This window comes from Benincasa hispida, chromosome 7 (assembly GCF_027475165.1).
Source record: "Benincasa hispida cultivar pf3 chromosome 7, pf3_genome.v1.1, whole genome shotgun sequence".
In the NCBI taxonomy this organism is placed as follows: Eukaryota; Viridiplantae; Streptophyta; class Magnoliopsida; order Cucurbitales; family Cucurbitaceae; genus Benincasa; species Benincasa hispida.
The window spans coordinates 62,147,852-62,219,940 of record NC_143484.1 but is presented as its reverse complement, the minus strand read 5'-3'; the positions used below and the strand labels follow the sequence as shown (position 1 = coordinate 62,219,940).

Below are 72,089 nucleotides of genomic sequence, written 5' to 3'. Positions count from 1 at the left end.
AATCATGCGTTAGACATAACTGATCCATTTGCCCCCATGCGTTTGAGGTCATGCGTCGGAATGATGATGTGTTAATCTTAGCATGCAATGATCACGCGTTCCTATCACAAGTTTTCTTATGCTTGCGCAAAGTATAACACAAACGCAAGTTTCTCGGGTAATCTGAAGTCAAACACCGGGACTTGTCACTCAATAATATTTGTGAGGTGATGCGTTTGAGGCGATGAATAAGAATAAAAATAAAGCGAAGAAGGTTTAAATGTTTTACACACTACTCCTACTCTTACTAAACAGATTGAGCAATAGAAGACTTGCAATGAGAATAAGTAGAGACACCACAACCAATAACGCATAGTAATGTTTACTATCTTAAATCGCCCTAGTAATCCCAGCTCGTTGCACTAACGCATCACACCTCTCGGTGGTCAGCCGCATGACTATATCTTTATAGTGCATGGTTGCATCGAGCATAAGATTATGCCTATCTTTAGGAACAATACAAACCTTGCTTAGTGCATTCCATCCCTTAACTTCTCAGGTAGTTAGATGCAGCTACTTAACTTATAGACAAGCAATGCGCATCCCATAGACAGGCGTTGCCACAACCTTTCAACAAGCAAAGAGGATTAACTCACTATACTCGCACAACGCACACCTCTCGGTGGGTTGCTACATGCGTCCTATCTCTAGGCTACACGATTAAGCATGCGATTGACTTTGATAAATAAACGCTGAAGATAAACTATGATAGAGATGAAGATGATGAAGAAGACGGTAATGAAGGAATTAAGATTTGCATTGATCACAAAATATCTTAATATCTCAAGCTAAAATGTAATACAATATAGAGATTAGAAGGGAGATGAAGGACTTTGCGTCAAGGCTACCGGTGGTGCCATGGTTGAATGGTGGAGATGTCTCTCTCGAGCTCTATATCCGGCGAATGCTCCGATCGTCACTCGGTCTGGGTTATGGAGATGAAGAATTCTCACTGAAATCTCTTTCAAGCTCTCATATGTGATCACAAACTTCTGCCTTGAGGTAGAAGCTCGGATGTCTCAAAATGAAGGTCTCAAGGGCTATTTATAGAATTTGGACGCCGATAGCTGTAATGATGAAGGTATGGCTCACTGCTGCTTTTGTCGCAGTATGGGCATTGTCACATCGCCTTATCTTGTTGATACTTCCAAGGTATGTGTCCGAGCTGAATTTAGCTGAAGTTATTAACGTGTTCTACCCATCTTACGATCTTCTATTATGACTGGCAATCCGTGGCCGTAATATCTATTTGTTCACCACATTCTCCACGCGTTGGACCATGTGATTACTGCAACTTCCATGCGTTGGACGTATGGGGTTGTCGTCTGCGTTCGTCTTTTGTGGTCGCCTGGCTTCAGCGCATGCGTTTGTCTGTGATTGCTTATTACAAATGCATGCGTTTGATTCCTGCAATAGCTACAAAAATAGACACTTTGGCACAGAATAAACGCATAATATTGGGCCAATGAGGTTTTATGTGCTTATCGACGCAAAACTCAATTTTTCACAAATTCTAAGTATTATCACTGCATTTTCTACCTGTTAGCCCTCATAATTCTAAATAAAAGGCTTATAATAACTAGCATTTCTGCCAGTTATCAGTCTACCTCATATGCGAGAACAACTTTAGCCCGTTCGGCTCTGCCTCATATGTGAGATCGACTTCAGTCAACCTGACTCCACTCAAAAGCTTGATGGCATATTCTCCCCATCTTCAAAGCTTGATGGCACATCTGCCTCATCTTCAAAGTCATATCAAGAAGTGGTATAATAAGGTGATCTTTTTGGGGTCATCCCTAGGTTGATCAAATTGAGGGGTTGTAAGCCTTTCCGTCCCCCCTCCCCTCCCCTCCCCCTCTTCCCGATAACGATCAAAAAGTACAATAGGTAGACCTTTCCAGGTCATCCCTAGGTTGATCAAATGGGGGAGTTGTAAGCCTTTTCGAGCCCCCCATGATGATCAAAAGGCACAAAGGTAGACCTTTCCAGGGTCATCCCTAGGTTAATCGAATGGGGGAGTTGTAAGCCTTTTTGCCCCCCCCCCCCCCCCCCCGATTGAAGGAAATTGAAAACGAGATTTCCATAAGCAGCGGAACAAGACTATTTCAAATTACAATCATGAACCAACAAAGCATTTATAGTCGACTTCAAACAAACGGTTATGTGATTCATACATAAATTATAACATGTAAAATACAAAGGAACAGAGAGTAAAACTCTACGCACATAGGCAGAAGCATCTCCATACTCCATTGTGCGACCGCTCGAACAACAGCGACCACAGACACTCGATCTACACGACCGCAACATCGCATGAACACAGCACGAACACTTCGCGCTTGTCCTCAACGATCTCCTCAGTCACGAACTCCTCCGTAACATAAACGGACTCCTCCAAAGCACCACGAATGGCCTTCAGAAAACCTCGACGGTGTCGAGTTGAGTTTGATACCACCAATAAGGCGACCTTGGTATTCTTGGTGTGAGAATTTAGAGGATAGGCTCTGTTTGGACTTGGTATGAGGCAGACGAACGGAGGAAACAACGATCGCGTACACGACTGGACAAGTGGGAGATGGCTGAGACCTATCATATAAGTTGATAACTTGTAGAAATACAAGTTATTTATGCCACCTTATCTAGATATTGCAGCCAAAAGTTAGTAATTATGCGACAATTGTATGAAAATTAACCTAGTATGACAATAATTATAAATGTTTGCAATTACACCCACTAATGCCAAAAAGATGGAGGACAAGCCAAACTTTACTCTGTTTTGTAGGAGACTAAGTCACCGCTTGTGCTAAAGACTCACGAGAAACTAATCAACGCATCTCTGTCATATTGTGCCCATCGATCAACCATGAAAAGACGATTGTCGAAGTAATGGCGCAATGTGATAGTCGGTCTAGAGCTATGCTTCGACCGCATGCGGTATTAAAAACAAACACCGCATGCGAACCCATGATTGAAAGATGCAACTGAGCAACGCAAGAGCGGAGGATTGAGACACGTGTACAATTAACGGTTGTGCAGAATTGATGGTCTGATTGCATAACAAGAGGAATAATATCCCTCCGTTTGCGGAATTACCATAACCATCATATAGGGACCACAAGGTCGGAGTCAAAGGATCTGCTCCTATAAATACCCCAATGATTTCAGAGAAAAGTATGCTATTGGATACCGGGCTAAGTGCTGTAAGATTTTAGAGAGAAAAGGCTAAGCTAAGTGCTGAAAAGAAGAAATCCGGGAAGAGAACGAGATAAGGCCGAGAGGTAAATCTCAGATCCGACCTGTCATATACCCGATCGAAGCTCTGTGCAGAGACCCCTGCTACTGGTGGAGCAAGCCTGAGAGGGAAGCTCTTCCTACCATCGAAACCATCCGATATGGCAAGCAAATCTCCATCGAATCTGTGCCAAGACATTGGCACTAGATTGTATCTGTTCTATCTCTCTTTCATTGTATTCCATATCTTCTTTATCTCTTCATTAACACATCATGTATCAAACACTTAGTAGAAATATTAAATGTTTCGATAGATTTCGTTTACCATTTTCTATCTATTTTCATTCACCCATTAGTCACTTTCTTCATGATGTTTTTTTAATCCTTTGATGAGCAATATGAATCATCAAGAACTTAATATGTATTAAAGTTATAAAATACGTTTAGCTAAAGCATGCTAGATGACATCTCCACCTGTGAGAGCAGAAGTGAAGATGTCATTCTGATCTATCGAGAGAAGGTCAGAAGAGTGCGTTAACTAAAGCAAGTAGTCCTTCTAGACATGGAAGCAACCTTGTGTTCATTACATTAGACTCTGTTTCACCACAGACATGTGGGAAACGCGGCCGATCACTGAGAGGTGTATGCCAAGAGAAGAGCGGAACAATATTTATACTTTCAATTCAATTAAGAACTTATGTCGTTTGTAATACTTATCTTTCTCTTTCTAATCTGTTCACAAGACTTGTCATTGCATCCCACGTCTTTATACAACCTTCACAACCAGCCTTAATCCTAGTATCTTGCACATAAAGCCTATATCTTGTAACATCTAGCTTAGGTTTATTGTATTTTTATGTCTTATCGTATCTTTAATGCTTTCCTTTATTTTGTTGCAATTTATATACTGTACATACCTTTTATAAAGAATTAAAAACCTGGTTGCATATACCATGAACATACCACAATACCGGCACCACTTCCCCGTGTTCGACCTCGGATCACACCGAGAAACTTGTGGTGGAATTACACTTGGTTCCATCATAAGGAAACTTGTGACAACGCAGGGCATACAGCTTGAGCAATCCCTAATTAATGCATAAATAGTAGTAGTATGCATCACTGTGAGCATTTAATATCATACATATCAAACGCATTACATAGGTCGATGCCCAACCGTTTAGATAAAGCTATGTGATCGTCTAGTAAAAGCTATGCGGTTGTTTAGCTCTATTGTTTAGCTCGGTTTGTCGCGTACAGACTCTACATGATCGTTTACCTTGGGCAAGCAATCGTCTAGCAAAGCAATGCGATCGTTTAGTAAACACCGCACGATCATTTAGCTCGCCCAACCGCAATTTAGTAAATCTGTATTTACTTGACAACTTCATGAGTTTCTTTTTCACTAAGACAAAACTCAAAACCTTTTCAAATGTTTGTAAAAACCTCTTTTCAAAATAGAAAACCACTTTCCTTTTAAACTCACGGTTACCATGATCCAATAACCACCCACTACTTTGGTTATTTAAAATAAAAAGAATTAATTATCTAATAATTAATATTATTATAAATATAAATGATAACCAACTTATCATACTATATTTATAACCTATATTTTCAATATTTCATCTCATGAAACATATAAACCATAGTTCTTTTTCTATTCCATGGTACTTAATGTAATTCTCATTTACATCAATCCTCCACTAGATGTGCTCATACATCATATCTATTATATCATATATAATCAAAATACCTCTTGTCATATTGAACATTTCAAATCAACACCAAGAACTGATCCTCAACAGAATCCAAGCTACCAAGGGGACCTTATGGACTTGTAGATCCGAAGCTCCAACGATACGTGAATAACGACTAAACTCTTTAGTCACGGGATCCACTATCCGTTAACTGCCAGACACTCCACTAAAGACCGACAGTTGAACTCTCCTCACTACAAATATAGTATGTGTCCATCTTAACCAATCAGCAGTGCGATAACCCTTCACAGATCGCTCGTAAGTACATCTGGGCCAATAACTGTTATACCCCTGTAGTTACATCTGTCTCCTTAAGTACCACTGATCCCTCTAATGAATATAAGTCATTGTCCTACTATGATTGAGTCTTCTCTTCCAAAGAGAAGTTGTGGCCATTATGTTTAAGCCCCAGAATCAGCCCTTAAGGGAGTAATCTCTCTACTTATCCCTACTTCGGGAAAGGAGTGAATTCCATATTGTGAATTGAGTTCCCAGCTCCCAGATCAGACAAGTCCCCAAAAAGGTAGGCATGTTGAATTGACAATCTGGCCACTCTCACCCATACTAATCAAAGGGTCGCCCTCAAAGGCAAAAGTTCACAAAACACTCAGGATTGAGGTCGTGTCACCTATGGTCGTTAGGTGAGATGCAAGTCTCTAGTATCAATGGCGTTATATATAGAGTCTAGTCATCTCGTGGTCCAGGTCTTATATAAACTCTTTATATAGGACACCCCTGCTCCACGCCTCCACATGAATAGTCAGGATCTACCATCTGTAGTAGTTTACAACACTTACAAACCTTTACAAAGCTGGTCGTATCTGTAGTATCACTAGGATCAGGTATCCCACCTTAATCCTTATATTACAGACCGATTTAGGTTATCACTTAAGGCATGATCCAATTATATATCACATATACATGCTTAAGTTCACATAAGATAACCAAGGAGCTTTGTTTATTGAATATAAGTAAATGTCAGAATTAAATAACACTTATTTTATTCATTGAACAATGTGCATCTTTACAAAACAATGAGACTCCGGGAGAATTAAAACACCAATCCCAACAATCTCCTACTTGTCCTAATGACTCGGGAGACTAATGTACAATACAATATAAAAATGTACCATATACAATAAACTAGGGTATACCCTAGTATCATCTCCCACTTGCCCTAGACAAGATGCCGCATGTCCCGCAGATCCAGACTTTCCAGGTGATCCTCAAACAAGTTAGCTGTGAGGACCTTTGTAAAGGGATTAGCAACGTTATATCCCGTAAGGATCATATCCTTAGCTCCATACACATGTATGTAGACCCTTGTTCTCCGAAGATACTTGAGGATCGTCTTGACCGTCGTCTAGTGATCAAATCCTGGATTGGACTGATACTGACTGATAATCCCTATTGCGTAGAAAATGTCGGGTCTGGTACATAACTTTGCATACATCAAGCTTCCTACAACAGAAGAATAGGGAATTCGTCTCATCTCTTCACCTTCTTGAGGTGTCTTAAGACATTGACCCTTAAACAGAATGATTCCATGCCTGAAAGGTAACAAACCCCTCTTGGAATCCTGCATCCTATACCTGATCAACATTTGATCAATGTACGATGCCTGAGACAGGGCTAACCGTTTGTTCTTGTGATCCCGAATGATCTGGATCCCGAATGATCTGGATCCCGAGAACATACTGTGCCTCACCCAAATCTTTCATTTGGAACTGGGTAGCTAGCCAACTCTTAATGTCAGTCAGATATCCTACATCATTCCCAATGAATAGGATATCATCCACATACAGTACCACGAAAGCTACTGAGCTGTTAATGATCTTCTTGTAAACACAAGGCTCATCAACGTTCTAGTCAAAGCCAAACGACTTGACAGCAGTGTCAAATCTGATGTTCCGAGATCGAGATACTTGTTTCAACCCATACATGGACCTATTAAGCTTGTAAACTCTTTGCTCTTTATCTGGAACTACGAACCCCTCTGGTTGAGTCATATAGATGGTCTCCTCAAGATTACAATTCAGAAAGGCAGTCTTCACATCCATTTGCCATATTTCATAATCATAAAATGTGGCTATGGACAGGAGAATCCTGATAGACTTTAGCATGACAACAGGTGAGAAAGTTTCCTCATAGTCAACTCCCTCAACCTGCATATAACCCTTGGCTACGAGCATTAAAGGTTTGCACCTTTCCATCTACACCTCTCTTTCACTTATAGATCCACTTACACCCAATAGGTTTGACCCTATCAGGTGGATCAACAAGCTCCCAGACATTATTAAAGTACATAGACTCTATTTCCTAGTTCATGGCCTTAACCCATTCATCTTTGTCAACATCTTCTATTGCTTTCTTAAAAGACAATGGATCCTCGACCCCATCATTCGTAATGAAATTTTGGGCTTTAGTCAAACCCATGTAGCGATCCAGTGGGTTCATAACCTTCCCACTATGTCGAGGTAGTCTTAACTCTTGAGTTGGTTGACTAGACGTCCCGACCTCAACAACTCTTGTTGATCTATCGGCCTGTTTAACAATTCTTGTTGAACCCTCAGTAGTCTTAGTCTCACTTGAGATCTCATGTAAAACGAGCTTACTTCGTGGCTTATGATCCATCATGTTATCTTCTTCCCGGAAGATAACATTAGTGGAAATAAACACTTTGTTCTCACTTGGATATAGAAGTATCCTCCTCTCGTTTCCTTGGGGTAGCCCACAAAGAGGCAGACCTTTGAACGTGGTTCCAACTTCTTTGGGTTAGTTGCTAGCACATGTACCGGACAGCCCCAAATCCTAAATTTGCGTAAACTACCTTTACGGTCTCTCTATAACTCAAAAAGTGTTTCAGAAACACTTTTCGAGGGAACGGTGTTTAGGATATAACATGCAGTCTGCACTGCATAACCCCAAAACGAGTCTGGAAGATGAGCATAACTCATTATAGACCAAACCATGTCTAACAAGGTCCTGTTTCTCCTTTCTAATACACCATTCTGCTGAGGTGTACCTGCGGCCGAGAGTTGGGACACAATCCTATGTTCTATCATATAGTTCTAGAATTGGAGGTCTATATACTCTCCACCACGATCAGATCGTAGTGTTTCTATCTTCTTACCTAACAAGTTTTCAACTTCAGTCTTATACTCCTTAAACTTGTTAAGGGACTTACATTGCATTAGGAAGAGATACCCAAACCTTGAATTATCATCTATAAAAGAGATGAAATATTCATACCCACCTCGAGCTCTAACATTCATCAGACCACAGAGGTCTGAATGTACAAGCTCCAAGGCTTCCTTGGCTCTGTAACCTTTCCTAGTAAAAGGTCGTTTTGTCATTTTACCTTTGAGGCATGATTCACATACCGGCAAGGAGTTTTCATCTAAACTCTTTAGAAGTCCACTTTTCACCAACTTCTCAATCCTATTGAGGTTGATGTGACCTAACCTTAGATGCCAAAGATAGCCGTTTTCCTTTGGAGAAACCTTTGGTCTTTTAGCTGTTGTTATCGTATTAAACATTTTAGTGTTAAACAAGGCTTTTATGACTAATGGCCTTAGTAGACATAAGTTATTTTCCATTGAACCAGAGCCAATCTCCATTCCATTCTTGAAAATAAACACTTTATTCTTAGAAAATGAGACGATATAGCATTGTTCAATGAGACAAGTGTTGGGGTTGATGCCCTAAAGTCTCATGTTCTGTAGTTTGTAAACAGTATATACGAACACCTGTGATTGTTAATATATGATATTTACTTCACATCTTGTTATTTTGCTCGATTATTTGTTTTATTTGTTTTACCACAAACCAATAAACATAAAATCCCTGATTATCTGTATGTGACTCAAGCATGTATGTGGTGACATACAAGTGGATCATGTCTTGAGTGATAACCAAAATGGTTTGTAGTATATGGATATAGGAGGGAAACCTTATCCTGGTAATGCTACGGATGCGACCCGCTTTGTGGAATGGTCACAAGTGTTGTGACTTGCCACAGATAGTCTGATCCTGATCATCCACGTTGGGGACATGCGAGCGGGGGCATCCTATACAAAGAGTTTGTATAAGACCTGACCACGAAGTGTTGACGTCTCGTTATATAACACCGTTCATGACAAAAACTTCACTTCACTAGGATGACCATAGGTAACATGACCTCAATCCTGAGTGAGTTGGGAATTCCTACCATTGAGGGCGGTCCTTTGATTTGTATGGGTGCGAGTGGCCAAGTCGTCGATTCAAACCTACCATTTTGGGGATTCGTTTGATTTGGGAGTTGGGAACTCAGCTACACAAGATAGAATTCACTCCTTCCCTGAGGTAAGGGTAAATAGATAGATGGCTCCCTTAAGGGCTGATTCCGGGGCTTGAACGATGTGGCGCCACACACCTTCTTTTGGCCTGAGAGGTGTTCACACATAGTTGGACTATGTTGTATTGTTCATTAGAGGAATCAGTGGTACTTAAGGAGTGAGATGTAACTACAGGAGAAAAATGGTAAATTGGCCCAGTTGTACTTACGAGCATCTGTCAAGGGTCATTATACTCATGATTGGTTATATCCGATGGACACAGAAATATATCTGTGGTAAGAAGAGTTCAGCTGTTGGTCTTTAGTGGAATCACTTACAGTTAACGGATGGTGGATCTTGTGGCTAAAGAGTTTAGTCAGCTATTCACGTACCGTTGGAGCTTCAAGCCACAGGTCCATTAGGTCACCTGGGTAGCTTGGATAAAGTCGAGAACCAGTGTTTGGGTTAATTTGAAATGTTCAAATTAACATGAGGAAGTTCAATTATAAATGATATAATTAGACTGGTTAATTATATATCATAAAATTGGACTGGTTAATTATATATGATATAATTGGACTGGTTAATTATATATGATATAATTGGCTAAATGTATGAGATACATTATTTTAGAGGAAATTAGATATAAATATGATTTATATCAAGTAGAGGAGAAAATACTATAATAGATATATGATACCAAACTATAGGATATAAATATAATATGATTATATTTATTAATTAAATTAATTGATAATTAACCAATTGATCCACATTCGAATGTGGGAAGTGGGGCTATGAAGGTTATGGTAACCGGTGGATTAAAACAATGAAAATCGTTTTCATTTCATATTTATTTAATCATGCATTCGTATTCGCCCACGCCCAAAAGAATACGTGAAAACGATCACGAGAGCCTATATGATAGAAGCTCGTTTGTCTAAACGATCGTCTACTTCACGCGTTCTCTAAACGATCGTATACATCTTTTCTAAACGATCGTTCAAATTCTTCTAAATGATCGTGAAGCATTTTCGCTATACGATAGCAAAGTTCATCTCCCACTTGCTTATCGTCTACACGATGTCTTCTCCTTTGTCCTCTACCAAACTCACCAGAGCCCACTCTTTGGGTCTTTTACGTCGAGGATACCTGGGTTTTTATTGTGGTGGTGTCATCCTCGCTGCATTGTTCGTGTATGCTCGAATCGTGTTGTTGCAGTCAACATACTCGCCGGGTGTCGGTAGATCGGTGGGAGGTTTTCCGCTGTTGAGGGTTCAGACATACGAAGACAGTCTTCATTTGGTATGAACCTTTTTTCCTTGTGTTTTATTGTATTATGAGCATGTCGATAATGAGTTTTATATGCATAACTGTATGTTTGGAATGTATGTCGTTTGTGTTTCGGTTACTGTGAAATCGGAGCGATCTAAACTCGCTCATGGAACTCTCGGTATGAGATCCTTCAATTGGTATTAGAGCCCGGTTTCTGATACTCCGATTTCATTTGTTGCAACGAAATAATGTATACATTCATGGTGGGTGCATTTCTACACTGTTTTAGATGTCCGGATTAATGGATGTTTTTGGGATGAATTGCCTCGGTTTGTTTAATTCCATTTACATTTGCGGTTGTTTGTAAAGGCCCCTCCGTTTTTTGGGCATAAATAATCAAAATCGAGTATGTATTCAAAATGTTTGGAGTCTTGAGTCATTCGTTGAAGTTTTGGGCAAAGGTTGCGGCTCTTCGAGGAAGGAAATGATCTAGGGTTGATTGCATCATGCAGAAGAGGTTATATGCGATCGCTGTCCATCACATCGTGAAGATGAAGGACTATGCGATCGCGGTTAAACAATGAGGTATGCGATCAAGAGTTGGTCGTATCGGGTTGACGATCATGCACATGATCGCTGAGTATCGTTTAATGTGCGAACGAGCTAGATGATCGTTTAGGTCAGCAAGCTTCATCGTTTAGTAACTGACTAAACGATCGCTTAGAATCGCAAGGTAAATCGTTTACCAAGTTGCACGCATCGGTTAGATGATCAGATGCTCGCGTATTGTTTAAAGCACACTAGACGATCGTTTAGGTCAGCAAGCTTCATCGCTTAGTAACTAACTAAACGATCGCTTAGTAACTTAAGGTAAATCGTTTACTTGTTGTCATGCTACACGATCGCATGGATGATCAGGCTTCGCAGCCTCATCATCGTCTACGTGATCGTTTGCTATTGTTCCTATCGTCTAGAATGCACTGAACGATCGTCTACCTGTTGGAGTTTACTACATGATGAAGACCTCCTGGCAGTTCAAGACCCGATTCGCCTGTGAACCGGTTTGCTCGATGAAAAATGTTTTTCATTCCAGTTTTTTGGTTTAAAGGCTCATCCCGATCCACTAATCTATTTGTTTAATACATGCGATGTATGTTTTATGTCATTTAGTATGCACATATAGTAAATCCCACCTTAGGTTATGCATTGATCATGCATCATCTCTTTATTGTAATTGTTATAATTTGGAGAAGCATGATTTTTAATTATGTAAGAGCATGCTCATGCATCATATAATATAAGAGTTATATTTATGCAAGCATAAAAAGCATTGACATGCATCATCTTTATATTATAATTGTTATAGTATAAGGTTGAATGATAGCATGTTTGCTTGGTTATTACACGTTATATAGAAGTTATATAGTAATGACCGGACATTGCATGAACCATGACACATAGGTTACTTTATAAATTTTATAAATGCCTCGTTATGCGCAATGTTTTTTTAGTTGTTTCTTTTTAAGAGTTAAAGAGAAATTAGAACTAAAAGAAATAAGAAAGACATGCATGCTCACTTAGGTTTAATTCATGGTTTTAAAATGTTTAAAACTTGGATCACATAGACCTAAAATCACGGTTCTAATATGATTAGCAACCCTAAGGCTTTAATCTTTTAATCAGTTTAATAGGATTAAATTGGCTAATAAAAGGTTAACGTGTAGCAAATCTATCTATAAGGGACCTTTTGTCTAAGGCGGGTTCTGTCTAGGCTAGGGTATTTAAGTTGACAGAAACGTAACACCCCTACCTAGAAAGGTGAATTAGATAGATTTGATGCATGCATGCAAGTTAAGGACAGTCCATTAAAGTGTTTAAATGTGACTACATGAACTTGTTTATATTTCATAAACAAACGTTGTTTATGAGCAGGCTTTAAAAAGACCACTTAGACTAAAATTAGTGGCTGGATTATCTAGGTTAATGAATCCCTAGGTAGAACATTTAGTGGGAGGTACTTGGGGCATAAGATGCTTCACTTAAACTTTTCACTTTTCTCCTAAAGTCCACACCGTGAGATCTATCCTCGGCCTCGCGGCACCTTTGGCGTGTCCCCTCAACGGATGGTGTTTAGGTAGGTCAATACAAGGTGGATGGGAGAATTTTCATAGTAAGTGGGAGCGGGAAGTGCGACAGCATATCCCTCGGTCTCCCTTGTTAGGTTGAATAAAGTTTCTGCGCATCACCTCGAGGCACCCTGGGAGTGTCCCCCTAAAGGATGGCAGTTTTGCGTGTTTCTTTATTTGATCTCCTATAAGAGGATAAGGTAACTTAGTCTCTTGTCTTAACCTGTCTTTTTCCTATGATAAGCGCATTAGGGCGGGACTCTGGCACTAAAAACGAGGGGTTACACTTACATGGAATAGTTAAAAGTTAACGATTTTGGACCAAAAAATGGTGGTTGTTGGTTCAGTTCCAAGAGTCGGTTCTGCCTAATGGTTGAGAATGTCTCATCCCAGTGAAGGGGCAACTGATCACCCCACCAGTGGCGTTTGTCCTGACTCACTGGGGCATAATTGCAAAATAGAAGTCTATAACTTAGGGTACTTGAAACTGTTTTGCAAAACAAATTGGTTTAAAAGTGGTTTAGCAAAATCTAATCAAGATTTGTTCGTATTTTTAGCAACATTTTCAAATGGCAATCTTGAAGAGACCATTTATATGGTACAACTCAAGGGATTCATAGCCCAAGGTCAAAAGTAGAAGGTTTGCAAACTGAATCGGTCCATTTATGGACTGAAACAGGCGTCTCGATCTTGGAATATACGATTTAATGCTGTGATCAAGTCGTATGGCTTTGACCAAAACGTTGATGAACCTTGTGTCTACAAGAAAATCATCAACGCTTCAGTAGTTTTCTTAGTGTTGTATGTAGATGATATCCTACTCATTAGGAATGATGTAGGTCTACTGACTGCAGTTAAGAACTGGCTAGCGACCCAATTTCAAAAGAAAGATTTGGGAGAGGCTCAGTTTGTTCTAGGTATATAGATCTTTCGGGATCGTAAGAACAAAGTGCTAGCACTGTCTCAAGCATCATACATTGACAAGATGTTGCTCAATACTCGATGTAGGACTCCAAGAGGGGCCTACTACCGTTCAGCCATGGAGTCACTTTGTCTAAGGAAATGTGTCCTAAGATGCCTCAAGAGGTTGAGGAGATGAGACGGGTCCATATGCGTCTGCCGTTGGCAGTTTGATGTATGCGATGCTCTGTACTCGTCCAGACATCTGCTACACTGTGGGCATAGTTAGTAGGTATTAGTCAAACCCAGGCCAGGGTCACTAGACCACAGTGAAGAACATCCTCAAGTATCTTTAGAGAACGAGGGACTACATGCTCGTGTATGGTTCGAGGGATTTGATCCTTATAGGATACATGGATTCTAACTTTCAAACTAATAAGGACTCTCGCAAGTCCACATCAGGGTCAGTCTTTACTCTTAATGGAGGAGCTGTAGTGTGGTGAAGCACTAAGCAGGGGTGCATCGCCGACTCCACTATGGAGGCAAAGTACGTAGCGGCTTGCGAAGCTGCTAAGAAGGTCGTCTGGCTCAGGAAGTTCTTGACAGACCTAGAAGTTGTTCTAGATATGTCAAGGCCCATTACCCTCTATTGTGATAATAGTGGGGCAGTGGCAAACTCTAAGGAGCCAAGGAGTCACCGGCGCGATAAACACATAGAGCGAAAGTATCATCTGATTTGCGAGATAGTGTATCGAGGGGACGTGATCGTCACGTAAATCGCTTCGGAGCACAATGTTGCTGACTCGTTTACAAAGGCTCTCACGACTATAGTGTTTGAGGGTCACCTACAAAGCATGGGTCTACAGGATTGCTCGCGGCTAAACTAGGGAAAGTGGGAGATTTTATTGTACGGGGCTTTTATGCCCTAGTTTATTGTTTTGTACTAAGTTTTTTATGCACCTTACTTCGCTTTAGGACAAGTGGGAGACTGTTGGGGTTGATGCCCTAAAGTCTCATGTCTTGTAGTTTGTAAATAGTATATACGAACACCTGTGATTGTTAATATATGATATTTACTTCACATCTTGTTGTTTTGCTTGGTTATTTGTTTTATTTGCTTTACCACAAACCAATAGACATAAAATCTCTGGTTATCTATATGTGACTCAAGTATGTATGTGGTGACATACAAGTGGATCATGTCTTGAGTGAAAACCAAAATGGTCTGCAGTATATGGATATAGAAGGGAAACCTTATCCTGGTAATACTACAGACGCAGCCCGCTTTGTGGAATGGTCACAAGTGTTGTGACTTGCCACAGATAGTTTGATCCTGATCATTCGTGTTGGGGACATGCGAGCGGGGTGTCCTATACAAAGAGTTTGTATAAGACTTGATTACAAAGTGTTAACATCTCGCTATATAACACCATTCATGACAGAGACTTCACTTCACTAGGATGACCATAGGTAACATGATCTCAATCCTGAATGAGTTGAGAACTCCTGCCATTGAGGGCGGTCCTTTGATTTGTATGGGTGCGAGTGGCCAAGTCGCCGATTCAAACCTACAATTTTAGGGATTCGTCTGATTTGGGATTGGGAACTCAACTACACAAGATGGAATTCTCTCCTTCCCCGAGGCTGTGGTAAGTATATAGATGGCTCCCTTAAAGGCTGATTCGGGGGCTTGAACGATGTGGCGCCACACACCTTCTCTTGGCTCGAGAGGTGTTCACACATAGTTGGACTATGTTGTATTGTTCATTAGAGGAATCAGTGGTACTTAAGGAGTGAGATGTAACTACAGGGGCAAAACGATAAATTGGCCCAGTTGTACTTACGAGCATCTGTGAAGGGTCATCGTACTCATGATTGGTTATATCCAATGTGTTGGGTTTTATGTCCTAAAAACTCGCAGTTTGTCAAATGATAAACATTTTTTATTATACTTGTTATTGATCTCATAAATTGTGTGAAAGTCTAAATCCAATAAACTAAGACCCATGACTATTGTATGAGTACTTGGACTTTATGTGGAGACATAAGAGTGGATCATGTTCGAGAAAATAGTCAAAATGATCTATGGTACATGAATGAGGTTGGGTACCTTATTCTGGTATCACCATTGGATGCGGCCTACTCTGTAGTTGTTACAAAGAGTTGTAAAGTGCTACATACGATGTGATCCTAATTCGTACATGTTATGACATGAGGAGTGGGGGCATCCTATACAATGAGTTTGCATAAGATCAGGACCAAGAAATAAGTCGCTCTTACTTTATGACACTGTTTACTGTTTAAGACTGACTATTTCACCTAGATGACCTAGGTAACTCGATCTTAATCATGAGCTAGCTATGAACTCCTGTTTATTCGGGATTGCCCTTTGATTTGAATAGTTGAGGGTTGGCTCAACAGCGCAGGCTCAATAAGACTCCCATTTCAGGGATAAAACCGGATAGATAGCTAGGGACATAGGGTGCAAGACGGAGTTCACACCTACATCGAAGTAAGCGATCGGTCAAGGCTATCGTATAACTCTTTATTTAATTTTTTGATTTAAAAATCTATTTGATTTTAAAAATGAAAAATTAATTAATTTCATTAATTAATTATTAAATAAAACTTATTAATTTAATATCAAATATTAAATTAATTTTAACACATATCCATCTTTATATATTTAAATCATATTTAAATATATAAATTCTCCTATTCCATTTAATTCTAAAATTAAACATATAATTATATCTCATATAATTACTAGTTCCCTTAATTCTAATTTGAACGTTTCAAATTAACTATCATGCTATTCTAGAACTAGTCCGTTACGAGCTAGTAGGGGGACCTCGCGGACCTACAGATCATGGGCTCCAACGATCCGAGATTAATTGGCTAAACTCATTAGACCAAATTAATCTCCATTTGTTAACTAATGGGTCACTCCACTAAAGCCCATAGTTGCACTCCCCTCACTGTTGATGTATTATGTCCACATGATTTAACCATAATCAGTAAGTCGACCCTTCACAGGTTGTTCGTAATAACGGTTGGATTAAATGTCTGTTTTACCCCCGAGATTACATCTTATTCCTCAAGTCCCTACTGATCCTCTAATGAATAACTGGTTTGTGATCCAATCACAAAACTAAACTCTCTCAGTCCAGTGAGAGGGTGGGGCCCCTTGTCCAAGACTTGGATTCAGTACTTGATAGAACAACCTTTCTCCTATCCATAAATCGGGTAGGCATGAACTCCGTCTTGCACCCTATGACCCCAGCTATTTATTCGGTCTTACCCCTGAAATGAGAGTCTTATTGAGTCGGCGCTATTGAGCCAACCCTCAACTATGCAAATCTAAGGGCAATCCCGAATATACAGGAGTTCATAGTTAGCTCAGGATTAAGATCGAGTTACCTAGCTCATCTAGGTGAAATAGCCAGTCTTAAACAGTAAACAGTGTTATAAAGTAAGAGTGACTTATTTCTTGGTCCTGATCTCATGCAAACTCATTGCATAGGACGCCTCCACTCCTCATGTCATAACATATACTAATTAGGATCACATCGTATGTAGCACTTTACAACTATTTGTAATAACTATAGAGTAGGCCGCATCCAATGTTGTTATCAGAATAAGGTACCCAACCTCATTCATGTACTATAGATCATTTTGACTATTTACTCGAACTCGATCCACTCTTTTGTCTCCATATAAAGTACAAGTACTCATACAATAATCATGGGTCTTAGTTTATTGGATTTAGACTTTCATGCAATTTATAAGATCAATAACAAGTATATTGATAATAGAAAATGTTTATCATTTTACAGACTATGAATTTTTAGGACATAAAACCCAACAATACTCCCACTTGGACTAAAACTTCAGTGGATCAATATATACAAATATATACAATTTTGAGTTTACATGGAGAGAATAAAATGTACAAATACAATAAACTAGGGCATCACAATACCCATCAATTCTACCACTTGCCCTAGTGACACAAAACTCGTAGAGCAAGTCCTACTAAGTGACCCTCGAACACTTTAGCTGAGAGGGCCTTCGTAAATGGATCAGCTATGTTTCTTTTGCTGATTCGCTTACAGCAACATACTCAGCTTCCATTGTGGAGTCCGCAATACAACTCTGCTTGATGCTCTTCCACACAACCGCTCCTCTATTCAGAGTGAATACTGACCCCAAAGTTGATTTCCTCGAATCAATATCAGTTTGAAAGTCAGAATCAATGTATCCAGTAAGTATCAGATCCTTAGGAACATACACGAGCATATAATCTCTCGTTCTTCGAAGATACTTGAGAATATTTTTAACAGCAGTACACAACATTGCATACATCAAACTCCCAACTGCAGATGCATATGGAATTCGATTCATCTCCTCAACCTCTTGAGGTATTTTAGGACTCTGCTCCTTAGACAAGTGAATTCCATGCTTGAAAGGTAAAGATCCTTTCTTGGAATTTTGCATTTTATACCTAGACAACATCTTCTCTATATAAGATGCTTGAGATAATGCCAAGGTTCTGTTCTTGCGATTCCAAACTATTTGGATTCCAAGAACATACTGTGATTCTCCTAAATCTTTCATTTGGAATTGTGAAGCCATCCATTTCTTAACTTCAGCTAGATATTCTACCTCATTCTCAATGAGTAGAATATCATCAATATACAACACTAGAAAAGCGACAATTTTGTTGATGATTTTCTTGTAGACACAGGGTTCGTCAATATTTTGTTCAAAGCCATAAGATTTGATCGCAACGTCAAATCTCATATTCCAGGATCTAGAAGCTTGTTTTAATCCATAAATGGATCGATTAAGCTTGCAAACTTTTTGCTCTTGACCCTGCTGTATAAACCCTTCTGGTTGAGACATGTAGATACTCTCTTCAAGATAGCCATTCAAAAAAGCTGTCTTGACATCCATTTGCCATATCTATTAATCATAAAATATGGCTATGGGCAAGAGTATTCTAATAGACTTTATCATGCAACTGGAGAGAAGGTTTCTTCAAAATCTAACTCCTCTCTTTGGGTAGACCATTTTGCCACAAGTCTAGCTTTGTAGGTCTGTACGTTACCAGCTTGGTATCATTCTCGCTTGTAGATCCACTTGCAACCGATGGGTTTTACCCCTTCTGGTTGATCTACAATATCCGAGACAGAATTGAAATACATAGTTTCCATTTCAAGGTCCATGACTTTAATCCATTGGTCTTTGTCCACATCGTTCATTGCTTGATTAAAAGACAACGGATCCTCTAAACCATCATCTAGTATGATGATTTGAGTTTCAATTAAACCCATGTACTGGTCAGGCTGTTGCACAACCCTTCCACTACGATGAGGCATTCTCAACTCTTAAGAAGGATGTGAAGTATCAATTTCATCAACAACTCTTGTTGAAGGACATGCTCGATCAACAACTTTTGTTGATACATTTGTCGTTTCTCTGGACATTTCTTCTATTACTAGCTTACTGTGAGGTTGATGGTTCTTTATATAATCTTCCTCCAGGAAGGTTGCATTTGTCGATACAAACACTTTATCTTCCTGAGGATCATAAAAGAAACCACCTTCTGTTTCTTTTGGGTAGCCTACAAATAGACATACTTTTGAACGGTGTTCCAGCTTTTTAGGATTCTGCACCAACACATGTGCTGGACAACCCCAAATCTTGAAGTGACGTAAATTTCCTTTATGTCCCGTCCAGAGCTCGTAAGGCATTTCATAAACGCTTTTCAAGAGAACTATGTTCAAAATATACACCGCAGTCTCAACTGCGTGTTCCCAAAAAGAATTTGGTAACTGAGCATAACTCATCATAGAATGAACCATGTCCAACAAGGTTCTGTTTCTCCTCTCTACCACACCGTTCTGCTAGGGTGTTCCAGGGGCTGTGAGTTGAGACTGAATTCCATATTCTATCAAATAGTTCTGGAATTCTATGTCCATATACTCACCACCTCGATCCGATCGAAGTGTTTTAATCTTTTTACCTAATTGGTTTTCAACCTCAGCCTTATACTCTTTGAACTTTTCAAAAGTTTCAGACTTTTGGTGCATTAGGTAAATATGCCCATACCTTGAATAATCATCTATAAAAGTGATGAAATATTCAAACCCTCCTCTTGCTCTAGCATTTAGAGGCCCACAAAGGTCTGAGTGAATCAACTCTAGGGGTTCTTTGGCTCTAAGACCTTTTCCATAAAAAGATCTTTTTGTCATTTTACCCTCAAGACAAGACTCGCATAGTGGTAATGAACTGTCTTCCAACTTATTTAGATGACTGTTCTTAACCAATCTCTCAATCCTGTTGGGATTTATGTGACTCAGTCTCAAGTGCCAAAGATAGACATTTGGAGAAATCTTTCTCTTCTTATAAGTCTCAGCAGTTTTAAACATCTCTATGTTCAAAACAGCTTTGACTTCAGTTGATTTTAACATGTACAAGTTATTTTCTAATTTTGCATAGCAAATCTGTTTATTTCCCATTTTGATGAACACTTCACCATTTTCAAAATAAACTTTATAATTTTGTTGCAAACAGGAGACAGAAATTAGATTCCTTTTCTTAGAAAAAATATAATATACATTTTTCAAATAAATGTATTTATCTCCTATAAATAACTTCATATCTCCCACTGCTTTGGCTGAAACAATCTCCTCGATCCCTACCTTAAAGATTGTTTCACCTTCTGTCAACTGCCTCTAGGAACTTGTTTCCTATGAGATAATACATACATGATTGGTGCCGCGGCACCTGAATCATTATCCAGATTTTATCGTTTTCCACTAAACATGCTTCAATAACAAGTAAATCATATTTATCTTGTTGTTCGAATTCAGCATTCTCATCTACATAATTCATAATTTCAGATGAGTTAGGAGATAGAGGACAATCCTCTGTTAAAACTCTTTTGGTATAATCAACCGCTAGTAATTTGTTTGTTGATTTAATTTTACTGTTATGTACATCGGAAGCGAGTATTCTAGAATTTGACATGCTGATAAAATTCAAACAAATTCTAATTAGCAAATTGTAACTAAATCCAAAGTCAAGTTTTAGCAAAAAGTAATAACGTACCCATAACCATTATTTATTCGCAACGATATTTTAGTGAGTCAGAATATGTGCTACCATGGGGCAGTCAGATTCTCCTTCACTAAAACAAACAATTTTGACCAAACACTATCCCTGGAATAATTATTATTCCTATTGTCTCTGGAATAACTCTTATTCCTATAGTCGTTTAGTTATCGTTTTCGGTCAAGATCTTTACTAACAACTTAGTAATTCTTGTAATTGTGACCCGCCATTTTCAGATCCTTTAGGACGGTATGAAGTTGCCTCCGAAATAGAAGACAACATCCAAGACGGAACTATAAGACCCGATTCATTTTACTGAAGCCTGGGTTGTTCCGAATCCTATGTTACAACCCTCCATGGGGATAGCCGTCACTAAACGACTAGCAAAGGGCCGCTTAAAGCTAACCAGCAGATTTAATCCTGTCTAAGGCTGGGGGTACTTAAGTTGACAGTTTATGGAACACCTCCTACCTGGGGATTATGGCTAAATTATTGAGCGTTGGTAACCGATTTTATGAGCATACGTGAGTGATGTGAGGTAATAAAATGGTTTATCACCTAGACATCATAGGTTAAAATCCAATTATAAGAGTTATACTTGGATAAACCACATAGACTTAGGTTGTTTTATTAGCCGAAAAGAACCTAAGTATAAATATACCCAAATAGAACACTTCAGTGGTAGTTTAATAACTTCTATATGATAGAGTTATTAGAAAACTTCAGTGGGAGATTAATAACATATACGATACGTTATTTTTAGCTCTCACGTCTCTAAGAGTTCACAATCCAGATTTAAGTGGTACTTCGTGTCACCCTGGGAGTGACCTCCCTACGGAGAGTATTTTTTTAGCTTAAATCTAGATTTTGGTGAATAAGAGGAAGGTGTTAAAATATAAGTCTATTATACGATAAATAGATTTCAACTGCCACGTCTCCATATAGTTTACATAGTGAGATTCATATGACGCTTCGTGCCATCCTGGGAGTGACCTCCCTACGGAAAGTGTTTGTATGGGTCAATAATAAGGTGAATGAGGGAAGTGATTCATGGTAAGTGGGTGAAGAAAATGTGTCAACATTGTCCTACGGTCTCCTCTATTACTTTGAACCGTGAGATTCCTATGTTGCACATGCTGTCGTTTTTATGTAGCACTAGCTAGTCGTTAACCACGGCGATCCCTACGGAGGAGTGTAACATAGGATTTAAAACAACCCAGGCTTCAATAAAATGAATAGGGTCTTATAGTTCGGAGGCAAGTTCATATCGTTCTATAAGATCTGAAAATGGCGGGTCACACTTACAAGAATTACTAAGTTGTTAGTAAAGATCTTGACCGAAAACGATAACTAAACGACTATAGGAATAAGAATTATTCTAGAGACAATAGGAATAAGAGTTATTCTAGGGATAGTGTTTGGTCAAAATTGTTTGTTTTAGTGAAGGAATATCTTACTGCCCCACAGTAGCACATATTCTGACTCACAAAAATATCGTTGCGAATAAATAATGGTTATGGGTACGTTATTACTTTTTGCTAAAACTTGACTTTGGATTTAGTTACAATTTGCTAATTAGAATTTATTTGAATTTTATCAGCATGTCGAATTCTAGAATACTCGCTTCCGATGTACATAACAGTAAAATCAAATCAATAAACAAATTACTAGCGGTTGATTATACCAAAACAGTTTTAACAGAGGATTGTCCTCTATCTCCCAACTCATCTGAAATTATGAATTAGTAGATGAGAATGTTGAATTCGAACAACAAGATATATATGATTTACTTGTTATCGAAGCATATTTAGTGAAAAACGATAAAATCTGGATAATTGATTCAAGTGCCACTAATCATGTATGTACTATCTCATAGGAAACAAGTTCCTGGAGACAGTTAATAGAAGGTGAAACAATCTTTAAGGTAGGGACCGAGGAGATTGTTTCAGCCAAAGCAGTGGGAGATATGAAGTTATCTTGAAGAGAGTATCTACATGTCTCAACCAAAAGGGTTTATATAGTAGGGTCAAGAGCAAAAAGCTTGCAAGCTTAATCGATCCATTTATGGATTAAAACAAGCTTCTAGATCCTGGAATATGAGATTTGACGCTGCGATCAAATATTATGGCTTTGAACAAAATATTGATGAACCCTGTGTTTACAAGAAAATCGTCAACAAAACTGTCACTTTTCTGGTGTTGTATGTTGATGATATTCTACTAATTGGGAATGAGGTAGAATATCTAGCTGAAGTTAAGAAATGTCTGGCTTCATAGTTCCAAATGAAAGATTTGGGAGAAGCACAATATGTTCTTGGAATCTAAATAGTTCGAAATCGTAAGAACAGAACATTGACATTATCTCAAGCATCTTATATAGAGAAGATGTTGTCTGGGTATAAAATGCAAAATTCCAAGAAAGGATCTTTACCTTTCAGGCATGGAATTCACTTGTTTAAGGAGTAGAGTCCTAACATACCTCAAGAAGTTGAGGAGATGAATCGAATTCCATATGCATCTGCAGTTGGGAGTTTGATGTATGCAATGTTGTGTACTCGTCCCGACATATGCTATGCCGTAGGAATTGTCAGCAGATTTCAGTCCAATCTTGGTCATGACCATTAGACTGCTGTTAAAAACATTCTTAAGTATCTTCGAAGAACGAGAGATTATATGCTCGTGTATGGTCCTAAGGATCTGATCCTTACTAGATACAATGATTATGACTTTCAGACCGATATTGATTCGAGGAAATCAACTTTGGGGTCAGTATTCACTCTGAAAAGAGGAGCAGTTGTGTGGAGGAGCATCAAGCAGAGTTGTATTGCGGACTCCACAATGGAAGCTGAGTATGTTGCTGTAAACGAATCAGCAAAAGAAACATAGCTGATCCATTTACGAAGGCCCACTCAGCTAAAGTGTTCGAGGGTCACTTAGTAGGACTTGCTTTACGAGTTTTGTATCACTAGGGCAAGTGGGAGAATTTATGGGTATTGTAATGCCCTAGTTTATTGTATTTGTACATTTTATTCTCTCCATGTAAACTCAACATTGTATATATTAATCCACTAGAGTTTTAGTCCAAGTGGGAGTATTGTTGGGTTTTATGTCCTAAAAACTCGCAGTTTGTAAAATGATAAACATTTTCTATTATCAATATACTTTTTTTTATCCCATAAATTGTATGAAAATCTAAATCCAATAAACTAAGACCCATGACTATTGTATGAGTACTTGAACTTTATGTGGAGACATAAGAGTGGATCAGATTCGAGTAAATAATAAAAAATGATCTATGGTACATGAATGAGGTTGGGTAACTTATTCTTGTAACACCATTGGATGCGGCCTACTTTGTAGTTGTTACAAAGAGTTATAAAGTGTTACATACGATGTGATCCTAATTCATACATGTTATGACATGAGGAGTGGGGGCGTCCTATACAATGAGTTTGCATAAGATCAGGACCAAGAAATAAGTCATTCTTACTTTATAATGTTGTTTATTGTTTAAGACTGGCTATTGCACATAGATGACCTAGGTAACTCCATCTTAATCCTGAGCTAGCTATGAACTCCTGTTTGTTCAGGATTATCCTTTGATTTTCAAACAGTGAGAGTAGTCTAACAACACTACTGAATAAGACTCCCATTTTAGGGGTAAGACTGGATAGATAGCTGGGGACATAGCCTTGTAAGATGGAGTTCATGCCTACACGATGGACATAGAAATATATTTGTGGTAAGAAAAGTTCAGCTGTTGGTCTTTAGTGAAATCACTGACAATTAACGGATGATGGATCTAGTGGCTAAAGAGTTTAGTCAGCTATTCATGTACCGTTAGAGCTTCGAGCCATAGGTCTATTAGGTCACCTGGGTAGCTTGGATTTGGGGATTCATCTGATTTGGGATCTGGGAACTCAGCTACACAAGAAGGAATTCACTCCTTCCCCGAGGTAGGGGTAAGTAGATAGATGACTCTCTTAAGGGCTGATTCCGGGGCTTCAACGATGTGGCGCCACACACCTTCTCGCATGCTTATAAAATATTTGTTTAATTCACCTTTCAGATCAGTTCCCAGATAAAGGTGTTTCGTTTCCATTAGTTTAAATACCCCAACCTTAGACAAAACCTTCCTTAGACAAAGGTCCCTTATAGACAATTATTTTGTAGATTTAATCTTTTATTATTTCCAATTTAATCCTATTAAAAAGAAAATAAAAGATTAACCTATTTCTAATCATATTATAAATACTTTAACATAGGTCTAGGTGAATCAATTTTAAATCATTTAAAATTAATTTTAAATTTAGAAAGATTGGGCGCAGAGGCTGGATAAAGCACTCTGGGCCTACAGGACTGCATACAAAATGCCTATAGGTATGTCTCCTTACTCACTTTTATTTGGTAAACCATGTCATCTTCTTGTAGAGTTGGAGCATAAGGCATTTTGGGCAGTAAAGAAGTTGAACATGAATCCGGATGCGGCGGGCATTCAACGCAAGCTTCAGCTCAACGAGCTCGAAGAATGGCGAATGAACGCATATGAAAACAACAAGATCTACAAGGAAAAGACAAAGCGTTTGCACGAACAATGCATCAGCAAGAAGGTACTTGTTGTTGGTCAAAAAGTTTTATTGTTCAACTCACGCTTGCGTCTGTTTCCAGGGAAATTGAAATCTAGATGGTCCGGGACCTTCATAATTAAAACGATCTTTCCTTACAGTACTGTGGAATTAATGCGAGAAGATGGCACTAATGCATTCAAAGTAAACGACCAAAGGGTTAAGCCGTACTTTGAAGACGAAGTGGAACGCCAAAAGTCATCTCTTGCGCTACGCGAGACAAGTTGAAGCTTCCGTCGAGGCATCTCTGTGGTTGTAACACCACATCTTCTAGGGATGTCTCTCTCAACCTTATTCTTTTGCATTCTGTATTTTAAGTTATGTTTGAATTTGTTAGTTTAGTTATTTGAGGGTTTTAAGTTGATTGTTTTTCTTTTAGAAAAGTTGTGTATAATTAAAACGGAAACATTGGACGCGTTTGACATAAGTCTTAACGTAGGGAGCAGTTGAAGGGATGCGTCTCGAAAATACAAAACACTTGACTGTTTTGGCTAAACGAGGTGACCCTTCCACTTTGCATTAATTGCAAACGTCAGGCGCTGCCTGATGTCAGCCGCGATCATCCTCTCCTCTATAAAAACCTCACTTGAACCAAACTGCTGCTTCTTCTCCTTCATTGCACCTACGAACCTCTATTTCTTCATAAACCCTAGAACCTCAGATCCAACAAACTTCCATTTTCCTCTCTCGCTCAGCATCTCCGGTGAACAATGTCGTCCGGCTCAGATTCTCAGAACCAAAGCTACAGCCTAGGCAATGATTTGTCGGTAAGTTACTTCTTCTCTTCTTCATTTTCTAGTTCACCACCACCTAGCCCTAGGAAATCAACCTCCATCCCAACCCAATCAAAAGCCTCTTACGGCGGCGCTACCTCTGCTCAGCGTCTGGCCGCCCCTACACCTCCTTCCACCTCCATGAAAGCTTTGGCCAAGAGCTCCAAGAAACCTGTAAACCCTCCGGCCAAAACTTCTCTGCCTAGGGCTAAAACCCCACAAAAACCCAAGTCTGCCCCTAAACCAAGGGTAAAGACACCAGCCAAGACCAGGACGCGTCCGTCATTTATGGCCGTGTCCAAACCTTATACCAAGCCTGCCCTACTACCATTTATCCCGAACATAACCTTGGTGGGTGCAACACATGAACCCCTTCCTACCTATGCCCATACCGCACCATCTCCAACAGTGCGTCCACCTCCCCCTCTATCCCTTGAACCCTTAGCCACAATTTACTCGGTGGAATCAGACACGTCTAACCAGCCATCACCTTCACCCATCCTAATATCCTCTCCGGGGAAGCCTCACACCCCTGTGGGCACCCCGCCATTCACTCCACCTATCCCAGCCTCTGACAGTCCTACGTCAGAGCATAACCTTGAAGACTTGGCAGAGTTAGCAACACGTGATGAAGAGGAAGTATTTGGAGCTATTCTAGCAACGCTTAACCAAGAGCAAGAAGCAACTCAAGTGATACGTTCCGATCCACCAAACGCATCATTCGAGTTGGATGAACCAGAAAGATATGCAGCAATGCTAGAATAAGAGATGGAAAATGAAGAAAGGGAAAAAAATGAAGGAAGAGAAGAAGAAAGTAGAGAAATGAGAGTTGGCCCCGACGCATCATAGCCACGCCCATCTAACGCGGATGAAGAGCCTATAAAATCAAAGAGAGTATCAAGGAAGAGAAGGTTGATCATAGAGGAAGAAGAAGAAGAAGTTGCACCCGGACCTGAGGGTGCAACACGTAAAAAAAGGCACAATGCATTGGAAAATGAATTGGAAGATATGCTCTTGCGAGACAAGGGCGAAGAAAAACCAATCTTCAAAAGAAGTTGGAGAATGAGTTAAGAGAGTTGGCTAAAAAGGCAAGAGAACACGCGGTAGGGAAACGCGAGGTAACGGAGGTGTTACCTAAGAGAACCACGGGAAGGAAACGTTAGTTTAGTGACATATTAGTAGAGAAAGGCTTCTTCCTTGAACGCCACCCATTTCCAGTCTATATCACGGAAACCATCAATGCACTATGGTGGAATAAATTCTGCGTTGGGCACAATCGCATCTGGCCCAACCTTGTCCGCACATTCTACAACAGTGAATTCGACATGGAAAAGAACACCGCCTTCGTGAAAGGGGTGTTAGTGCGCTTCTCGGCAGACAAGATAAATGAAGTGTTCAACTTGAATAGTAATCCTGACACAGAAGGAAACCGTATCTTTGAGCAACCAATGCCTGGTCAATTGGAAGATGTGTTGAAGACAGTGGCCAAACCTGGGAGTAAGTGGCAGACATCAAGGAATGGATCAAAGATGCTTGCTTCCAGGAATCTGAACCCAGACGCTAACATGTGGTATTATTTAATCAAACGCAGCATCATGCTTATAACACATGATGAAACGTTATCCAAAGAACGCGTCCTGGCCACTTACTGCATAATGCAATGCATCCCGTTGGATATTGGGAGGATTATACAGGACCAGATCAAGGCCATCAAGAACAAGCCTCGAGGGCAACTATATTTTCCATGGCTGGTCTGCGCGTTATGCAAACGCGAGGGCATCCCTCTGGGGGATGATTATGAAGAAGTCGATGGTCTGATAGACATAAAGGCAGTGAGGCGTCTCCTTTGAGGATCACAGCATCAACCAGCCTTACCTGCCAAAGAAGTGGCACATAGACCTCGACCAACAAAACGTACCCCCAAGAAAAGACGCGTCATGGTAGTTGAACATAGCGATGAAGCTTCAAAGAATGAAGAATGTGAAGCTAAGCTAGAAGCTTTAGCTGAAGAAGCGCAGCCTGCACTTGAACTTTTCCATGACTCAACAATAGCCAAGCCAGAAGGGAGTCCTGAATAGACACATCAAGAACCCATATTCACAGATCAGGACCTCCCTCACTCCATTCCTTCGCACCAACAAAGTCCAATCCAAAATTTTGTGCCACCTCCAGTGATCTTTGAGCCAATTGGGTTAGGGTCCAGTAACGTAGTAGCATTTGAAAACCCAGTTGGACGAGAAGAACCAGTACCCCAATGCAGCATAGACTTGGAGGAGTTGAAAACATTCATCAGTGATCAACTTCAATCGTTGGCCGCATCAATTGAAGATCTTCAACAACAAAACCGGGTATTAAAGGATTACTTGAGGCAACAGACGAGACGCATGCAAGAACAATTTGTCTATACAACGCAGTATATCAATCAGGTCTTGGTGGGTATGTTTGCCTTGCCTCCGTTACCAGCCCATCTCAAAAATCCCTTGCGCTTCATGGACGAGAACCCCGAAGAAGATCACAGAGATGATGCGCCAGCACAGTAGAACCTTGGGGTGTTGGGTTAAGATTATTTTGTAATTTTGGTTTAATTGTCCTTTTGCATCTTTTTGCTGTGTTTATGCAATCTATGTTAAAATATGAAAAATGAATGAGAAGTTATCACTTTGATCCTTGCGTTTGTCCTTAGCATATTTTATTTTTGTTCTTTGATTGATTTCTAAGTCTTATGCTTAACTTAACCTCAATGATATCAACTATATGAGTTCATAAGCATAAGATAGGCGTTAGGAAAATAGACAAGGCTTGAACTTCTTTTAAAATGATTAAGTTTACTTTCTAACGCATGCAAGCTTGAAGTCTTAAACTCCTTTCAATTTCTCAAAGCCTTTTAAAACTTTGTTTCTCTTTTAGCAATGAGGATATAGCTCATCTTCAAATTTGGGGATGAACGAAATCCAAGCGTAGACGCATCAATGTATACATTATAAAGAAAAAGGGAAACAAAATAAGAAGAATTTTGAACACAGCTCCTCTATCATTACTTCAAAAGAGAGAAATTTCAAATGACATGAGCTTAATTGGAACAGGCACTTAGCCGTAGTTGGATGCTCGCATGACACCCGTGGGGGTAAGCCAAAATGAAGTTAAGTATTCTAGACCAACGCGTCCCATAAAACTCCTCTATCTAGTCTAGAAAAAAAGGAGGGATGAATATTAGATACGAGTTTAGTTGTAAAGGGTTCTCACCCGTAGTTGGATGCTCGCATGACAACCGTGGGGGCAAGCCAAAACGAAAGTGGGATACCTAGAGCAACGCATTGGTAAACAAGTACACAATCGTTTTCTTTTTGTCCAACATTTGTTTTTCAAAAGAAATAGTATCTAACGCATTGTTGGTTTAGAAAAGATTGAAATGTTTTGAGAAATGAAAGAAGTTGTGATGAGAAGCCTGCCGCATCAGAAACTAAATATTAGTCCTTTTAAGAAAAGCGTCAATCTAAGTTATATTTTCCCAACTCTTATTTCAGCTTTGAGACTAATATGATGAGAGGTGAAATTTGCACATCTAAGGCAGAGGAGATAGCAAAGAATTATTTTAGAACGCTTGAGGATAAGCATTGTTCAAATTTGGGGGTGGTTGACAACTTGTAAAAATACAAGTTATCTTTGCTCTTAAGTTAGAACGATTAGTTTTTTTTTTTTTATGATAAACTCTCCTCATTTTTAATAGAGACGCATGGATTTACTTAAACAATAGCAATTTCATGTAAAAGAAGTTTATCACTAAAAATCGCGGCACTAACGCACTACTTTGCAGGATTTCAACGCAAGAACTGACAATAACGCGTTAGACAAGTGCCGCAGGAAACACGCTAACACATGAGCCATGCGTCGGAGGGAATTCAACGCATAGAAGATTCATTACTCCGGGTTGATTGTGTTACATCACCATTTGCAAGCATGGGCACCTATAATAGGTGGCATCTGAAAAGCTTCCAGCTGTAGGTGGCATCTGAAAAGCTTCCAGAGGTCAGGTGGCCAACCAGGACATGAAGTTTAATGCTGACCAGGGCATTGACTTAAATGCAGCCCATCCTCCAAGTGGACGAGACCAACACCTATAAATACTTGAAGACCCTCCAGAATTAAGAGTTCAGACAATTAAAAGCTTTATACTCTCTGTAATTTTGTAGACTTAGTTTTAGTTTGTACAAGCTGTGCCGAGGTGTAAGACGATCAAAGGAGCTGAGAACCACCACCACCATCGACCAGGGAGTGGAGAAATTTATTCTTGAGAAAGATACTCTGTCCTCGGCTCTTTAAAGTGATTGTACACAACAAGATTGAGCCAAAGAACTACAAGAGATTGTATTCTTTGGCTTGACTCAGTTTCTCTCTTAATATCATTTCCATTTCATTTTGATTGAATATAGTTCTTTGTAAAGACTCATTGATTCTTTATAAAATTCATATATTTGATCATCACTTTTGCTATTGTTTATCTTCTGTCTATGTTGAAAGCATTAGTACTTCATGCATAATTTGGTTCCAACACCTAAACTAACTTGATAACTTGGTGAAAGCTTCCTTACTTAGTTGTTCGAAAGAATAGCTAAGCTGCATTAAGTAGAACGCCTAGTACAACTAGAGATAGACTTACTGGTGTTTCTTGCATTCTAAGTAGACATATGCACCCTAGAGATAGGCTTGTAAGTTATTCGCATTGAGAAGTGTTGAATGATGTCTAACGCATGAACAAAAAGATAAGCAACCCATCCCATTTCATCCATATTACATCAGTTGTGTGCAATTATCTTTAACCGGCACGTCCATCTACTTAAATTCCATTTTCACATGATCCATCATTTTCCACTCAACTCTTTTGTATTGTCTTGCACAAGCATGGCATGTTAATGTAAATAATACATCTTTCACATTTATTTAGGAAAAACCTCCTACTGCAAGTACAACGCATAATCTGTGTTAGTGAAACTGAATCCCTGTGATCGACCCTGGACTTGCCAGGAACCTAGATTAGATTTATACTTGGGTTTTATCTAGGAAAACTTGAACGTTATTATAAGGAGTTGTGTGCCTTCTGTGCAAAATACTAACGCCCTAACGCGTTGCATTCATTTAAGTGCATCAAGGCAGAACGCAACACTTAGACTCTATTCTTCCAATCTGTTTTACTTTATACACTCCTAAAGCATCTCACGATAGCAACCGACCATTGAGGACGAGCGCGAAGTGTTCGTGCAGTGTTGCGGTCGTGTAGATCGAGTGTTCGTGGTCGCTGTTGTTCGAGCGATCGCGCAACGGAGCGTGGAGATGCTTCTGCCTATGTGCATAGAGTTTTACTCTCTGTTCCTTTCTATTTTACATGCTATAATTTCTGTATGAATCGCATAACCGTTTGTTTGAAGTCGACTATAAATGATTTGTTAATTCATGATTGTAATTTGGAATAGTCTTGTTCCGCTGCTCATGGAAATCTCGTTTCCGATTTTCTTCAATTGGTATCATAGTCAGGTTCTCTGATATTCCAAATTACAGATATGAATTGAACGCATTTTTCAGTCGCGGTGGGTTTTTGCATTTTTGGTTAACCATTTTCTGCATTTGTGGATGTTTTTCAGTCCCAAAACGTTCATAAAAAAACATCCACAAATGCAGAAAACGGTTAACCACAAATGCAGAAACCCACCGCGACTGAAAATGCGTTCAATTCATATCTGTAATTTGGAATATCAGAGAACCTGGCTATGATACCAATTGAAGAAAATCGGAAACGAGATTTCCATGAGCAGCGGAACAAGACTATTCCAAATTACAATCATGAATCAACAAATCATTTATTAGATAATTAATACTTTTTCTTTTAAATAACCAAATGTAGTGGGTGGTTATTGATCATGGTAACCGTGAGGTTTTAAAAGGGAATCGATTTCCTATTTTGAAAGAGAGGTTTTTGGAAAGTTTGAAAAGTTTTTGAGTTTTCTCTCTGGCGAAAAGAAACTCACGGAAGTCGTCAATTAAATACAGATTTACTAAACAACGGTTGGGCTAGGTAAATGATCGTGTAGGTGCTAGCTAAACGATCGTGCAGTGTTTACTAAACGATCACATAGCTTTGCTAGACGATCACTGGCCCAAGGTACACGATCGTGTAGAGTCTATCGAGCTAAACGATCGCATAGCTTTTGCTAGACAATCGCATAGTTGTATCTATACGATTGGGCATCGACCTATACAATATGTCTCCGACTTCTCCCACTTGCCCAGTCGGGTACACAATCTGTCTTTTCTCTGTTCGTCTGCCTCACACCAAGTCCGAACAGAGCCCACCCTTTGGATTCTCACACCGATAATACCAAGGTCGCCTTGTTGGTGGTGTCAGACTCAAGTCGACATCGTCGAGGTTTTTCGGAGGCCGTTCGTGGTTCTGTGGAGGCCATTTGTTGTTGCGGAGGAGATCGTGACCGAGGAGATCGTTGAGGACGAGCGTGAAGTGTTCGTGCTATGTTCGTGCTATGTTCGTGCTATGTTCGTGCGGCATTGCGGTCGTTTAGATCGAGTGCTCGTGATTACAGTTGTTCAATCAGAGTTGCGCATCGAAGCGTGGAGACGTTTCTGCATATGTGCATAAAGTTCCCTCTATACATTTTATTGTTTCATGCTATAATTTCTCTATATATTTGCATAACTGTTTGTATTAAAGCCGGCTGTAAATTTATTGTTGATTCATGATGGTAATTTGGAATAGTCTTGCTTCCGCTACTCACAGAAATCTCGAGTGTCGATTTCCTTCAGATAAAACTCAAAATTTGTCTTAAATTAAAATTTGGGCATATTCCAAATTTTATTCAAAATCAAATTGTTCAATTTGAGATTAAACTGTAAATAGAATCTTAAATTAAAATTTGGACATATTTCTATTGGATCGTCACCAGCACGCAGCGGAAGATATCAGGATCCATAAACACTTTAATTCATTAATTTTGGCAGAAAAGAAACATGCTTAAATAGAGTATAATGGGTTTCAAGAACATACATTTGAAGAACTGTTGAAATCTTTATTTCCAGCTGCTAAATTCTCCAAATCTTTGTGTAGACCACCACAAGACCTTCCCTACTATTCTCTTAGTGTTCTAGATTGTGTTGTGGGACTCAAAATAAGCTGGAATTAAAGGGAATTTGGGGAAAGCTCACTGCATCAACCCATTGAAGAACACCTTCTTCTCAAGAATTTTTAGAAAAAATTCTATAGGTTGCTCAACCTCTACTTTACTCCAATCTCTTCAATATATTGCAGACTATCATACAAAGAGATTTGCTGCATGGGATACAGCTCATGCTTGGAGTTATTGAAGCTTGAAAGTAGTGGGTTCCTAGTGAGCAAGTTGAAGATGAAAATGGAAAAACCCATTTTTCCTTTTTTGTGTAATTCTATTTCCAAAATAAAAAAAATGATTTTAAAATCATATTTTATTTCTAAAATAAAAATTCATTAATTTTACAAATTAATTTTCTAATAAAATTAATAAATATTTATTTAAGCAATTCAAATAATTCTAATTATTTTAATATCCAATATTAAATTAATTTTTACACAAAAACATCTTCATATATTTAAATCATATTTAAATATATTTTCTCCAATTCCATTTGATTCTAATTTGAACGTTTCAAATTAACTTATCATGTAACTCTAGAGCTAATTCATTTCCGAGCTAGTAGGGGGACCTCATTGATCTACAGATCATGGGCTCCAATGATCCAAGATTAATCGACTAAACTCATTAGACTGATCTAACCCCCATTTGTTAACTAATGGATCACTCCACTAAAGCCCATAGTTGAACTCCTCTCACTGTAGATATATTACGTCCACTCGATATAACCATGATTAGTAAGTTAACCCTTCACAGGTTGTTCGTAATAACGGTTGGGTCAAATTTCTGTTTTACCCCCGAAATTACCTCTTGTTCTTTAAGTCCCACTGAACCCCTAATGAACAATTATTTTGTGATCCAATCAACAAAACCGAGTCCCTCTCAATCCAATGAGACGGTAGAATCCCTTGTTCAAGACCCATAATCAACATTTAAGGGAACAACCTCTCTACTATCCCTAAAGCGGGTAGGAGTGAATTCTCTCTTGCACCTTATATCCCCAGCCATCTATCCAGTCTTATTGAGCTGGCGTTGTTGAGCCAACCCTTGCCTATGCAAATCTAAGGGTAATCCCGAATAAAAGGAGTTCATAGTTAGCTTAGGATTAAGGTCAAGTTACCTAGGTCATCGCTTTGAAATAGTCAGTCTTAGACAATAAACAACGTTATAAAGTAAAAGTGACTCATTTCGTGGTCTGATCTTGTACAAACCCTTTTGCACAAGGACACCCCTACTCCTTATGTCCAACATGAACGAATTAGGATCACTTCGTTTGTAGCACTTTACAACTCCTTGTAACGACTACGGAGTGGGCCGCATCCAATAGTGTTACCAAAATAAGGTACCCAACCTTATTCATATACTATAGATCATTTTGACTATTTATTCGATCCTGATCTACCTTTATGTCTCCACATAAAGTTCAAGTACTCATCCAATAATCAAGGGACTTTTAGGTTTATTGGATTTCTATTCAAGCAATATATTTATTCATAACACCTTTATTGAATTTTCAGAATAAGTTCCATTGTTTACATACCCGAGTTTTAGGACATAAAACCTAACAATTCCAAATTTTATCCCAAATCTAAATCGTCCAAATTTAGACTTTTATTCCTTAGGTCAAACTAAATTAAGATAAAATCTCAAATTGATGTAAAATTCAAATTTAGACATCTTCCAAATTGTATATCAAACTCATCCAAATTTAGGTTCTTATCCCTATTTCCAAATCAAGTTGTGGGAAAAATCTTAAATTAATCCCAAATTAAAATTTGACCATGTTCCAAATTTTATTTAAAATTCAAGTTGTCCAAACTTGAGTTTCTATCTTCAATCAAAATAAATTGTGGATAAGAAAATAAATCTCAATTGATCTTTTATTAAAATTCGGGCATATCCCAAATTTTATCTCAAATCCAAATCAAATTGGGGTAAAATTTTAAATTAAATTTTGGTCATATTCCAAAGTTTATTCCAAAAATCTAGTTAAACTTATGTATTAAATTCATGGTTTGACTAACACATCAATTGAGGTCAAATTCAAGAATAGATATATTTGGATTTTGATTCTATCTTTATATTTTTCGAGATTCATCTACCTATATACGTGCATAAATCTCAAAAAGGGGCATTTATTGAATGAGAAATTTCGGCGAATCATGAGTTGCTGCATCATCAATGAAAGCCCAAGCCTATTGGAAAAATTATAAGTTGGATTGGGCTGAGCAATTAAAGTTGCTCGGGCTTAACCTAATTCAAACCCATGGTGAAATTTTGGGCTAAATTAAATATTAAGCTCAAGCCCAGTATTTCGACCCAACAACAAATGGACCCAAGCCTAACTTTAGCCTAAACCCAATTTGGGCCCAATAAAGTAATTAGGCCCAAGCCATGTAAAGTCCATGTTAAGTCTCTGTAAATCGAGGCCTTATCTCTTCATTTAGGAGGGGAGGTTGGAGGAATTGAAGGCAAAAACCTCTGAAGATTTGAAGTTTGAAGCTTCGAGGATTGGATGAACATGACTCCTCCAAAGCTTTGACGATCAGAAGACACTAAAGCTCTTAAGATCAGGACACTAAAGTTCTGAAGATCATAAGACATATCAAAACTCTAAAGATCAGAAGACATATTAAAACTCTGAAGATTTAAGCTCCCAAGATCCAAGACTCAATCTCTCAAGTGTTGAAGACCAAAGCTTCTCAAGCTTCGAAGACTGAAGTTCTCAAAGTCTGAAGTATTGAAGATCTGAATTATTTGAAGCTTTGAAGATTATAAGATTTCAACAAACTGATCATATCTTCACAATTTACATGCTGAAGATTCAATCTCCTCAAATCCAAGGGCCAAGCCCAAGCCCATCCGTGAACTCTATAAATAGATAAGCTCTCGGGGTCAGCAATTCTACACTCTAGAGAGCTTAGAAGAAATTCTCTACAATCAAAAGACTCCTTGACTCCTGAAGCTGACCACGCTTGAAGACTGAAATCCTTTGAAGATACAAGCATTCTGAAGACTGAAGTCCTTTGAAGATACAAGCATTCAAAAGATTGAAGTCCTTTGAAGATACAAACATTCTGAAGACTGAAGTCCTTTGAAGATGCAAACATTCTGAAGACTGAAGTCATTTGAAGATACAAGCAATCTGACCACGCCCGAATACTGAAGTCCTTTGAAGATACAAGCATTATGAAGACTGAAATCCTTTGAAGATACAAGCATTCTGACCATGCTTGAAGATCGAAGTCCTTTGAAGATACAACATTCTTCCAAGACTCAAAGCTCAAGAACATCTACACGTCCTGCTTCTATACATCAAGCGTATGCATTGAACCGAAAGAGAATCAGAGGATCAAGTACTATAGATCGAACCACATCACATCAAATCAACATCAACATCAACACTAACTCAAGTTCAACTCCACGAAACAAGTTTATCCGAAAGCCTTGTGCGAACATTGATCATCCAAGAAGATCAACAAGCCCAAAGGTTGATCGTCCAAGAAGAACAACAAACCCAAAGGCTGGTCATCCAAGAAGATCATCAAGCGTAAAGGCCGATCATCCAAGAAGATCAATAAGTCAAATGGTCGATCATCCAAGAAGATCAACAACTTAAAGACTATAGTTTATTTTGAAAGCATCAAAATATTATGTACTAGAGATTGTACTCACTTTTCACAAAATTAATACAAATACAAAGTTCATGTTCCACGAAATAAATTTCTTTTAAAATCTCGTGCGAACACCAATAAAAAGGGATTTAATCAAATATAATTATGGTTATTCATATTTTTTTTAATAAAAGATGATGGTTTTTTTCATATTAATTCATAACAATATAATAAATTATTATATTAGTATTATTATTAATAAAATTAATTATATATGTCAAATATAAATTTAATTTAAGCATATTTATAAAAATTAAATAAATTAACCAATATCAACAAGGAAAATAAACAAATAACATGAAAAGATAAAAAGTAAGAGAGAGAAAAAACCCATTAAAAATTATTTAAATGATTATAAAAACCTTCATTAATAGAAATATGAAATATTTTAAAATAAGATATTTTCATTCTCGATATTAAAAACTTGTGTGATAGAATATCATTTCTATCTCATCTCTTATTTCGTTGAATAGCCATTAAATTTTATGGTGAAAAAGCAAAAAATCATTTGGGCCTTCACAAACGGGCCAATTTTCAGTGTACGACCTAGCAAAGCAAACTCCCACTATCTACCTCTGGCAGTGACGAGGTAACTTCTTGCAAAAAGTTCAATCAAACACTCGTCTTTCACCTCTACAATGCTTTAAACCAACACTGGAACAATTTTGCTACATTTCTTAAGCTTTGGATTCAGTGTCCGATTCCAATAATCTCGGCAGGAGTGGCGAAGTTAAATGACGGAAAACCAGAAGCATGGGCTAGAATTCAGTATCGACTCATCACCTCAAAGGCCCTTGAAAATTGGAAAGACCACGGACGAAGTTCTCAACCGCCACGAGGAGGAAGCAGAAACTATGAACCGAAACCCTGGAATCCAACGCTACCTTGTCGCCGTCGAGTATATTGGAACTCGTTTTTCTGGTTCTCAGCAGCAGCCGAACTGTCGTACGGTGGTTGGGGCGCTTGAGGTACTTTCCCATTTGTCTTTACACTGCATTTGCTTCTTAATCAATGAAACTCTTTGAAATGGGACGCAATTTCTTTGTATCGGCGCTCTGTTTAGCTGGTTTAGATGTTTTGACAATCTGTGCCTTGAGAGACGAGACCAAAAGGAAGATGAACTTTTACAATTTACATGGCTCCTTTTTTCCTCTCCTTTTTTGTTTTTTTTTTTGTTTTTTTGTTTTTTTTTTGTTTTAGTAATCATTGGCAATAAATGTGAAATATCTAGATATTAAGATGTATTTCTCACGTATTCTATTTGTATTTGTTAAACAGTTTGTTACAAGTGGGTTAAGTCCACGTGTACTCTTGGTGTTGGCTATTTATTTGCCCAACTTTGATCAATGAAGTTTGAGCATGTTATTTACTTTTGAGTGTCTTAATATGGAATTTCTTATGCGACATAAGTCATGCATTGCGGATTGGTCCTCAGTTTTTACCTTTGTGGAAAATCAGTACAATGCTCATATAAAGGTATTTCGATATAAGTCTAGAGTTTCTATCTCATTTTGATTTTAGGGAGAATGTGTGTTAACAGTGTAACATCCGAACCTTCACAAGATTCTTTAGGCAGAGAGAGAAACTCAAAATTCAAGCCTTGGAAGGAAAAGATACCTAAGTATCTAAAACTATGCCTTGGAAGAAGTAAAAGTACCTAAGGAAATTTCTAAGTATTGGAGGCACAGTAGTTTGGAGTAGGATTTTGACTAAGTATGTAAACTATGCTATGAACTCATAGCATAGAAGGGGATTTAGCCAAGTGTTCAAACTGGGATGTGGACTTGGAGGAACTCCAAATTGGTCTAGGAAAGTGAAAAATTTACCAAGTACCAAGGATATGAGGAGTACGGGCTTAACATTAGATAAGACAAGTGAAACATATTCTGGGAAAAGAAGGAAGACTTGGACGCATACAAGGGTAGGGTTGGACATTATGGGTGATTCCCCTTGGGATTTTGGACGCATAGGAAGTGTTGTTGTGAGATGGTTGGGATTAAGTGAAAACCTGAGGAAAGAAGTGGTTGTGTTGGAAGACCACGCGTTGAACTATGCACCACCAAGGGAGGAAGTGGGCGCATGCTTGGAGGAAAGTAAGGCAAAAAGGATACATGGCTATGCCTTTGAGTGTGAAAGGAAGCTATGCTTTGACAAGAAGATAAAAACCAAGGAAGAAGGAAGAAGAAGAAAGATGGACGCCTAGGGGTTAGGGTTGGCGCATAGGGGGCCTTATGGATTCCATTTTTTGGGTCTATGAGGAGCAAGCAAGGAAGCTCAAGAACCCTAGTTGGGCGCATACCTAGGAGGAGAAGTGTAGGTTGGGTGCATACTCTAGTTATGAGCAAAAGGAAGAAGCTATGCTATAACGACCCAAATTTCTAGTATGTTTCTAGGACGCTACTCTATGCATGCATGGGCTTGGCATTACATTTCTCGAAGAATAATTAAACAAAAGAGATAAAAATTTTATTTCATTAAATAAAGCTCAAATAAATAAAGAAGAGAAATCCTAAAAATACCGTTCGGGGTACCCCTAACCCAACTTTAAAATAAATAACAATTAAATAAATCAATAAATGAAATCAAGGAATATTTCATAGGATTTTAAAATGCCTGACTTCTAAATCAGACACTAGTAAATGAAACCTAAGTGCGGAAGCAATAATTCGTCCAAATGGCCAGGTCATGGATTTCTCTTGTCATGCGTCAGTCTATCTTTGCCCTTATCTGAAAAACACGAGAGGAAAAAAAAAGGGTGAGTATATATGTATATTTAGTAAGCGGCCCACTACTGGGCCCACTCAGTGATCTGTTAGCCTTCCCATCGAGACATGGGTGCACAACAGCATCATAGGCATAGGCATAAGGGGTGAACCCGAAGACACGTTTTCATAAGTAGTGACCTCGGTGGGTACTAACATAAACGTAAGTGGTGGTCCCAAAAGGACACCGTACATTAGCATACGGTGTGGGCCTAAAGGCGCACAACATGTGCATAGCATAGCCCAATGGAAACGCTAATAGTCACTGCAATCTCATACAGACAAGTCAAAATATTACATTCCAATTAGAACCAGTGGTATGCATGCTTAGGTTCGAGGGCAAACCGTTAGTAAATCACTTACCTTGGGTTTAGGCCCACGCAAAAGAAAACGAATAGCTGAAACTCCCTCCTAAATTAGCAAAGGCTTGAGTCAAAGCCCATGACACCAACCACAAACACACAGTTCAATTTGTGGGACGAATCTCCAAAATCTAAACAAATTAGTTTAGCAATCCTCACACAATTTACCCCTAAAACTTGCCAAAAATAACTAATGAAGGCTTTGGCGGCTGCTACAACGCCTTAGAACCTCCACTTCAGTCTCCTGATTCAAAATTGGACCAATCGTCAAGCCAAGATTTCACTAAATAGCCAAGATCTTTCAAGAAACCTCAAAAGAACTAACCAAAACAACCAAGTTCTTACCCCACAATACGCGAACAGAGGCCACACGAGCAGGCTCGATGCTGTACGGACGACCACTGCCGCGGGTGTGGACGGCCTTGACGAAGACAGTAGAACGTAGCTGAGGACGACTGCGGATGGCGTGGCTCGTGTCTTCACGGTGACAGCGGACCTGACTAAGGTCGACAGAGGCAGTCGCGGCGCATGTCTGGAACGGCAAACTGAAGTAGGAACGCGTGGCATTGGCGGCGGCTGGACGAACGCGGCTTCGGGTCGGCGACGAACGGCGACGCCTTCTGGTGCGTGATCGACGACGACTACGGCTAGGTGGCAGACTCCTCACGCGACTGGAAGAAGAAAATCGGCTGGAAGAAGAAGGCTCGTGCGGCTGGGAGAAGAAGAAGAAGATTTCCCCTTTTTCCTTTTTTTTTTCTTTACTTCACGCATCCCGAGGTCCCCTTTTTAAATAACCGAACCCTTAACTCTAATTCTTTTAAGAAAAGGCAAAACAGGACAAAAAAGGAATAAAAATAAATAAATAAATATAACAACCCCCAATTTCCCTTTTCCCAAAAAAAAAAAAAAAAACTCAAACCACCAACAAATTATTTAATTGCCTAAACGTTGGCCTTGAATTAAAAGAAACGAATAATTCCATGAACTAATTTAAATTTACTTGGATTCCGGGACGTTACAACCTTCCTTCCTTAAGAAACTTTCGTCCTCGAAAGTTCTAGTCCTAGAAGAGCTCTGGATGTAGTGTTCTCATCTCGTCCTCTCGTTCCCAAGTTGCTTCCTCAAACTGATGATTATGCCACAAAACCTTCACTAGTGGCACCTCCCTGTTGCGCAAAACTTTCACCTCCTTGGCCACAATCCGCGTAGGCTTCTCTTTGTAACTTAAGTTTTCATCACCTCCCTGGCCACAATCCGCGCAGGCTTCTCTTCGTAACTTAAGTTTTCATTCAGCTGCAAGGGCTCAAAGTCCACCACATGAGATGGGTCTGTTAAATACTTCCTCAGCATAGAGACATGAAAAACATTATGGACCGTGGAGAGAGACGGTGGCAAAGCCAAATGGTAAGCTATTGGGCCAACTCGCTCCAAGATCTCGAATGACCCTACAAAACGTGGACTTAGCTTACCCTTCTTTCCGAATCTTAGGACACCCTTCATTGGCGCGACTTTCAGTAACACTTTGTCATCTGCCTCAAACTCAAGATCTTTACGCCTAACATCAGCGTAACTTTTCTGTCTACTTTGCGCTGCTAGCATTCGAGCCCTGATCTTCTGCATAGCTTCATTTGTCATCTCCATTAACTCAGTTCCCATCAGTTTTCTCTCCCCAACCTCACCCTAGCAAACAAGAGACCTGCAACCTCTACCGTAAAGAACTTCAAATGGCGACATTCTATTGGTAGCCTGATAGCTATTATTATAAGCAAACTCTGCCATATGCAAGTGGGAGTCACAACTTCCTGAGAACTCCAATGCACAAACGCGCAACATGTCCTTCAACGTTTGATTCAAGCGTTCTATTTGCCCATCCGTCTGGGGGTGGAAGGCTGTACTGAAGTTTAACCGCGTCCCTAAGGCTGCCTGGAGGCTTTTCCAAAAATTGGAGATGAAACGAGGGTCCCTGTCGGACACAATTGACACTGGCACACCATGCAATCTTACTCCTTCATGTATAGCTCAACCCATTTACTCACCACATACGTGGGCTTCTCTGGAATAAAATGTGCCACCTTGGTGAGCCTATCTATCACAACCCAAATCACTGAGAAGCCCTTCACTGACCTGGGCAAACCCGTAATGAAATCCATGGACACACTCTCCCACTTCCATTCTGGCACATCCAATGGCTATAGCAAGTCCGCTAGCTTCTGCCTTGGGGCCTTCACCTGTTGATAGACTAAACATCTGCTGACATAGTCAGCTATCTCCTTTTTCATATTGGGCCATCGGTAATACCGCTTCAAATCTTGGTACATTTTGGTACTGCCTGGATGCATCGAGAATGGGGAGTTGTGAGCTTCTGTCAACAATTCCCCCTTCAGGCCATCATCTGTAGGTACGCATAACCGTCCTTGATATAGGAGGCCCTAGTCCACCGATACAGAAAATTCACTGGCTTGGCCTGACCCTACTTGATGACATTTCTGAACAAGGTCCGGATCACCCTGCTGTGCAACAATAATCCTCTGCCTCAAGGTTGGTCGTACTGTCAATTGGGCTAGCTGCGAAGTGACTTCCCCCACTGCCACCGCAATCTCTGCTCGTTCCAGATCTTTACACAACTGAACCTGCCTAGTGATCAAGGTGGCCGAATTAGCGGTCTTTCGACTGAGGGCATCAACCACCACATTCGCCTTACTTGGGTGGTAGAGGATCTCGCAGTCGTAATCTTTTACTAACTTGAGCCACCTGCGCTGCCTCATGTTTCTCTCTTTCTGGGTGAAGAAGTATTTCAGACTCTTGTGGTCGGTGAAAACCTAGATCCTTTCTTCATACAAATAGTGCTTCCAGATCTTCAGGGCAAACATCACCGCTACCAGTTCCAAGTCGTGAGTAGGATAGTTTCGCTCATGGTTTTTCAATTGGCAGGAGGTATAGGTGACCACTCTACCAAGCTGCATAAGCACACAACCCCAATCCTTCTTAGAAGCATCACTGTAGATCACGAAATTCCCGGAGCCATCTGGTACCGTGAGAACCAGTGCTGAAACCAACCTCTGCTTGAGGTCCTGAAAACTGTCGTCACAAACTTTGCTCCAAACAAACGAAGCTCCCTTCCTGGTTAGCTGAGTCAACGGTGTGGCCATGCTAGAGAAATTCTCTACAAACCTACGATAGTACCCAGCCAACCCCAGGAAACTGCGCACCTCGCTGACCGTTGTAGGGTGGGGCCAATTTGTAACGGCCTCAATCTTAGCTGGATCTACTGAAATCCCGTCCTTCGACGTTACGTTTCTAAGAAAGGACACCTTTTGTAGCCAGAACTCGAACTTAGAAAACTTTGCATACAGTTTGTTTTCCTTCAGCGTTCCTAGGACTTTCTGAAGATGTTCCTCGTGTTCTGCCTCAGTCTTGGAATGGACCAAGATGTCATCAATAAAAACAATTACAAATGTGTCCAAGAAATCCCTAAACACCCTGTTCATCAAATCCATGAATACCGCTGGAGCATTGGTCAAACCAAAAGACATTACAATGAACTCGTAATGTCTGTATCTGGATCGGAACGCAGTCGTCGGGATATCACTGTCCCTTATCCTCAGTTAGTGGTAACCTGACCATAGGTCAATCTTGGAAAATATGGTAGCACCCTGTAGCTGGTCAAACAGGTCATCGATCCTAGGAAGTGGGTACTTGTTCTTGATGGTCACCTTATTCAATTCCCTGTAGTCTATGCATAAGTGTAACGATCCATCATTTTCCTTCACAAACAATACTGGTGCTCCCTACGGAGAAACACTGGGTTGTATGAACCCTTTATCAAGCAGTTCCTGCAATTGGCCCTTCAGTTCTTTCAATTCGGTCGAAGCCATTCTGTACGGAGCTTTGGATATGGGAATAGTGCCTGGCTCCAGCTCGATCGCAAAATCAATCTCCCTTGGTGGAGACAACCCTGGAAGTTCTTTTGGAAACACATTGGGATAATCTCTCACAACTGGTTCAGAGGTTAGAGCAATCTCGGTTTCTGTAGTGTCAACTACGCTAGCCAAGATACTCCAGACACCTTGGTTAATCAACCTCTTGGCCTTTACAGCTGAAATCACCTTGGGCAAAACTACCGTCCTGACCCCCTTGAACTTAAAACTGGCTTCCCTAGAGGGGTTAAAAATCACCTACTTACGAGAACAATCTATGTTAGCATGGTTGGCAGCCAACCAATCCATGCCCAAAATCACATCAAAGTCATGCATGTCTGTCACTATTAGAGTCACATCAAGGGTGCGATTCGCTATTTCTAACTGACACGCTTTTATCTTTTCACTTGCTATCATAATTTCTCTTGACAGTGTAAATACTGATAAAACATAACCCAAGGGTTCTAAAACTAGCATAGCATACTTTACGAATAACAATGAAATGAAAGAGTGAGACAAGTTAAAGTCAAATAATACCAAAGCATAGTGCCCCAAGATTGGGAGCGTACCTGTCACTACTGTTCTAGAATGCTCAGCTTCTTGACAGTTGATGGCATAGACCCGATCGTGCTGTTGTTGTTGGTTTGAACTACCTTGATGCGAACTCGGGGGCTGATCCCCTACACTCTCAGAACCACTACTAGGGCATTGGTTCGCCGTATGTCCTGCCTGCTTACATCTGAAGCAAGTCCCTGTGCCAATCAGACAGCGTCCCCGATGATGCTTCCCACACAACTTGCACACCGGTTTTTCCCTCCAAACTCCTCCTGAAGCAGTAGCTTGCTGTTGGGCGTGCCCTAGCGACCTGTCTGTACTTTGAACCTTCTGCGGAGGTCCCGGGGCTTTCTGCTCAGCTTTCCTCTTCTGGCCTGGGGCAGGTTCCTCCATCAAGGACTTCAGGAACTCTATCCTTGAAGGACAGCTCACACGTGCTGCCGCTCGGAATGCTGTGGCGTAGGTGGGAGGCTCCAGAGCTTGCACAATACCTCACACCCCGTCTCGAAGTCCTTGCACAAATCTTTCAGCCCTCTTTGCTTCAGTAGACATCAGATCAAGAGCGAAGCAAGACAGCCTGTCAAACTCCTTCTCATACTCCTCTACTGTCATGGTCCCCTGCTTCAGATTCATAAACTTAGACTGCTTGTTGTACCTCACGTGAGCAGAGAAATACTTCTCGTAAAACCCCTCCTTGAACTGGTCCCACGTGGCTTGGCCCCCACTGACTTCTATCATTCTTTCAGCTGAGCGCTACCAGTGCTTGACATTATCGATGAGAACAAAAGCGGCACACTGCAGCTTCTGCTCCTCTGGACACCTCATGTACTGAAAAATCCCCTCAGTGGACAACCACAACTCTGCGTTTGTGGAGTCTTTCAGGGACCCGTAAAACATCGGGGGATCATACTTCTTGAAGTACCGTAGATATCTGACCTCCAAGGAAGGGCCTACCACAGTCCGGTTCGGGGCCCTATCTTGATTCTGAACTTGTGGTAACGGGACTGACGAGGATGGCACCTGCTGCGACTATGCGTGCTGAGCTATCTGCTCGGCCACCATATCCTTTAGCTGCCCTACTATGGCTTGTGTGACGACATTCCCAATAATTGTAGCCATGGCCGTATACTCTACTGGAATTTCTGAGGATGACAGTCCTGGCGGGGGCACGGTCAGGGTTTGAGGCTCGCTTCTTGGTCTAACCCTTTGCCAGGTTGACCCAGAAGGGTCATGAGGTGGCGGGTCCCGCACTTCTTGGCTCTGTACCTCAGAATCTTGTATGTCAGGGTCCTGCTCCCTAACTACTTTCTTACCCTGACTGCCCCTTCCTCTAGTTCGTGGTGCCATACCTGATAACCACACGTAACGCTTTAATTAAACGCTAGCAGGATAAACCATCAAATGACTGCACAACAGGTAAGATTTCATACATAATTCCCTAAAGAACTTTAAATGACATACCTGGCGATGACCAGAGATCCATTTGTGGCCATAAGGAACAGTTTGGACTCACGATGTAAGTCAGTCTACAGAACCTAAAACTTATCCTCTGATACCAACTGTAATGACCCAAATTTCTAGTATGTTTCTAGGACGCTAATCTATGCATGCATAGGCTGTGCATTACATTTCTCGAAGAATAATTAAACAAAAGAGATAAAATTTTTATTTTATTAAATAAAGCTCAAATAAATAAAGAAGAGAAATCCTGAAAATACCGTTTGGGGTACCCCTAACCCAACTTTAAAATAAATAACAATTAAATAAATAAATAAATGAAATCAAGGAATATTTCATAGGATTTTAAAATGTCTGACTCCTAAACCAGACACTAGTAAATGAAACCTAAGTGCGGAAGCAATAATTCGTCCAAATGGCCAGGTCACAGATATCTCTTGTCATGCACCGGTCTATCTTTGCCCTTATCTGAAAAACACGAGAGGAAAAAAAAAGGGTGAGTATATATGTATACTCAGTAAGCGACCCACTACTGGGCCCACTTAGTGATCTGTTAGCCTTCCCATCGGGACACAGGTGCACAGTAGCATCATAGACATAGACATAAGGGGTGAACCCGAAGACACGCTTTCATAAGTAGTGACCTCGGTGGGTACTAACATAAACATAATTGGTGGTCCCAAAAGGACACCGTACATAAGCATAGGGTGTGGGCCCGAAGGCTCACAACATGTGATGTGCATAGCCCAATGGAAACGCTAACAGTCACTGCAATCTCATACAGACATAAGCATTCATACAACGTCATAAATCATGCCAAGACTACATAATCGTTCACCATTCATCCATCTATTTACAGACATATCAAAATATTACATTCCAATTAGAACCAGTGGTACGCATACTTAGGTTCAAGGGCAAACCGTTAGTAAATCGCTTACCTTGGGTTTAGGCCCACGCAAAAGAAAACGAATAGCTGAATCTCCCTCCTAAATTAGCAAAGGCTTGAGTCAAAGCCCCTGACACCAACCACAAACACACAGTTCAATTTGGGACGCGAATCCCCAAAATCTAAACAAATTAATTTAGCAATCCTCACATAACTTACCCCCAAAACTTGCCAAAAATAACCAATGAAGGCTTTGGCGGTTGCTACAATGCCTTAGAACCTCCACTTCAGTCTCCTGATTCAAAATTGGACCAATCGTCAAGCCAAGATTTCACTAAATAGTCAAGATCTTTCAAGAAACCTCAAAAGAACTGACCAAAACAACCAAGTTCTTACCCCACAGTACGCGAATAAAGGCCACATGAGCAGGCTCGACGTGTATGGACGACACTGCCGTGGGTGTCGATGGCCTTGACGAAGACGATAGAACGCAGCTGAGGACGGCTGCGGATGGCGTGGCTCGCGTCTTCACGGCGACAGCGGACCTGACCGAAGTCGACAAAGGTAGTCGCGGCGAACGTCTGGAATGGCAAACTGAAGCAGGGACGTGTGGCGTTGGCGGTGGTTGGACGAACGCGGCTTCGGGTCGACGATGCGACGCCTTTTGGTGTGCGATCGACGACAGCTATGACTAGGTGGCGGACTCCTTGCACGGCTGGAAGAAGAAAACCGGCTGGGAGAAGAAGAAGAAGATTTCCCACTTTTTCCTTTGTTTGTTTTACTTCATGCATCTCGAGGTCCCCTTTTTAAATAACCAAACCCTTAGCCCTAATTCTTTTAAGAAAAGGCAAAACAAAACAAAAAAAAATAAAAAGAAATAAATAAATATAACCCCTATTCCCCCCCCCCCCCCAAAAAAAAAAAAAAAAACTCAAACCACAAACAAATTATTTAATTGCCTAAACTTTGGCCTTAAATTAAAAGAAACGAATAATTTCATGAATTAATTTAAATTTACCTAGCTTCTGGGACGTTACATAAGCTATGAGATAAGAGGCAAGATGGGAGCATAGATAGGGGACCATGCGTTGATCACCTCTTGGGTGCATAGGAGGAGCTTGTTGGACGCATATAGGGTGGTTAGTGAAGCAACCATGTGCCCAACATAGCTAGCATGCGTTGATTTGAGTAAACTTGGGGAGCAAGGATGTATTGACAACAAAGTGAGGTACGTGGCTCAACCGAGGGAAGTCTTGGCCGAGCCAAGGATGAGGTGGGCGCATAGTAGGACATGCAAAAGATCGGAATGACATCTCAAAAGTAGCTATGCGTTGGCTTATGCATGGTGGAGACACTTAAGCTCTGCATGTAAGGAGGAGGTGTCAAAGGGGATGCGTTGGACTTTGCATGGGGTTGACACATAAACTTGCCATACAATTGAGGTGTCATCATGCGTTGGAGCATAGGAGGGTTGACAAGGATCCCTCTTGGATGCCTATAAATACTTGAGAAGACTCCATTTCATTTCACAACTCAAAATATCTTCAAGAAGACTTAAATGGAGAGGAAGTTGGAAAGAATTGAGGAGCTCAGGGAGGGGGATGCGTTGATGGAGGGCTACCATACGTTGATGGTGGGCTACCATGCGTTGATCATGCTTGCCTTGCATTGAAAGAGAGTTCCATGCACCAATTAGTCTGCAAAAAGTGACCCCTTGCGCCCACAGTTGTCTTGGTTTGTCCTAGGATGAAGATTAACATCTATTGGAGTTGGTAAGATATGGCTAAGGCCAAGAAGGTATTCTAAAATTGTTTTAGCCCTAGAATATGGGATTCTAAGTTGATTCTAGGATTAACATAGGTTCAGAATTAGGAAGGAGCCTAGGGAAGCGGGAAAGGCTCAAGAAAGAGAAACTCCTGCAGCTGAACTGTGAATGGTTTTATTTTTGAATGTTTTGGTTATACCTATATACATATATGTTATGGTATATATATGTATGGTTTGGTAAGGTTGGCATGGTCAGAAAATGTGTCCTCTCGGATGTAAGTTACTGATTTTCCATTGTTTTACGTGAATGACTGTGTATCTTTGCTTTTGCTTGATAATAGGCTTGTCTAGAAACTGGAATTGTACCTTAGGTAAATGTTAGCGTGTCTCGAGCACGTTTAACGGGATTTTGTCGACATGTGCACATTCGGCAGGCCATATTGGGTATTGGGATTGTTTTTTCGCACTTGCGTCTTGGGTTGGACTGGACTACTTGAGAAACACATGATCACGCTCGTATCTTAGCTATCAAGCTGGGGTGGTTATGTCTTATTTCTTGACATTGCTTATGATTGTTGCTTGTGAAATTTTTTTCAAAACGATTTACTTAAAGAAAAACCTAATTTCTTAAAAGCCTTACCATTCACTGAGCTTCTAGCTTACGTTTTCCAATGTTTTGTTTCCCTCTCTCCCAGGTAGCGGAAGATGACGTTCTGAAAATGTCACTCGAGGTTAGGATCTACCACTCTAGTGGAGCGAAACCCTGGATCCTACTACGATAGAAAGTTATTAGGCTTCATAAAGAATCACAAATATGTTATAAACCTACTTAGTATAGATAGTTGTAATTAATCAGATTAACTTTGAAATTAGACACACTTGTGTTATAAGAATTATCTAGTATACTGGGGTAAGTGGACAATAGATATCACAAAAGAGTGATGTCTGCTGTCTTCACGCTTCCTTTCGGGCTTAAGGAGTAAACTCCTTCACCTGTCATTGGATGGAAGACACCTTACAGTCATTTAAATGGAACAAATGCAGATTATAACTCACTTCGTGTCTTTGGTTACTTGTACTTTGCTTCGTCATTGTTAGCCCATTGATCCAAATTTCATCCTAGAGCTATTCCATTAGTCTTTGTGGGATATCCACCAAGGATGAAGGGTTATCGTTTATATGACATTGAGAAGAAGACATTTTTTTGTATCTCATGATATTGTATTCCACGAGAATGTGTTTCCTTTTCACATTATTACTGTTCAGAGGATGTTATTGATCCTTTTCCCGAACTTGTGTTGCCACACTCTTTTGAGTTTTTTGGTTCTCCTTCTGTTGCTCGCAAGGATGTTGTTCAAGGAATTCCTCATTATGGAAATATACCTACAGAAGCATCTATTTCTGAGACAAATGTTGAAGCTACTGACTTGGCTTCACAATCTGTTGATAATGTTGTTCAACCTCAGAGTGATAATCAATCAGAAATTGTTTTGCCTCCTCAAAATGTCATTCAACCTCAAGTTCGTCGGTCTCTTAGAACATCAAAACAACCATCATATTTGCAAGATTATCATTGCAATTTGTTACATGGTGGTATTTCCTTACAGCAGCACAATTCATCTCGGTTCCCTATTGAGAAAGTTTTATCCTATGAAAAATTCTCTCCTCCCTTTCGCAATTTTGTGCTTAGTGTCTCATCTACATATGAACGTCAGTATTATCATCAGGTTGTTCCCTATAGTCGTTGGACCATGAAAACGGAGTTGTTAGTAATGGAAACTAACAAGACTTGGTCTATAATTCCTCTTCCTCCCAACAAACATTATATTGGATGCAAGTGGGTCTACAAGATCAAGCACAGACCTGATGGTTCTATAGGACGGTATAAAGCCCGTCTTGTGCCAAAAGGTTATACAAAACAGGAAGGGCTTGATTATATCGAAACTTTTTCTCCAGTGGCTAAGTTAGTCACTGTGAAGGTTCTTCTTAATCTAGCTGTTTCTATGAATTGGTCTTAGTCTAGTTAGATGTGAATAATGTGTTTTTGCATGGTGATCTTGTTGAAGATGTTTATATGGATCTACCATTGGGCTATAAGCATAGTGTTATTGCTAGTAAGAGGGAGCGCCTTGTCTATAAGCTTCATAAGTCGACATATGGACTCAAGCAAGCTTCTCGCTAATGGTTTGATAAGTTCTCACATGCTTTATTACTTCTTGGATTTTCTCGGTCCAAGTCCGATTACTCCCTGTTTACTCGAGGCACTAGTAAGAGTTTTGTTGCTCTTCTTGTTTATGTTGATGATATTATTATCACAGGTGCATCCATTGTGGATATTGATTAGTTGAAAGTTCATTTAGACTCTGTTTTTAACCTAAAGGACCTTTGTTCCTTGCGTTACTTCCTTGGCCTCGAGTTAGCTCATTCATCCAGAGGTATTGTGGTTTCACAACGAAATTATGTGCTGCAGCTCTTAGAAGGCACTGGTTTTTTGGCTTCCAAGCCTGTTTCATTGCCCATGTTTCCATGTACTAAATTGCAAGCTACAAGTGGAGATTTGCTAGATGATCCTTCCTCTTACAGACGTTTCATTGGCATATTACTATATCTTATTATCAGCCGTCCTGATACCATGTTTGCAGTGCATAAACTTGGCCAATATGTGGCTAAACCTCGCCAATCTCACTTCTTGCTACGATATTTGAAAAGTTTTCCTGGTCAAGGTATATTGATTAAACCTTCATCTTGTTTTCAAATACAAGTATTTACTGATGTGGATTGGGCTTCATGTCTTGATTCTCGAAAATCTACTACTGGTTTTTGTATTTTTCTTGGAGAGTCTCGTGTGTGGTGGAAATCCAAGAAGCAAACAACAGTGTCACGGTTCTCTGCTGAAGTGGAATATCGGGCCTTAGCTGCAACTACTAGTGAAATTACTTGGTTAACTCAACTCTTGAAGGACTTGCAAGATCCTGTTGTATCTCTTTCATTAGTATTTTGTGATAGTACAATCGCCATTCATATCGCTTCCAATCCAACATTTCATGAGCACACCAAGCACATAGAGTTGAACTGTCATTTTGTTCGGGATCAGATTGTTAAGGGTGCTATAAAACTGCTACCTGTTCGCACTCAACATCAGCTGGCTGATATTTTCACAAAAGCCCTTCCCTTTTCACCTTTTACCCATTTAATGTCCAAGATGGGTGTACTTAACATTGTAATGTCATCTTGAGGGGGAGTATTAAGATGTATTTCTCATGTATTCTGTTTGTATTTGTTAAACAGTTTGTTACAAGTGGTTTAAGTCCACGTGTACTCTTGGTGTTGGCTATTTATTTGCCCAACTTTGATCATTGAAGTTTGAGCATGTTATTTACCTTTGAGTATCTTAATACTAGACCGATATATCGCGTTAAGTAAAATTTACAAAGGGTCTCTACTTTCTGACTCTTCTATATCGTTTCCAAGTCACCATAGTGTCAACTTTCATGGACTTATGCTCAAGTTCTATTTCTATTTCTGCCTTTCGTCATTTAAACGATTTGAAAAGTAAGATTCATTTTTGAACGATGCATTTCCTGAAATACACGATGTAGTAGTTGTAAGGGAACTAATAGGGATTTATGGGTAGAAGTAGTATGGTATTGGTAAGGGCACATAAGTAGTAGATTCGTGTTCTAGTTTCATATGCTTATTATGCCTCATTGTAGTTCGACCATAAGTCTCTTTTCATTTTTATCAATGAAAAACATTGTTTCCATTTGGAAAAAAAAATGCAAGGGTACAGGGGTAGTTAGTTAGGTAGTCGGTTAAGGTGTTTGGTTATAAAGATGGAGGGGAATTGAGGGAAGACATGCAATAGTTGAGTGACTTAGGACTTGAGTTAGCATACTCAAGCGGAGAGGTTCCAAGTGCCTTATACTTGGTTTATCTTGTAGTTTTTCATACTTTATATTTCAATATATTTTAGATCTTGATTCCTATTAGGTGGTACCCTAACATACGTTTCTTTCAAAATGATTAATTTACACTTGTCAGGAAGCGTTCCAGAAGTTTATTGGTCAACCAGTCTCAGTGTTTTGTTCTAGCAGAACTGTAAGTTTATCTTATTTTGGATATTTGTTCTTTTTTGTCATAAAAAACAATCTTATTGATGTTATTAGTTATTAGAATGTTCGGGGATATTATTAGACCAGATGAAGATATAACCTCATTTAAATTGAAAAGTAGTTTGAAGACAGTTCTCGCTCAAGGTTCCACGACTTTTATCTTGTTGATTCTTCAGTTCTCTGGTAGTTTTTCTCCCACTAGCTTTGATATGTGTAGAGAAGGATATGCAATTGAACTTATAATTTGACTATTCGCTTACCAATGTTGAAATTCTTGAGCGTATGTTCATTTGAGATAATGAACTTGCCTCGACTGTTCTAAGTTAGATTTTCAAATAAATCAATGGTGGCATTTTAGGATAAGCAGTTTTTCTGGCTTGTTTGCTCTGCAATGCATCTTGCTACATATTCATTTATTCTGATGTGTGCAAATTGGAATGGGATCCATAATGAAGTTGCTCTTTTGATTACTTTGATTGTTGGCAAAAGAAAAAATAATATTTCTATCTACTCGAAATTTATGGACCAACCATATTCTTATAAATTATGTTTAGTTTAGAACAAATATGGTAAGTTATTTTGTTTCTTATAAGAAAAGAGTACAGGGTAAATAACTTTGAGATTTTCTGCTGAACTGCAACCTTGCATCATATGCACGTACTATTGTAGTTGTGAAGACCAAGTATATTTTTATTACATTTTATCAATTCAATAGTTTTTGCTTTCTTTAACATTCAAATTCCCATGTGTGATACTATGTTTCTTTCTAACATAATTATATTAGGACATTCCATTCACGTTGTGACTTTCCTTTCTTTTTTTGGGTACAATCAAGGATGCTGGAGTACATGCCTTATCAAATGTTTGTCATGTTGATGTTGAGCGCATAAGCAAAAGAAAGCCCGGAGAAGTGGTTTGTCCCTTTATAATCGAATATCAGCATCCCCATCCCCTCTTATATGTACACTTATAATGTTTGCTCAACTAGATGAGTAATTTTCCCTGAATACTTTAGTTCACTAATCAACTTTATTGTTGTGATTGATTACATTTCCTTATACATGAAAACATATAAGTTTGAAGAAATGGTGCTCAACTTTGCCACAGAGATGCTAACTTGTTTGCCCTAACTATGATGCAGTTACCACCTCATGAACCAGGAGTGGTTCATAGGGCGGTGAATCATTTCTTACAGGTTTGGTTCTCCGCTGGCGCTGGCCAATCACTTTTTTCAGCTACTTTTGTTTCTGTTATTTTCGTTGTTATGATCTTGTGCTTTATTTTTAACTTAACAATGCTACATGCAATTGTCTTGTTAAAATTGCCATTTCCAATCTATAAAATTTAATCCTTTTGAATTTGCAAGCACGTTAGAATGAAGAATCTTCCCTTTTACCATTAGATTTCTATTGAATTTAGATTTAAAACTGTTGTATATCCTTTTACCATTATTATTGACCATTGTTCAAAGGAGAGCATCTAAGAAATAACTTCCGTTTTCCAGCTTGAGCCTTTTTTTTTAAATAATTGTTTAACCAAGAAAATGATGAATGAGAGGTTTTATATTGGTTTTGATTTCAGAAACATGAAGGTGATGTTACTGTAGTCGATGTTCGAAGTGTTCCCAATGATTTTCATGCTAGATATAAGGCTCAAGAGCGTACGTGAGTATCATCCGTCCATGCTTTAGTAGTTAGATATCGTTATTGCATATTAGATAGTAGAATTAATTGTACGTGCCTTTATAAAACAAGCATGAAATATTTTCAGATACTTTTATCGGTTAGTTTCTGGGCCAGAAGCTCTATCAAGCTTTGAGAAGGATCGAGCATGGCACGTGTCTGAGACACTAAATATTGGGGCAATGCAGGTATGAACAAGTAACAATGCAATGCTGGAGAACATGTGGATATCAATTTACATTTTGGATTGATGCAACATTATCGGAATGTATGATGAACTTGAACAGAATTTGTTTGTACAAGCGTCTCCTTGAGTTCTAAAAATTATTAAAATGTGTGAATTCAGGATGCATGCAAAGTGCTTGTTGGGCATCATGATTTTAGCTCCTTCAGGGCAGCTGGTTGTCAGGTCACTTGATACTAAAATTATTTATGTTCCCAGCTTATTATACATTTTGTTTGTAACCAAAGCCCGGGCGTGGTCGAGGGTTGAAAGTGTATGGTGTAATGTAAATTAGTTTAGATGTACATTTTGCAGTGCAGGCAAACTCACCAATTAGAACTCTGGATGAACTAGACGTTTGTGAGGTGGTTTCAACGCCTTATTTTCCAACATCAATGGAGCGGAAGCAAAGGCAGGGCAAAGAAGGTGATAGTGAAGTGCCACATTCAGAAACTTGCGAGGTTGGATTTGGAATCAGGAGAAGACATCGTTGTTTTGTGGTGACAGCACGAGCACGCTCTTTTCTTTATCATCAGGTTCAAAATCACTAACACCGGAGACTTTATGCATGTTTGGGGTGATTCTGAAGTTGTTAAAATCGCTTTTTTTTTTTTTTTTTTTTTTTTTTTTTTCAAAATCACTCTAAAACACGTTTTTAATCACTCTAAATTAATTTGACGTTTTTAAGTGCGATTTTTATATCATCAAAATTGGTTTTGAATCATTAAAATGATTTTAACAATCTTTTTCTTATTCATGAGATTAATTGATTCGTTTTTCTGGACTGGAATATATATTTCTCAGGTGAGACTGATGGTTGGAGTTCTTAAGGCGGTTGGTACCGGGGATCTAACAGTAGGAGATGGTATGTGGCTGGGCAGCAACATATAGGATTACTTATAGTTTTTGCTGAAAAAAGAATATTTTTTTTGGTCTTTCATCTGGTTTCTATTTCATCTGTAGCATTTTAGTTAAGTTTAAAGTTTGATTTAAATTTAGGCATTCAATTTCAAAATGTTATAATTTTATTATCGAGGTTTGATTTTTGTTTTAATTTAGTCCCTAATTTTCAAATTTTACACTTTTAATCTCAATTTTTCACTAAATACTCATTTTTAACCTTTGGTATTAAATCTTATTAATTATAATTTTTTTAATTCTCTTAAATTAATTAGTAGACATTAACACCGAAGATAAAAAAATGAGTATTTAGTGAAAATTGAGTTTAAAAGTTAAATTTTGAAACCTAAGGATAAATTTGGAATAAAACTCAAATTTCGAAAGTAAAATTGTAACATCTTGAAACTTAAAAACTAAATTGAAACTAAACTTAATATTTAGTGGAACCTTAGGGATCAAATAAAATTTAATCCTAAACGACCAAAAAAAGAAAATATAGTTTTTTTTCCCTTAGAATTAATAGAACATGAAATCACCCCATTCAAATGATATGGTGTTTGTGTTATTGATAGGCTGTTTCAAGGTAGAACAATAATATGGTGTGTTATTTACTGCAGTAGAAAGAATCTTGGAAGCGAAGAATGTTAATTCGGCAAGTCCAATGGCTCCTGCATGCGGACTTTACCTCGGCCATGTCAGATATGATCTACCGCCAGCTCCCCACTGAAGGAAATCACTCCATTCATTTCTCTATTCACTTCCAATTTTATTTATTTATATGCAACTCTATTTTGGCATTCAAAATCAATGGTTGAGTTGAAGTTGAACCCGATCTCATTCTGTACGGGGTTTATTCTCTTATATTTTTGACGATTCAAATCTGTCAATTTTCTTTAGAAAGTAAGCTCCAGTTTGGTTCGTGACTTTGAGTTCATTATTATAGTGTTGTGTGTTATAATAATATAGAAAATTTTAGAGGGTTTTTAAATAGTTTTTATTGCTATAATAATTGAGAACTTTATAATTATAATAGGAGAGTCGAATATTAAGTGAGCTATATTAGTTTACACATTATCTAAGGCCAAGCTAAGAGGTTTCCTTCGTCCGGTAAAGCACACACCTCAACATAAAAATTTAAATTATTTTACTCTTAAAGAATAGACTTCACCGAACACATGCATATAAGTATCTTTCCCTGCTATAAATTTGCAGTCAAACACAATTTTCAAAATTTCAATACAAATTTGATGTTTTTAAATTAGAACCAACCATGTTTTTAGATATAGGGAAAATAAAGAATTTGTTTACATTTTCTACAAATTTCTGTTTTAAAAACAAAATTTCACCTAAATTGTATAGGTTTCTAAGGCCACTTTTCCAATAGCCAATTACAAAGCAACTGACTACCCCTAGTCATATAATTTTATGATACATGCAAAATACGAAAGCCTATCAATATCAGCTAATACAATAATTTAGCTACTATTTCATTAACTCTTCTATGGCCATGTGAATGGAGCTAGTGCGAGAAGCTTTGTGCTGTGGAAGCAATGAATGGGGTCCTCTCCACACAGATCTTGGATTCACAGGGAAAACGACTCCACACAGCTCTAAAACCATCGGGTTTTTAATGCTCAACTCTTCCCATGCCTTTAGTTTCTTTCTTCGTTTTTCTTCTACCTCCTACCATCAAACCATTCGTTAAATCATTGATTGACCCAAAAACTTAAATTGATTAATGAAGATAAATTTAATATTTATATCATCTAACACTTCTCTTCACTTGCAGACTTGAAATATGTAGAAGACCTAATAAGTAAAAAGAAAAAAAACATCGTAGAGATTTGAACATAAAACCCATGAATCACTCGCCCTAATATCATGTTATATCGCATATTGACAGTGCTGGTAAATTTAATATTATATCATTTACCACCATTACAACATATACCCCGTCTGTTTTTGCTCTACTTCCTCGGTCCACCCTTTGTTTTTGTTTCTTGGTTTTTGTTTAATGGAAGCTATGTTTGCTATCAATTAAATAAGATTAACCAATTCCTGAAATTAATTCAACCAGTTTTTCTTTCCTAGTTCAATGACGATTTGTTTAATAGTCGTTTTTTAAGCCAACAAATGAAAGCAAAATACCTTCCGTTCTGAATTATGAATATCTTGCTGAACATCCTCCATTTTCAAGTCACCTGATTCCTCCATTGTTGATTTCAATGGTCTACTGTGATCCTCCCCTGACCGATCCGACTGCTCGGTTCCTTTGGAATCAGTGCCCATACTCTTCCCCATTTCATTTCCTTCATCTTTTTCCTCCTCACCTACATCTTGCTTATCATCTGGGGTGCTAAACTGTTGCTTTGAAACATCCATTTTCACCTCGTCGCCTGTTTCTTCCTCAACACCAAGTTCATTGTCTAGTGAATCATCAGCATTTGATGATGAATCCACGCTGCCAGGACTTTCCCCCCCACGCAAAGATTCCTTAACAAAAAGGAAAAACATACGGATAAAAAATAAATAGAAAGTAATCATTAAGCAAGAAATGTCAATCAATATCAAATTCTTTTCCAAATGCTTGAATATGACTATGCAATCTCTGTTATGATCTCACGAAATGGATACTGAAACTTGCTTCTCTTCTTCAAAGGTGACACAAATACAAAGTTCATCCCAGAATAGAAATGGAAACAACACATCTTATCTTAAATTAACCCACCAGTAATTTTTTTATTTTATATAAAAGATTGCATTGGGAAAAATAAGACAGTGTTCCGGTTTTTCCTTCACATCAAGAAAGGTTTGATTAAATTCCAAAAACTTTTAAGTCACCTCAAACTTTAAATCTTGCGCTAGGTTGTTACCAGCTCCAATTTGGTCTTTAGCAATTCTAGCAGTCTCTTCACGCTCCTTCCTACGACGCTTTAAAACACATATTGCACATAAACAATCTGATTTATGGCGCCTTCTGCAAAAAAGAAGCACTTCAATTTGCATCTCACTTCAGAAGTTCTACGCTCAAGAAACATATAAGAAATAAAGAGACTATTCCATACAAACATCAAGGTCAGTAACTTTACTACAGATATGGGGGTAAAGACTCAAAAGTAAAAAGTAAATTTCCAACTAGCTAGCCAGAGAATTTACTGCCGAGTTAAAAATTTCCATTCAGTTAAACTCATTTGGCTTCTTCTGTAGCTATACCAGCAATTCCCTTCTACTATCACGTTATGAGAATTTTCCTATATCCAGACTGTTGCATTGCAACAAACTCACTCCAGCAGTTCCCTCATCATCTAACGATGAACATAAAGGTTAAATTTTTGTTCTACTGTGCAACTCAAGAGCCATAAATGAAAGTTGTATCTGATGTAACTTTATGCAGGTTGCAGAATCATACCCATGACGCTTCTTCGATTTCTGTTTTGACTGGCCTTTCAGAGGTCTCACCTGACTGGATGCTCCACCATTCTCTTGGCTTATATCAACACCTGCGATGGGGAAGAAGAAAAATACATAAATTCCATGCAGCAAAGAATCCCTCGACCACAGTTGTCAAATGCACCAAAACTTATATAGATAGATATCTCTGCAGGAAGTCATATCTATGCCAGTGAAAAATGCCACATAGACATGTATGTGCACAGCCTATTTTATCACCAACTATAAGAAATAACAAATTCATTCAATTTGATTTCCACCTAGTCAGTAAGAGATAACTAAGGAGTATAATAATTTTAGTAACACCAATGAATTATAGGACCCCAGTATGTTGACCAAATTCTCACCATTGGTTGTTGTAGTTTGCCCATTGTACAATCCAGCAGCACTCCAATATTTTGAAAAGTTTTTCTTCACCCTCCTCATAAGATCCAAGATATAGTCACCTTTATTATTATACTTATAGCAGTTCTCCCAGATATATCGCACATCCTTGAAAACATCCTCTGAATTCATATATTTAACACCGTTTTCAAGATTGCTGCATATTGTCCCAAAATCCATCGGTGTATCTATCACATCAAAATAATCCTGCAGGAAAAAAAAATTATCAATTAAAAAGTATGAAGGGGAACAACAGTTGCAATGTAATAAAAATGGTGCCATTATATGAATAAGCAACCAGTCAAATGTAAATGAATAATAATGCAATATCAACAGCGTTTCAAGTTATGAATGATGTCAGCCATAACAGAGGAACGGCTAGCCCATCCCAGTGGGCCGGTTCTGTAAGTTGGGTCCAGATGCGAAACAACGAAAATTAGAGACTTATGAAGCTCCTTATCCTAATCTTCCCCACTTTATTTTTCCACTGCAATTAATTATGCAGTGCAAACTCATTGATTATGAAGCTTCCCACAGCCAGTCAAGCTATTTAATTTAATAATTGCAATTTGGGGAGGAGAGTCATTCAGAAAATTAAAAATATCAGCAAGCCAAAACCTTCATGAAGTGCTTATATAATTACACAGCCATAACCTCCATTCCACTAGCCTATCCACGTAAAGACTGAAGATATGTAAAGAAAAAGATCTGTAAAGTAGTATTGGAGGGAACACAACTACGTGAAATTACAAAGAGAGACAATGAGCATTTTATATAACAATCCATACTTACAGGTATCCCCAAAGCAACGGGATTCACAGGAACATTAAACGGCTCAGCTGCATCCATTTTCATGACTTTCTTTATGACCTGAATATGAGAAAAGACCATTGTAAGATGTGGATTAAGCAGGCATAAGAAGTCAAGCAAAAACCTTGAATACTCATTAAAAAATACAACAGATGATCGGCCTTCTACTAGATTTATACTTTCACATGTTTTTGGTACCTACGGTTTTTCTTTCATTTACATGTTCGTGAAGCCATTTGTGCAAGTTCTCTTGACCCTTCAGGTAGACAACTAATCTATGTATACTCCATCGGTACCGCCTTTTCTTAGCATTGAAATTGAGTTCCTTGGACCATGTCTGGGAGTATTTTGGATCAACTTTTGTCATGTTGAAAATTATCTCAAAATATGAATTTAGTAATTCAAAATCCATTTTGATTGTATGAAAATCACATTTGAGGTGTAAAATCAAATCCTAAACTTTTGAGTGAATAAAGACATGTTTGATAGTGATTTTGAAAATGACAATCAAAATCATTCCCGCACTAAATTGAAAAAGGGAAAGCAAAAGAAGAGACTACTTGCCGTGAGAGCAGAATCCAGCTCTTTCTTATTAGGTCGAGAATCCTGCTGAGGCATCCGAGTGTCAGCCTGTGGCTTCACTACAGTAATTGTCGGATTATTACTTGCTCCGGAGCTCTTGGAAGCCTTAATCTTTATGCTCCCCGGTTTCTTGGATGCAGTTGTAGTAGTCCCAGAAACACCAGTTTCCTTTTCAGGCAACGAGTTGGCACAATCTTCCATTTTCTCGGAAACTACACTTTGTTTTTCTAAACCCATTTGAAGACTGCTCTTATCAGTGTCACTTTGAGTGAGCGCATCAGAAGAATTAGGCTGAGCATCCATCATTTTTGAGGTCCTGAGCTTCACTTTAACACGTCCAACTGATGATTTCCCTGCAGATTTGTCCATCGGTCCCTCTGCATTAAGGGTTGCAACATTGAGATGGTCAGTTCCTGTGGACGAAGGCGTACGGACTTCCGTTGCAGAATCATACTTATCATTGTCATTATCGAACTCCTCCAAACCTGAATTTTCCTCAGTAACTAAAGAAGCCGCTTCTTTTCCAGCTACTTCAGTATCCCCTTTACGCTTGCTTTTCTTGTTCCCTCGTTTACGCTTCATCCTTCAGCCCAATTTTTGTTTTCAATCAAAATCTTCAAGAAGGCAATGACCAATGACGGGAGTGTTCCACTACAGCAGGAATCTTCAATATGATGAAAATGGGACTTTGGGGGGGAATTTAAGAAAAGATATGGAGATGTTCGTTTGATCGTGGGAAGAAAGAAACAAGAACAGAGGGAAAGCAAATTGCCGCCAACTCAGAAACAGTAAAACCCTAGAATGAAAGTTGAAATTGAAGAAGGTGAAGAAGATTAGAACCGCAAGATGTAACAGTGGGAGAGTAATAACGGATTTTTGCGGGAAGAGAATCGGAATCGCGGTAGTGGGAAAGCAGGAAGAACTGGAAACAACAGAAAAGAACCAGCACAGCAGGCAGGCGAACTAACGAAAGGAGAGATGGAATACTCGTACCGTGCCTGCGAGTGCGAGGAGCCAAGAAATCAATGTCATTGGGCTTTCCCAACAAAGCCTAAAATATGACCAGCCCAAGCCCAAAACAAACGACTAGAGAGAGAGATCAAAAGGTTTAATTTTAATTAAGGGGGTGCCATCGATTAGTCATCGTCAGTTTTATGAAAAAAATCGATATCGAAGCTGAGCAGTTGGCTTTTATTTTATGAAAACTAATTTTCATTTTGACGTGTGTGGCAACTAATCAACTGACTGTCAGTTTGGTTCATGGATTTTATTCATTTTTTAATTTTTTTTTTATTCATAAGTTAGAGAGACTTAGAAAGAGAGACGATAGACTCTAGAACTTGAGTTCCTAAGCATCTATATTTTGAAGTTAACTTTGGTGTTGTATGCTTTAAGATAGTACATTTTAATGATATAAGTGTGAAACTTGGTAAATGAAGGAAATAAGAATGAGATTTTCTCTAAGTGTTAAGCTTGAGAAATTCTAAGTTAAATCATGAAGTAAAGTTCTTGGGTAGTTAAGTGTTTTAAACACTTAAGGATGACTCGAAGAAAAGGAGACTAGGCGTTGGCCAAGAAAGACTTGTGGTGTAAACCCTAGATCCTTACTACTTATTTTTGAGTTTAAAGTTAAGCTAATGTCTTATTTAGGGTTTGGACAATCTAAGTATTTTTAATAAATTTTAGGATTGAATTAAAGAAATTTTATTTTAAGTGGTGTGATTAATTGTGTTGAATCAAATGGAGAGAAAAATTGGGTGTTAACTTGAAAACACAAAATTGTCTAAGTGTTGGAATTAAGTTAGGAAAATGTGTAAGTGTCAAGGAGAGAGTTTCCTAAATATTACTATTTAGTCAAGTGAATTGAAGATGAAATTTGGCTAAGTACTTGGAGGAGTGAAACGGATAAATAAGAATGAAATGTGGTTGTTTAAAAAAGAAAAATAGATTATTTAATTAATTTTTAAGGAAATTCAAATAAAACTATTTAAGTGTTTAAAAAGTAAAAATTAAAGGAAAATAGGTAATTAAAAGTAGTGGGATTGAGTTGTTGAATTTTAATTACTTTTCTTGTGAATGTTGCCCATCCCTATGCTTGGGGGTGATTTGTCGCCCATCCCTGCACCAAACACGCCCATGTGCATGGTTTACCACCCATCCTACATCTAACCATGCACCAACTACTGTTTTCGAAGCCCATTGACCCTAATTTGAGCTATTTGAAGTTTGCAAGTACTTTTTAAGGTCATTTGGATGTTTTTAGATTATTTTGGACTTAAAATGCATAAATTTGGATCTTAAGCTAATTTTAGGATATTTAAAATAATTTAGGGTTAAAGGAGCTAAAACTCTAAAATAAGGATAATTTGGAGTTAAATGGGTTCAAAAATATTTTAGTTGAAGTTGTTAAGCTCAAAGGTGAGCTAGTTAATTAACTAATGGTATTAATGTATTTACAGATGAAACATAGGTTGGAAGAGCTTATAATCAGTTAGGAGCTAACCAATAACAGTGAGTGACAAATGTTTTAATATGTTATACTTAAATGTCATTATTGAATGATTTTACTGAAATTAGTTAACTCTTTTACAAAGATGATTTATAAGTTACATGATGGTCATTGGGACCCACTTTAACATACATATAGACTTTGGGTCGTGTGTTAGGGTGGTTAGGAATCCGAAAATGAAGAGAGAAACAAAGAATATTACTACCTTTTGGGAGCACTTTTACGTGCTCGTATGAGAGTTATCCACGCTGATTATATTGAGATCACTCTACATCAGCTAAGGTTATCGCCATTGAGTGTATCGAGCTTGCTCTACCTTAACTAAGGTAAAAGGGGGTAAAAGTGGGTGCAAGTTATGTAATGATGCTTGATGAAATTTACAGAAACCATGCTATGATTTCAGGGTTTTCGTATGTCTTCCATGTTATACTTCAATGTTGCAATCACTTAGTTTTTAGAGCATGTTTAAAACCCTGAGGTAATAAAAGTATTTATGATTTTACCATAGTTCTCTTTACTTATAATCAGTTTATGTTAATTTGAACAAATAGTCATTCATTAGGCTTCCCAACTTACTTTTTCAAAATATTTTCCTTTCCTAGGTAGTGATCGAGTTCCGGTGCCTAGCTTACAACTACTAATCTGCCACACAACTACGAGAAGATTCAGATAGACCAAGAAGTCCTTAGGTCTATACTAAGTTTGAAATATGTTGTAATCATATACATAATAGCAGGGAATGGGTAGAGACCTAAGTCTATAAATATGTTTGTGAATTTGCTGAGTATGAGCTTTGGTCTGTAAATAATTATCTGACGTTTATCATGGGAAAAACTAGCTATGTTATTATCTAAAGTTCATGTTGCCTCTAAGGCCTATACTTGAGATGTCTATCAGGTTATACAAAGGCAAGAAGACAGGTTATAGGTACAAGATGGGCAACAGATGTCATAAGAGGGTTAACATTTACTGTTTTCACATCTCTTTCTAGGTTAAGAGGGTAGCTTGAGAGGGCGCGTGAAAGAGCCGGAGAGATGAGAGTGAGTGAGTGCAAGTTAGGGATATGTGGAGTTTTCAAGATTGTGACAGAGTTGGAGAGATGAGAGAGAGCGAGAGCTTGGAAGGTATTTTCACATTCTTTTTATTACTTGTTCTCCATTTTGCATTCTCTTTCTTTCTTTCTTCTTAATTTTTCCTACCTATCACATTTTGTTATTGGTGTTGGCTATTTAATTTTGATCATTTTATTTTTTCATATGAGATTTATGTTGAGACCTTACTTTAAAATTGGAGGTCTCAATGTCTCTCATTTAGTATAGAGCGCGCTTTAAATTGGGTTTATATATTTTCTTTTAATTGCATTCTTTGTTGAGACTAGACCAAAATTGGGATTAACTTTTGTGTGTGTGTGTTTTTTTGGAAAAAATCTTGATTGCATTTTTCTTTTGTTGAGTCCATAGCATAATTTAGAGTTCTTTGTATTTTTTAATTTTTTTTTTTTTTTTGTTATCCTTATTGAGACTTGAGTCTAGACCTTATTATTACAGTATGACTTTCATTTTATCAAACTTTAATTTTAGAAGTGTTTATCAATTCCCTTAGACTTTCGATTTTTTTTTTTATATTTAAAAAATTTCTAATAATTTCTTAAGCTCTTAATTAAAATTAAGTATCTTTGGATTCTCATTTAAGTCAAGATCTAGTGTTGGAGGAAAAATTTTGGACCAATCACGGATCGCCACGTCATTTATTAAATTAGCGACAAAATGCCAAAATCATCAAACTTGGGACCAGTTAAGAGTTGACACATATCCTAAATTGAAATTGAAGACGAATTCTGATGACGTCACATATTTTCATCACGAACGTTGGGTTGAATAAAATTAATTTCGCCCAATTCGACGTTATAATTTGGGCGTTGGTCCAGTTATGCCCAAATGTGGGCTTAATTTGGACCTAAAATGTCAAAATAGGCTCAAATCCAATTAATAGAGCCCAAAGATCAGGCCCAAGTCCAATTAATAGGGTCCAAGGATCAGGGCCAAATCTAATTAATTGGGCCCAAAGACCAGGCCCAAACCCATGAGGCCCATCAGAGAGCCCTATAAATAAAACAACTCTTCTCATTCCAAGGGGCCAGCAATTCTACATTCAAAGAGCCCAGCGAGAATTCATCAACAAGCAGAATACTCCCAAGACTCCTGAAACTGTACTCTTAAAAGACAGAAGACATGTGAAGACACAAAGACTTTTCCAAGACTTCTACTTCAAGAACGTTCGGTACCTTTCTTCTTCAATTCAAGAACATCCACTCAATCGAGAGAGAATCAGAGGATCAAGTACTAGAGATTGAACCACATCGCATCAAATCAACATCAACATTAACACCAAGTCAAGTTCAACTCCACGAAATACGTTTCTCCAGAAACTTCGTGTGAACAAATTGGCATGGCCGATGAGACCTCTATACCTCTCATCTCTCTCTTTCAGCATCCAAACAAGAAAAATGACACCAAAGAAGATGACATCTAGAGCTTTCTCCACAAACAGCTCTTACACGGGACTTGTCACCCACAGTCGCTCAAGAGAAGTCATGCAGGAGCAAGAGCAAAGCTTCCTTATCGCGCACAACATCTTGAGGCAAATGACGGAGTCCCCATGAGGAGAGGTTGTCATTAAGGAGAACCCTCTATTTGAAAACTTTACTTCTGCCTCCAGCAAGCTAAGAAGCAATTCGCAGCCAGATGTGATTTCTGTCATGATGGCAGATGTGATGGCTGAAGCAGCCATGACAGAGATGGAAAGGAAGATCAACTTTCTGATGAAAGCCGTTGAGGAGCGAGACCATGAGATCGCTGCCTTGAGAGAATAGATTTAGTCTCCAGAGGCTGCTAAATCAAGCCAAACACCTACGGTTAAAGCAACTGACAAAGGGAAGACCGTACTACAAGAAAACTAGCTGCAACAGTCAGCTTTGATGGCCTCTCTGTCGGTCCAACAACTGCAAGACATGATCATGACCTTCATAAGGGCTCAGTATGGAGGCCCGGCTCAGACTTCCTTTGTGTATTCCAAGCCATACACTTAGAGGATCGACAACTTGAGAATGCTTGTGGGGTATCAACCCTCAAAGTTCCAGTAGTTTGACAGAAAGGGCAACCCAAGGCAACACATCACCCATTTCGTAGAAACATGTGAGAATACAGGAACAAGGGGAGATATGCTAGTCAAGCAGTTTGTTAGAACCCTCAAAGGAAACGATTTTGACTGGTACACAGACTTAGAGCCTAAGGCGATCGACAGTTGGGAGCAGCTTGAAAGGGAATTATTGAATCGCTTCTATAGCACTAGATGCACCGTCAACATGATGGAGCTGATGAATGCCAAGCAACGGAAAGGCGAGCCAGTCATCGACTACATCAACCGATGGAGGGCTCTAAGTCTGGACTGCAAAGACCGACTCACTGAATTATCTACTATAGAAATGTGCACTCAAGGTATGCATTGGGGACTCCTCTATATCCTGCAGGGAATAAAGCCCTGTACCTTTGAAGAATTGGCGACTTGTGCCCACAATAAGGAGCTAAGCATCGCCAATAGGGGAATGAAGGATTTCCTCATCCTCGAGTCGAAGAAAGACAAGAAGGAAGTGAGGGGCACCGAGAAGATTGTGAAAGGCGCCACGAAGGAATCAATGGTCGTTAATACGACCCTGTTGAAGTTTTCCTTGAAAGGGAAAGAGAAGAAGATGGAAAAGAAAAACGAAGGAGGCGAAAGACATCGCTTAACTCTGAAGATGCGGCAGGAAAAAGTCTATCCATTCCCCGACTCCGACGTTGCGGATATGCTTGAGCAATTGTTAAAGAACCACCTTACCTAGCTACTGGAATGTAAACGACCGAAACAAGCTAGCAAAGTAGACGATCCCAATTACTGCAAGTATCACAGGGTTGTTAGCCACCCAATTGAAAAATATTTTGCATTGAAGAAGTTGATCTTCAAGTTGGCCCGTGAGAGAAAAATAGAGCTGGATCTAGACGAGGTGGTCCAAAAAAATCATGTCGTGGTGACGGTAACTCCAAGTGTGTTGGCACCAATCATACGTTATGGAGAAAGTGAGAGTTTAGTCCAGTTTGGAACCTTCAAATCGGTGGTTGTACGGTTTCCACAGGAGGTCCAAGCCACATATCCTCAAAATAAAGGAGAATGCATTGATAATGACGATAACGAAGACTGGATCCTTGTGACACGCTGTAAGAAGAATGGTCGAACTCTACCCAAAAGAAGTCACGCTTCTATCGAAGTTACAAGAGAGGGAGCAAGATACAAGAAAGGAAGGGTAGAAAGAAGGCTCGGAAGCCCAAGACTGTTGACGAGAGAGATAAGGATGTTCCTCGTCCCAGGCGACAAGTGACATTGGCGGATTTCCTCCTGGAGAAATTTTGCGATTGGGGTTCAGGAGAAACACCAGAAGTTGCTACATGTCATGTTGTCAGCACCATAGAAGAAGAAGATACCCTCCCAAGCTCATTGAAACCGACAGAACAATCAAAGGGCTTATCATCATTCAGAATAGATGACCCGCTCTCATTCCCACAAGAAGCTAAGACGACCCTCATTGAGGTGTTGTTGGACTCCAACGCATCTAGTGCACCGGCCTTCGCAGCACGTGTGTATGCCTCGTGTTGTACATCCATAGACTTCTCAGACGAAGATCTACTACTAGGATCCAAGTTGCACAATAGGCCTTTGTACATCTCCGGGTACATTCGAGAACAAAAAGTTGGTCGGATTCTCATCCATAATGGATCCGCTATCAATATAATGCTTAAAGCAACTATGAAATAGTTAGACATCCACATGGAAGAGTTGTCGAACAGCAAGTTGGTGATTTAAGGGTTCAATCAAGGCAGCCTAAGGGTGATAAGCATAATACTCTTAGAGCTCCTCATTGGCGACCTAAAGGCTGATGCGTTGTTTCACGTCATAGACTCAAAGATCACCTATAGGCTACTACTGGGGTGCCCTTGGATTCACGAGAATGGTGTGATTATGTCAACACTGCATCAGTGTTTCAAGTTCTACCAGGATGGGATTAAGAAAGTTGAAGTAGATTCTAATTCATTTTTTTAGGCTAAATCTCATTTCATAGATGCGAAGTTTTACCTAAAGAGCAAGAGTTCTGGTGAAACAATGCGCAGAGACCTCACTACCAAATAAAGCAAGTGGATCCTGGTCAAGGTCGCCAGTAGACACAGAGAAAGGAATGGGTAGCAAAGTACAAACGTCCAAACCAAAAGAGAGTGGGACATCCCCCAGTGTTGGAGAGACACTCGTGGTGAAGGACGAAAAAGCCTCAAAGCCTCTGATTTTGCGCTATGTCCCTTTGTCAAGATGAAAGAAGGATGAGTCATCTTTTACAGAATGCTCAAGAGGTTTGCAGGCCGGCGACATAGAAATTCTAAAAGAGAGTTTCATCACACCTCTCACGCGAATAATGAAGCAGGAAGTCCATAAGCTGGAGGCGGAAGTGACGAAGTTAAATCTGCCCGAGAAGTGAACTAAAGACAGATTCGATCCCAAGGCTTACAAGCTGTTGCCAAGGCAGGTTATGACTTCACAACTCACATTGAGTTCAAGAGCTTGAAGATTTATGAGCAACCCAGACTCTAGTCGACCCAAAAGAAGCTTTTGCAAGAGGGACACGCTATACCTATGTCGAGGGCGGGACTTGGATATGAATCGTCAGAGTCAATCCGCATAACCAGAAAGGCAAAGGGCAAAGTGGCCAATAGCAATCATATCACTGCAAAAAAAATCGATGATGTAGGGGAAAAAGAGGGCAAAGATAAAAGAGCCTCAGCCTTCAATCGTATTAAGTCGTCTGCCACACGCGCCTTGGTCTTCGAGAGATTGAGCATGACAGAGGTAGAAAGGGGAAGTCCGCATACGATTCCTAGAGCTACTCGACGCTCAGTCTTTCAAAGGTTGACTTTGTCGAATAAAAGAAAGGAGGAAATCATCTGTCAGCTACTGGTGGTGGCGCGACCTTTAGCCTTGAGAGACTAGGTGCAGTTCCAAAAGAAAGTGAAGGAAAACCCCGCACTCCTATTTTTTATCGCCTGAAGCACGAGAGGGGTTGAAGATTCCCTCGATGAACATGTCTCTAGTGAGACAAAGGGGAAGGGAAAAGCTTGTGGTGACACCCTCGATACGACTATAAGAAAGAGGGGGCCGATATCCTAGGCGTCAATTTGGTGACGCCTCAACCTTAAAGATGCTGAAAGTGTTGGGGTTGATGCCCTAAAGTCTTGTGTTCTGTAGTTTGTAAACAGTATGTACGAACACTTGTGTTGTTAATATATGATATTTACTTCACATCTTGTATTTTTCTCATTTACTTGTTTTATTTGCTTTACCACAAACCAATAAACATAAAATCTCTGGTTATCTGGATGTGACTCAAGCATGCATGTGTTGACATTCAAGTGGATCATGTCTTGAGTGATAACCAAAATGGTCTGTAGTATATGGATAAAGGAGGGAAACCTTATCCTAGTAATGCTACGGACGTGACTCGCTTTGTGGAATGGTCACAAGTGTTGTGACTTGTCACAGATGGTTTGATCCTGATCATTCGTGTTGGGGACATGCGAGCGAGGGCGTCCTATACAAAGAGTTTGTATAAGACCTGACCACGAAGTGTTAACGTCTCGTTATATAACACCATTTATGACAGAGACTTCATTTCACTAGGATGACCATAGGTAACATGACCTCAATCCTGAGTGAGTTGGAAAATCCTACCATTGAGGGCGGTCCTCTGATTTGTATGGGTGCGAGTGGCCAGGTCGCCGATTCAAACCTACCATTTTGGGGATTTGTCTGATTTGGGAGCTGGAAACTCAGCTACAAAAGATGGAATTCACTCCTTCCTCGAGGCAAGGGTAAGTAGATAGATGGCTCCCTTAAGGGCTGATTCCGGGGCTTGAACGATGTGGCGCCACACACCTTCTCCTGACCCGAGAGGTGTTCACACATAGTTGAACTATGTTGTATTGTTCATTAGAGGAATCAGTGATACTTAAGAAGTGAGATGTAATTACAGGGGCAAAACAGTCAATTGGCCCAACTATACTTACGAGCATCTGTGAAGGGTCATCGTACTCATGATTGGTTATATCCGATGGACACAGAAATATATCTGTGGTAAGAAGAGTTCAGCTATTGGTCTTTAGTGGAATCATTGACAATTAACGAATGGTGGATCTCGTGGCTAAAGAGTTTAGTCAACTATTCACATACCGTTGGAGCTTCGAGCCACAGGTCTATTAGGTCCCTTGGGTAGCTTAGATAAAGTCGAGAACCAGTGTTTGGTTTAATTTGAAATGTTCAAATTGACAAGAGAAAGTTCAATTATATATGATATAATTGGATTGGTTAATTATATATGATATAATTGGCTAAATGTATGAGATACATTATTTTGGAGGAAATTAGATGTAAATATGATTTATATTAAGTAGAGGAGAAAATACTATAGTAGATATGTGATATCAAACTATAGGATATAAATATAATATGATTATATTAATTAATTAATTAATTGATTAATTATATGATAATTAATCCATTTTTTCCACGTTTGGACGTGGGTAGTGGGCAGCGTTGGTTATGGTAACTAATGGGTTAAAAATGAAAAGAGTTTTCATTTTGAATCATGCATTCAATATTTCTTCGACCGCCCAAAAGAATTCGTGAAACGATCGCCCGAGAGCTTATACGATAGTTGCTTCTTCGTCTAAACGATCGTCTACCTCACGATTTATCTAAACGATTGTATACGTTTTTCCTAAACGATCGTTTAGCTTTTCATACACGATCGTGTAGCTCCTCTATGCGATAAGCACTTCTGCTATACGATAGCACTGTTTTCTCTCCCACTTGCTTATCGTCTACACGACTCGTTTGTCCTCCATCCTCTACCAAATTCACTAAAGCCTACCCTTTGGGTTTTCACTCCGAGAATACCCAGGGCTCATTAGTGGTGGTGTCGTCCCCGCTGCAACGTTCGTGTTCGTGTTGATTATGCTATTGCAGTCGACATTCCTGCGGGGTGTTGGTAGATCTGTTGGAGGGATCCGCTGCATTGGGGTTCTGAAGTTCGAAGATAGTCTTCAACTGGTATGGAACCCTTTCCTTGTTAATTATCTTATTCTGAGCATGCTGATAATTAGATTTATTTGCATAACTATATGTGTCGAATGTATATTATTTGTATTTTGGTCACGGTGAGATCGGAGTGATCTGAACACGCTCATGGAACTCTCGGTATGAGATCCTTCAGAAAGGCCATCGAACAAGGAACCATCAGGAGAGGCAAGAAGTGATAGAGAAATCTGTAGTACCGCCCCCTCATGCATGAAGAGAAAGACCTTTGTTACTTTAAACACAAGTGAGGGCTCGCTCAAAGTAAAGAGGTGTGGCGTTGTCTTCACCAATCCTCATAATGGAAATTTCGAGTAGGAGGAAAGTGAAACTTTGTGCCACCACATCACCATCACCGAAGAATCTGAAGAAGGTATGACCGAGGAGGAAGTAGAGGATGCTCCACAAGGTCTAGAGGACGGTGGTCAGTCCATGATGGATGAGCTAAAAGAGGTGAATTTGGGCACAATAGAGGATCACATCCAACTTTCATCAGTACATCCCTCTTGC

At 39.2% G+C, this 72,089-nt stretch overlaps 2 protein-coding genes across 5 annotated transcripts; one reads left to right on the top strand and one right to left on the bottom strand.

Moving 5' to 3' along the window:
• Window positions 1-37,494: 37,494 nt before the first annotated feature.
• On the top strand, window positions 37,495-56,624 carry LOC120070086 (Pseudouridine synthase family protein). 3 transcript variants are annotated; one of them, XM_039021938.2, is made up of 11 exons: window positions 37,516-37,977; window positions 49,415-49,450; window positions 52,761-52,817; window positions 53,667-53,744; window positions 53,973-54,026; window positions 54,413-54,495; window positions 54,602-54,701; window positions 54,860-54,922; window positions 55,057-55,272; window positions 55,541-55,601; window positions 56,254-56,624. In XM_039021938.2, the coding sequence occupies exons 1-11, from the start codon at window positions 37,744-37,746 to the stop codon at window positions 56,361-56,363; spliced, it is 1,092 nt and encodes a 363-aa protein (XP_038877866.1). In that variant the 5' UTR covers window positions 37,516-37,743; the 3' UTR covers window positions 56,364-56,624. The 3 variants fall into 3 exon arrangements, with proteins under 3 accessions (XP_038877867.1, XP_038877866.1, XP_090171649.1); XM_039021939.2 differs by lacking the exon at window positions 49,415-49,450 and having other exon boundaries at window positions 37,495-37,977; XM_090315523.1 differs by lacking the exons at window positions 49,415-49,450; window positions 52,761-52,817 and having other exon boundaries at window positions 37,609-37,977.
• Window positions 56,625-56,886: 262 nt separating this feature from the next.
• Window positions 56,887-61,945, bottom strand: LOC120070084 (DNA-binding bromodomain-containing protein). Of its 2 annotated transcripts, XM_039021935.2 has the most exons (8): window positions 61,348-61,886; window positions 60,845-61,239; window positions 60,263-60,340; window positions 59,434-59,677; window positions 59,046-59,136; window positions 58,478-58,613; window positions 57,785-58,129; window positions 56,887-57,319 (listed from the first exon to the last, which is right to left on the bottom strand). In XM_039021935.2, exons 1-8 carry the CDS (start codon window positions 61,442-61,444, stop codon window positions 57,119-57,121), a joined length of 1,587 nt encoding a protein of 528 aa, XP_038877863.1. In that variant the 5' UTR covers window positions 61,445-61,886; the 3' UTR covers window positions 56,887-57,118. The 2 variants fall into 2 exon arrangements, with proteins under 2 accessions (XP_038877863.1, XP_038877862.1); XM_039021934.2 differs by having other exon boundaries at window positions 60,845-61,945.
• Between the last annotated feature and the right edge of the window lie 10,144 nt (window positions 61,946-72,089).

What these genes read in the sequence shown, in the direction of transcription:
- LOC120070086 (XM_039021938.2), top strand. Translation starts at nt 37,744, where the DNA reads ATGACGGAAAACCAGAAGCATGGGCTAGAATTCAGTATCGACTCATCA. An exon ending in TTCTGAAAATGTCACTCGAG is followed by an intron (nt 49,451 to 52,760) that starts GTTAGGATCTAC and finishes TACACTTGTCAG; the next exon opens with GAAGCGTTCCAGAAGTTTAT. An exon ending in GGATCTAACAGTAGGAGATG is followed by an intron (nt 55,602 to 56,253) that starts GTATGTGGCTGG and finishes TATTTACTGCAG; the next exon opens with TAGAAAGAATCTTGGAAGCG.
- LOC120070084 (XM_039021934.2), bottom strand. Translation starts at nt 61,444, where the DNA reads ATGAAGCGTAAACGAGGGAACAAGAAAAGCAAGCGTAAAGGGGATACT. An exon ending in CCGTTGCTTTGGGGATACCT is followed by an intron (nt 59,678 to 60,262) that starts GTAAGTATGGAT and finishes TTTTTCCTGCAG; the next exon opens with GATTATTTTGATGTGATAGA. An exon ending in TTCATAATTCAGAACGGAAG is followed by an intron (nt 57,320 to 57,784) that starts GTATTTTGCTTT and finishes GTTTGATGGTAG; the next exon opens with GAGGTAGAAGAAAAACGAAG.